General features: G+C 47.6%; 8 protein-coding genes, 1 long non-coding RNA gene and 1 pseudogene across 13 annotated transcripts; 6 read left to right on the plus strand and 4 right to left on the minus strand.

Moving 5' to 3' along the window:
* Positions 1–1193: 1193 nt before the first annotated feature.
* On the plus strand, positions 1194–5068 carry LOC120667333 (annotated as a pseudogene).
* A 639-nt stretch (positions 5069–5707) lies between these two features.
* On the plus strand, positions 5708–8771 carry LOC120664019 (outer envelope pore protein 16, chloroplastic-like). The gene is made up of 6 exons (XM_039942979.1): positions 5708–6114; positions 6242–6293; positions 7193–7224; positions 7621–7654; positions 7790–7857; positions 8366–8771. Exons 1-6 carry the CDS (start codon positions 6001–6003, stop codon positions 8504–8506), a joined length of 441 nt encoding a protein of 146 aa, XP_039798913.1. The 5' UTR covers positions 5708–6000; the 3' UTR covers positions 8507–8771.
* A 12648-nt stretch (positions 8772–21419) lies between these two features.
* LOC120664020 (metallothionein-like protein 2C) lies at positions 21420–22291 on the plus strand. The gene is made up of 3 exons (XM_039942980.1): positions 21420–21599; positions 21728–21805; positions 21921–22291. Exons 1-3 carry the CDS (start codon positions 21532–21534, stop codon positions 22021–22023), a joined length of 249 nt encoding a protein of 82 aa, XP_039798914.1. The 5' UTR covers positions 21420–21531; the 3' UTR covers positions 22024–22291.
* A 6428-nt stretch (positions 22292–28719) lies between these two features.
* LOC120667428 (putative protein phosphatase 2C 46) lies at positions 28720–30972 on the plus strand. The gene is made up of 4 exons (XM_039947503.1): positions 28720–30053; positions 30158–30271; positions 30360–30624; positions 30752–30972. The coding sequence occupies exons 1-4, from the start codon at positions 28767–28769 to the stop codon at positions 30907–30909; spliced, it is 1824 nt and encodes a 607-aa protein (XP_039803437.1). The 5' UTR covers positions 28720–28766; the 3' UTR covers positions 30910–30972.
* A 1798-nt stretch (positions 30973–32770) lies between these two features.
* On the plus strand, positions 32771–33109 carry LOC120664023. Its single transcript, XR_005670697.1, has 2 exons — positions 32771–32818; positions 32897–33109. It is a non-coding gene; the product is annotated as an uncharacterized LOC120664023 (long non-coding RNA).
* A 528-nt stretch (positions 33110–33637) lies between these two features.
* On the minus strand, positions 33638–35012 carry LOC120664021. 2 transcript variants are annotated; one of them, XM_039942982.1, is made up of 2 exons: positions 34227–35012; positions 33638–33938 (listed from the first exon to the last, which is right to left on the minus strand). In XM_039942982.1, exons 1-2 carry the CDS (start codon positions 35002–35004, stop codon positions 33931–33933), a joined length of 786 nt encoding a protein of 261 aa, XP_039798916.1. In that variant the 5' UTR covers positions 35005–35012; the 3' UTR covers positions 33638–33930. The 2 variants fall into 2 exon arrangements, with proteins under 2 accessions (XP_039798916.1, XP_039798915.1); XM_039942981.1 differs by having other exon boundaries at positions 34285–34932.
* A 314-nt stretch (positions 35013–35326) lies between these two features.
* On the plus strand, positions 35327–40155 carry LOC120664025 (pectin acetylesterase 5-like). Its single transcript, XM_039942984.1, has 12 exons — positions 35327–35615; positions 35808–35890; positions 36491–36620; positions 37256–37335; positions 37409–37498; positions 38055–38179; positions 38869–38929; positions 39013–39063; positions 39191–39268; positions 39371–39476; positions 39583–39728; positions 39850–40155. The coding sequence occupies exons 1-12, from the start codon at positions 35375–35377 to the stop codon at positions 39970–39972; spliced, it is 1314 nt and encodes a 437-aa protein (XP_039798918.1). The 5' UTR covers positions 35327–35374; the 3' UTR covers positions 39973–40155.
* A 2539-nt stretch (positions 40156–42694) lies between these two features.
* On the minus strand, positions 42695–45647 carry LOC120664024 (E3 ubiquitin-protein ligase XB3). Its single transcript, XM_039942983.1, has 8 exons — positions 45316–45647; positions 45167–45226; positions 44952–45023; positions 44744–44865; positions 44515–44655; positions 44289–44396; positions 43689–43950; positions 42695–43555 (listed from the first exon to the last, which is right to left on the minus strand). Exons 1-8 carry the CDS (start codon positions 45496–45498, stop codon positions 43145–43147), a joined length of 1359 nt encoding a protein of 452 aa, XP_039798917.1. The 5' UTR covers positions 45499–45647; the 3' UTR covers positions 42695–43144.
* A 5326-nt stretch (positions 45648–50973) lies between these two features.
* On the minus strand, positions 50974–53373 carry LOC120664026 (probable clathrin assembly protein At4g32285). Its single transcript, XM_039942985.1, has one exon. The coding sequence runs from the start codon at positions 53059–53061 to the stop codon at positions 51208–51210; it is 1854 nt and encodes a 617-aa protein (XP_039798919.1). The 5' UTR covers positions 53062–53373; the 3' UTR covers positions 50974–51207.
* Positions 53374–63345: 9972 nt separating this feature from the next.
* On the minus strand, positions 63346–65392 carry LOC120664028 (dof zinc finger protein DOF3.6-like). Of its 4 annotated transcripts, none has more exons than XM_039942990.1 (2): positions 65125–65392; positions 63346–64767 (listed from the first exon to the last, which is right to left on the minus strand). In XM_039942990.1, the coding sequence occupies exons 1-2, from the start codon at positions 65173–65175 to the stop codon at positions 63793–63795; spliced, it is 1026 nt and encodes a 341-aa protein (XP_039798924.1). In that variant the 5' UTR covers positions 65176–65392; the 3' UTR covers positions 63346–63792. The 4 variants fall into 4 exon arrangements, with proteins under 4 accessions (XP_039798924.1, XP_039798923.1, XP_039798922.1 ...); XM_039942989.1 differs by having other exon boundaries at positions 63346–64770; XM_039942988.1 differs by having other exon boundaries at positions 63346–64773.
* Between the last annotated feature and the right edge of the window lie 2472 nt (positions 65393–67864).

Genomic DNA, 67864 nt, shown 5'->3' on the forward strand with positions numbered 1-67864 from the left:
AGCGTCTGCATACATACATGTTCCGCCCAAATGTGAGCTCAATAAATTTGGATGTAAAATGGCCTCACATTTTATGAATAATAATAATAATAATAATATATTTTTTCATAATGAAACACACTGAAGAGGAAACCTGACCATTGCTGCCTGCGTCTCAAATGGAGTACTATATCATCTTCCTTTTCCAATCAATGTAAATGACCGTGTCTGACGGCAATGTCTGCTTCTGTGCGACCACGTGATGAGATGAGAGCGTCGGACGCTAGGTCGCTAGTCTCGCAGATATTGCATTTGAACGCATCGGGTCTACAATGCCAACCCAACGACTCCTGCCTGCCAAGTCGTTGCTCGATCATTATGCTAGACCACTGCACACTCTTAAAGCTGTTTTTGCCATGGCAAATGAATGGTTCGAAGAGGACATTGCACACGCAATTTCCTCCTCGCTCGTAGCAGTACTTCCATCATGCTCAGACCAGGGTTAACCATTTCGTTTTCGTTGCAAATCCCGGTGATTAGCGGAAACGAAATTTCGTTCCGAAATTTCGATAAATTTCGGCGAATTTCGGTGACTTTTGGCCGAAATTTTTTGAATTTTGAATTTTCAAACGAAATTTTCCGAAAAATACCGAAATTTTTTTCCCGGTAAGTAGCGAAAACGAAATTTTTCGCCGAATTTCGGCGAAATTTCGCCGAAATTTCAAACCCTGGCTCAGACTCCCCATAAATGCATAGCCAGTTTCTCATCCATCCAGCTGCTGCCCAGCACAATGGCTGCAACGCCACGACGATCCTCCTTCCATGGAGTTGCAGCTGCAGCCATGTGCCTCCTACTCTTCTTCCTAGCGCCAACCGTCGCGGCTTCCTCGCCGCCGCCTGCAGTCTCCGGTGCAAAGACGCCGCCGTCGCCGTCGCGGTCGCCGTCGTTCAACGGCAGCTGCATCGCGGCCGAGAGGGACGCGCTGCTATAACCTTACGGTTCAACCCCGTCACTTCGCCATTATAACCTTACGGTTCTGGAGGAACTTGACCTCAGTGTAAACAATTTTAACAGCCCCGCTGCACCCAATTGGTACTGGGATGTAACTAGCCTCAAGGTTCTAGACATAGAAGGGTGTGCATTGTCAGGGCCCTTTCCTGATGAGAGTTGGGAAACCTGACCATGTTGGAGACCCTTTACACGGGATGGAATAACATGGAGGGGATGATACCAGCAACACTGAAAAACCTGTGCAGTTTACAGAGTGTATATCTCGCCGGCAACATCATTGGTGGTGATGTAACAAATCTAATAGAGAGGTTACCAAACTGTTCCCGGAATAGTTTGCAAGAGTTAATTTTGTCTGCGACCAACATCACTGGCACAACATTAAAATCGGTACTCAACCTCACTGCCTTAAGCATACTTTATCTTCAGGAAAATCATTTGAGTGGTTCTGTGCCTGTGGAGATAGGAACACTAAAATATTTGACTTATCTGCATTTTGGCGGTAACAGCTTGAGTGGTGTGATATCAGAAGCTCACTTCTCTGGCTTAACAAATTTGGAGTCCATCGACTTTTCTCATACTTATCTTCAAGTCATGGTCGATTCGGATTGGGTACCTCCATTCGACTTAGGGCGTATCTTTCATCTTGTCATTTGGGTCCCCAGATTCCTAATTGGCTTCGATGGCAGAAGAGCATTTCTATGCTTCAGATGTCGGATGCTGTGGGACCGAAACTGGCGACCAGAGGGGGTGAATGGGAGCCGATCAAAATTTCTTCCGAAATTCAAACCGTCGGCCTATATCCCGAAAATCACACAAGCCCTCAAGCGTTCTAGCCAAAGTTTGGAATAGCTATGGACAAGCTAAACTAACACAAAAGGCCTCAAACGAGCGAGCGAAACCACGAAGCAAATCGGAAGCAAATCGGGAAAACCGCAGAACTGATCTGCCTGGACCGGTCTGACCGGTGCGCTGGACCGGTCTAACCGGTCGTGCCTACCGGTCTGACCGGTAGCACCCAGAAAACCCCCGAGAAATTGGATTCAAACGTTGAATCCCGAGCAAACGACCACGGAAACCGATGAAGCTTGGGGGATTGCTTCGCCCCTACCCCGTGAACATATCCCCAAAAGATCTCGTCCTAAAGATCAACGATTCTTGAGAATTCGATGGGAGATCAAAAGGGTTGGGGTTTTCTCTAAAACTCAAGAACTCGAATTCGAAAGAGCTCGTGATTCCAGAGGGTGTAGGACAGGGCTAGATGCACGGGAATCACAGCTAAGAACTCGTAGCCTCCTCTCAATCAAGTGTGCCAAAAAGAAATCGAAAATCCATTGCACAAGGCATAAAACCAGGGGATTGAATCGAATCAAAAGCCCAGAGGGCACGAGGAGGATAGGGCCTCCTTTCCCAATCAAATCCCTTACAAGGTTTCAATAATCCATGGACAAAATCAACTCAAACCAGAGGAACAGAGGGAGGGAGACGCAGGGGCGGCGGCCTGGAGAAACAGAGAGTCCACGAACAGATTACAAAAGCCGCAATTCATCTAACACAAGTGAATGGGGTATTTATACCCGCGGGACCGGTCAGACCGGTACGCTGGACCGGTCAGACCGGTTGGTTAGACCGGTCAGACCAGTGCCAGGGACCGGTCAGACCGGTTGGCCTGCAGCACCCCTGTACAACGATCTCATCCGACGGCCGAGGTTCTTTCTTCGAAACGAAGTCTTCTCCGCGATGCCGCCGTCTTGATGAAGATCCAGTCCGCGGTTTTGGAGGGTCCGCGAAACCCGGGTAGGTGGCCGGTTTTGAGTAAACCGCCAAAACCTCACGCGCGGGAAGATTCCCGCCTCCGCGCCGTGGCCCTAGACGCCGTTCCCGCCTCGGCCTTCTGACGGCCCTAGACGCCGCCCGACGCCCGTCACCTCCTCGCCTGCAGCAAGGCCCTAGACGCCGTCGATGCCCGTCGTCTCCGTCAGTCCCGAGACCGACGCCCGTGCCTCCACGACTTGGCGTCTTCAACCGCCGTCCGCCTCCTTGGTTTTGTGGCGCAAACCAAGAAACCCGCCTTCCGTCGCCGCTTGCACTCTTGATCCAGGAGTGGACGCCACAGCTGCCGCCCGGTCCGAGCTCCGGTCCCGGCTGCCCTTCACCGCCGTCCACCGCACGGTCCATTGGCCACAGCACCTCCACGGCAGCTCCCCGTCGACACTCGACGCCCGTGTACCTGCAATCTAAAGACCAAGCGCACGATCACACCGCACGGTTGACAATTCACTCATCACAAGCAGAATAGAGTACTCAACATTCCTCAGATGTAGGTCTCATCGGTAGGATCCCATATAGGTTTTGGACTACATTTTCAAATGCCATACATTTGGAACTCTCTTATAACCAGATTAGCGGTGAGTTACCACTTAGTTTGGAGTTCATGTCAGTAGAAGAGCTTTTTCTCCAGTCAAATCATTTAATTGGTTCAATACCAGAGTTGCCAAGAAGCATTGTGCTATTAGACATCTCCAAAAATTCTTTAAGCGGACATCTGCCATCAAATTTTGGAGCTCCATATTTACAGGTTGCAGTTCTCTTTTCCAACCGTATAACTGGAATCATTCCATACTCGATTTGTCAATCGCCTCACCTGCGGGTTTTAGATCTTTCGAACAACCTTCTAACAAGGGGATTACCTGATTGTGGCAAGAAGTGCTGAAACAAAGGAACCCATATAGCAACAACTCATCAAGGATCAACTATGCAAATTCTTACAGTTTGGAAATTCTTACTCTCCTAAGCAACAATAGCCTTTCAGGTGGATTTCCTTTATTCTTGAAACAATGCCAAAATCTTCTATTCCTCGATCTAACTCAAAACAGGTTCAGTGGGAATTTACCTACATGTATAAGTGAGGACATGAAAAGATTGGTAATGTTACGGTTAATGTCTAACAAGTTTTCTGGTCATATTCCGATTGAAATAACATGCCTTTTTTCTCTTCGTATCCTTGATCTTGCAAATAACACTTTTTCTGGGGTTATGCCACCATCTCTTGAGAACTTGAAAGCTCTGACTACCACTGCTGTGGCAATAGATATATTAGATAATCCTTTCCAAGAAGAATTTCAGCAGCATGTGTATTTTTTCTCAGAATCTGGTCAGTCTAATAATGATAGCTTATCGTTGGTAATTAAAGGGCAAGTGCTTGAGTACAGACAGAATGCTATATATTTTATGAGCATTGATCTGTCTTGCAACAAGTTAGTCGGGCAAATCCCTGAAGAATTAGGTTCACTTCTTGGGCTGGTAAATCTGAATTTATCAACAAACTTGTTGTCTGGAAACATCCCGTATATGATTGGCAATCTGCGATCATTGGAGTCTCTTGACTTGTCCAACAACCAACTTTCTGGTGAAATTCCTCGGGGATTGTCAGATTTGACATCACTAAGCTATCTGAATTTGTCCTACAATAACCTATCAGGCATAATACCATCAGGACACCAACTTGACACTCTCAAGACAGACGATCCAGCTTCAATGTACATTGGCAATCCTGGTCTTTGTGGGCATCCACTTCCAAAGGCATGTCTTGAAGATCAGCCAGCACAAGCAGGTCCTGCCAGGTGGCATGAAGATGACAACACTCAAATGGATTTTAATTTTGGTTTAACTGTAGGATTCTTGGTTGGCCTTTGGATAATATTTTGTGGCCTTTTGTTCAAGAAGACTTGGAGATACGCCTATTTCAGCCTATTTGACAAACTATTCGACAAGGTACACGTCTTCATTGTAGTCACTTGGCAACAATGGTTCAGAAAACTAGGTACAAACTGAGCAAAAGCATTGCTAAGGCACATCTATGTTGTGCCGATTGGAATGGTACCTTTGACCGTGGAACTTTGGGTTTTCTGTAATGGATCGTTCACATCACCACGGTAAATGCGGCAATGTCAAAAGCTCTCAAGGTATAAAACTATAATAAATGTGTGGTATATTGTTGCACTGTAAACTGTAATGTAAGAGGTCGTTAATTGTAAAACAGCCTCCACAATTTGCCGTGTGATCTGCTTGTCATTTGGAATTTCCACAGTATATTGAAACTAATGCCCTCTGTTATCCAATATCCATTTGGCGATTCTGTTTTCACCTCTTACTTTGAGGTTCTGAGCATACTGCCGTCGTTGTCAACACGACAACACATATGGATTTTTTTCATGATTTTTCTTAATAAACTTCTGAACACTTTCTTTTTCGTGGACGATCCTACCGAAAGGAGGGTCCATTATGTGCATTTTTTTTTCGAACTCACTCATGTTAGTATGTTACCATGTGTATTCTCGGTTGAGCTTACTTCTCGTGTCGTTTTCAGTAAAAAGAAAAATTAAAGGACAAAGGTTTCTGATACAGAGGAAGTTTTAGCATCGCTAACTCACGAGGCATGCAGTGGCGACTGGCGAGGGTACTACTAGCTGTAGAGCAGTTAGCTTCGCTCACTCACGAGTCACGAGCTCGAGACAAGACAGATGACATGGCGTTACACGAGAGCCTACACACAGTAGCCAGTAGCTTGCACGCAGTGGGCACATTCTGGACCGTCCATTCTTGCACGGACCACACGGGGCGAGGAAGAAGGGGACGGCTCGTCGTCGTGTCCGCAAGCCCTTATCGATCAGGCGTAGGGGCACTGGCTAACTAACACGCAGGCCAGCCCAGCCGCACCGCGCCAAGGAAAAGGAGAGAAGAGAGGACCAATCCACGCCATGGTGGCGCGCGCGCCTCACGCGAGTAGATGAGCTGTGGTCGCCTGTTGTTGTTGAGCAAACAAGGGGGAAAGTCCTCTGTCCGTGGGGATTGCCATCGGTTTCGTGGCTTGGCAGCCACCGCCACCGCCCTCTCTCTTTCCCATTCTTTATCTTCTCCGAGGCGAGAGACGGAGAGAGTCCCAGTGCCCGTCTCACATTGTCACACAGCGGAGCTGCCAGGGTAGGAAGAGAAGAGAGAAGGCAGGCAGGATGCCCCACAGCCGCTTCTCGGGGTCGCTCCGCTCGCCCAAGATCGACGTCGTCATCGACATGGGGAACCCCTTCCTCAACCGGACCGTCGACGGCTTCCTCAAGATCGGCGCGGTCCGTTTCCCTTCCTCCTCTCTTTCCTGCCTGCGCATCACGAATTCGCAATGTACCTGCATGTCTCACATCTATCTATATATTCTAATCCAATCGATCCCTGATCTTGTGTTCGATCCTTGATCAGGTCGGCGCTTGCAAGGTGGCCGCCGAGGAGACCTTCGAGTGCCTCCATAGAGGTCCTCTTCTGTCTCTGCTTGCTTCCCCCCTTTTCTTTATTCATTGCCCTTCTTCCAGTTCAGTCATACTGTATTCTCCTTACTTTGTTTATTTTACTTTTACCTTTCATTTTTACAAAGAAAATGCATTATGTTTGAACAAAACTGGCAGTCTCTGTTCCATAGCCCAGGACCCTTGTTAGTTGGAAAAGTTTTGATTTTTGGTGGCACACACGTCGGAGATCGATGCTATGTTGCCCCCGGAAACATTTGGTCATTATAACAACACTTAATGGAAAATTGCCTCTGCAATTAACTGCTGATACTGAAACAGTGGAGCAGATACAACTCCATACTGTAATTTGTATGGCCTGCATTTGGCATTCAGTATTATACTGAATTTTCTGCACGTTTCTGCAGTCTGTATTTGGCACTCTGTATTATACTGAATTTTCTGCACATTTGTGCAGCCTGCATTCGGCATTCTGTCTTGATTAAATGACTGAAATGACAAGAAAATTCTGATGTTGTTCCTGAATGTGCCATTAGTTCTGAACATAGGGCCTGAGCCAGTGCAAAACGGTGTTACCACAACGGATCTTAATTGATGCACTCACTCTAGCTATAGGCCACCTTGTACACTTCTCTTATTTCTTGTTGTCTCTTCCTTATATTGCCATTTGTTATTTGCTTGAGTACTTGTTAACTCTCCTCCTTTTAATTAAATACTTGGTTGCAGGCTTTAAGTTTGCCCTATGATATTTTAGATTAATTCTAGTATGTATTCCTGTTGTGGCTGAAAAGATTATGGGACCCTTGCACTCTTTGTTGCTATATTTCACTGTCAAACAGGAGAAGTTGGTACAGTGTACCCTTCTATTTGCACACATAATAACAAAATTTCTTTTCTTTCTTTGCAGGGGATGTTTCAAAGCACAAGCTTGAGCATGCAGTAAGTATTTTCATGGCATTGATTTCCCTATTTCTGAACTATTCTAGCTTCATGCCCTTTTGACACCTGGAGAACACAATGTTCCTAGGCCTTGCCAGTTAGAGGATTCTACACTAACTTTCAAAATGTTTTTAATTAGGATGCTCTTACATTATGGATAATGATTACTTGATATTCCAAAAATACATGTAATTTATTTTTTTTAAAATTCATGTAATGAGTACTGCAGATCTCTATCTATAGTCTCAATTCAGTACATTGTCATTTGCGGCTCCTCATGGTAGAAATGTATAATCAAATGCTTGTGGGTCTGTTGGTTTATTTCTTTGAAGAGTAAGTTCCTGTTTGCATTACACTAATACACTTTTCTCTTTTCTCTTCTGAATATCTATGCAGCTAAAGAAAATGTGCAAGGAGGGTGCTTACTGGGGTAATTAATTGACCAGCTTTTACACTTTTTTTTTATAACAGAGTTTTTATTGCAAACTCATATAAATGCATTGGCTTCTTTCCTGTCTTCTTTTACACTTTGGCTAATTCAGATGTTTGTTTGTCTAATACGCAGGTACTGTTGCTGGAGTTTATGTGGGCATGGTGTATGGAGTGGAAAGGGTCCGTGGTCGTAGTGACTGGGTAAGAATTAACTGAAATATGAATCTTTCAGTTTTATTGTTGTTAATTGAACATTGTGTCAAGGAACTTTTATGTGCCTTCCTATTGGGGAAAAAGTTACTTGCCCACTTGAAAGGTAGAGCTTACTGCAGATAAGATTTTTCGGTGAATGGTACAAGTGAAAGTTAAGGTGCTATACGGCACTGGTACCTTATATATCAAGATTTTTGCAACACTTGTTCTCCCCCTCTTTGTCCAAAGATCAGATAATTGTCATGTTAATTTTGTTTGTTAGAAATCTAACTGATGTGAATGTAGAACATGATAGGTCCTTTTTTTCATTTTATCTTGAACAGTAAGGATATCCCAAGCTTCAGTTATGGAAAGTTCAGAACCATTGAGCACAGTATGACAACAATTTATAATCTCCTCACCAAAAATAACTGTAGAATCTGCCTGGTTCATTCCATGCAAGCTTTTAGTCATCTTTTGGTGTTCATTAATCCTTTTGTGTTCTGCTTACCTGCAGAAGAATGCAATGATAGGAGGCGCATTATCTGGTGCCCTAATCTCTGGTGCCAGCAACAACCACAAAGACAAAATCATCAAGGACGCCATCACTGCCGGCGCAGTTGCAACAGCTGTTGAGTTCATCAACTACCTTACCTAGTTATGCAACTGCATTTGCAGTGCCATTGTCGTACAATAACAACAAGAACTTCTTCAGTGAAGCCATGTCCGGTTCAATAAACCAGCATCTTCAGTCTTGGTTGCTCCTCACCCGCTTTTGCTTTGTGCGGATGTCCTTATCAACCGTTTTTCGTTATCGTTGAGGCTTGCAGTCATCGCTGTGATTCTGTGATGACTTATTTGATTTAAGGAAAAATATATATGCAAGTTGCAGCAACAGGGGAGAAAGAACCTTTGCCCTGATTCCATTACTGCTGCTATTCATCACCAGCAAGTGTCTGAACTTTCCTTCAATGTTGACGTTCCTACTGGTGCGTTCAGTGAGAAACGAGAGTACTCTATCCTGCCTGTGATGAGTGAATTGTCAACCGTGCGGTGTGATCGTGCGCTTGGTCTTTGGTTGCAGGAACACGGGCGTCGAGTGTCGACGGTGAGCTGCCGTGGAGGAGCTCAGGCCGGGCGGCAACTGTGGCGTCCACTCCTGGATCGAGGGCGCAAACGGCGACTGAAGGCGGGTTTCTTGGTTTGCGCCACAAAACCAAGGAGGCGGACAGCGGTTGAAGATGTCAAGTCGTGGAGGCACGGGCGTCGGTCTCGGGACTGACGGAGGCGACGGGCGTCGACGGCGTCTAGGGCCTCGCCGCGGGCGAGGAGGTGACGGGCGTCGAGCGGCGTCTAGGGCCGTCAGAAGGACAAGGCGGGAACGGCGTCTAGGGTCACGACGTGGAGGCGGGAATCTTCTTGCGCGTGGAGTTTTGGCGGTTTTCTCAAAACCGGCCACCTACCCGGGTTTCACGGACTCCCCAAAATCGCGAACGGGACCTTCATCTACATGGCGGCATCGCGGAGGAGACTTCGACTTGAAGAAAGAACCACGGCCGTCGGATGAGTCCAATATATCTTTTCCAGTTTTGCCCCTAAGGGCTTTCTAGTGTCTAATTAAGTCTAGGGGTAGTTTGGTCTAGAGTTAGTGGGTTAAATACCCTCTCTCCTTCTCTCTCTTTCTTCTGCGCCTGGACACAACACACGCCATCACCTCTCTCTGCCTGGCGCCGCCCATCTCTTTCCTGGTCTCCTCTCAGTTCTTTCTTCCTCTCCTCTCTAGGATTTAGAGGTATGGATTCTTGAGACTTGTGTACTGAGATCTTGTGGGAAAGGAGGGTCATCCCTCCTTGTGCCCTCCGGGGAGTTGAATTGGTTTCAATCTCATACGATTTGTGCTTTGTTTTGAATGAATTCGATTTTCCTTCGTCGATCCATGAAGTACGAGATTGGAGTGGTTCTTTGAGCTCTTTGATGTGACTCTAATCCCCTTTGCCTAGTGCTCAACCTCTAGGAATCACGAGCTCGTTCAGTTTGAAGCTCTTGAGCTTTTTACGTTTCTAGAGAAAACCTCATTTTCGTTTTGATTCTCTTCGATTCCTCTTAATCCGTGAGGAATTTTGTGGAGATCTTTTGGGGATGTGTTCTTGAAGTCATCATCTTCATCTCCCCAAAATCTGAGCCGCTTTGGAATCGATTTGATCCTCCAATCATCGAGATTTCCAAAGGTTGCGGGCTGAAAGGAGTTTCTGGGCTCTGCTTATCTTAGCACCGGATGAACCGACGCCTTGAAGTTGCAAGCGTCGGATCAACCGGTGAGTAGGTTGTTCTGTGTTAGGGTTTTGGCTTTTATGCTCGTTGCACCGGCGCTTAGAAAGTATTGAGCGTCGGATCAACCGGTGTCAAGTGATCTTGCCCTTGCAGTTCTGCCACCTCTCTGGACAACTACACCGGCGCTTCTTCATTGCACCGGTGCATATACGTCGGTTAAACCGGTGCTTGCCGGTGTATGCGTCGGTTCAACTGATGCCTGGTTTTCTGTCCGGGTGGTCTCTCGGGTGAACTGCACCGGTGTTTCTCCAATTGCACCGGTGCTGGTAACATCGGATCAACCGGTGTTAGCTTTTTTCTACTGTAGGCTCTGCGCATCGGTTAAATCGACGAAGAGCCCTTTGTGCTCGTCGGTTCAACCGGTGTGTATACCGTGCGTTGATTCTTGCGCTGATTTTCGGGTTTGCTTCCGCATTGGTTTTCGTTTGTTTCTAGGGCTTTCTTGTGTTGGTGTAGCTCCTCCATAGCTACTCCACGCTGTACCTAGAACTCTAGAGTTGGGCGTGAACTCTCATTCACCCCCCCTCTGGTCGCCCTTTCGATCCCTCAATTGGTATCAGAGCTTGGTTGAGGTTTTCAGTATCTTAACCGGTTCGAAAACCACTTGGCGACCATGGCGAGTCTTGGGAAGATCCTGGTGTTTTTCAGCGAGGACTATGCCTACTGAAAGGTTCGCATGAGAGCCTTCTTGCAGAGCATGGGAGCCGAGGTCTGGGATATTACCAGAAACCAGGCTTACGAGGTGCTTGCCGTTCGGACCACACCTCTTCAGGTGTCCGAGCACAAGGCTAACGCCAAGGCTGTCAATGTTTTGTTCGCTGGCGTTTCTCGTGCGGAGTTCTCACGCGTCCAGGGTTTTCAGGAAGCCCACAAAGTTTGGACGTGCCTTGAGAACTACCACGAGGGTACACCTCAGGTGAAGGCCAGACTGTTCGAGACTCACCGGCGTGAATACGAGAACTTCACACAGGGGCCGGGTGAGAGCATTGGCGATATGTTCAGTCGGTTTCAATCGATTGTGAACAAAGTCAATGCGAACAGATCTGCTGATGCCCTTGAGTACACAGAGCATGAGAAGGCTCTGAAGTTGCTCTACGCACTTGACCGCTCTGTGTGGGATCTCAAAGTGAACACGATCATTGAGTCTGCTGGCTATGAGACTCTGACCGTGAATGAGCTTTTCAGCAAGCTCAAGGCCACGGAGGTGGATAACCAGACACGAGCCAAGCTCAATGGTGCCCCTCCTTCCAAGAGCATCGCTCTTGTGACTGGCCCAGGTGGATCGAGCTCTAACGTTAACTCTGCTCTTGGCTTTTCTCTTGCCTCTTTGCCTTCTGTTACAAATGAGCAGCTGGAGACGCTGGGCGACGACGACTTGTGCCTCCTCATCAGCAAGTTCCAGTGCGTCTACCACAACAGGCAGAGGAAGAAGAACCCCGGGGTGCTACAACTGCAGTGATTTGAACCACTTCATCGCCGATTGCCCCAAGAAGTCCGGCGGTGGCCAGAACAACCACTTCGACTACTACCACCACCGCGACAGCGACGAGGAAGGCTCCAACAAGGAGCGTCGGTACCACAAGCACCGCAGTCGTGACCGGGGAGGATGCTTCGACAAGGAGTCGCTCAAGAAGCGCTTCTAGTTCAAGGCCAAGAAGCGCTTCCAGTTCAAGGTCAAGAAACGGGAGAAGGCCTTCCTAGTGCAGCTCAGCGACCTCGACAAGAGCTCCGACACCGACCGGTCTTCTTCACCGACCTCCGACGACGACGACAAGAAGAAGAAGAAGCGGGACAAGGAAGCCACCGGCTTCATCGGCCTGTGCTTGGCAGCCGGTCGGCGCAAGGGTTTCTGCACCATGGCGGGCGAAGCCGATGGTGCTCGTGCGTCTTTGGGTGGACATGCTACACCGACGCACGTTGAGTCTTCTCCTGGATTCAAGAGTGATTCAGAGGTAAACTCCACGTTCGACCTGCTAGATACAGAGGTTAGGGAGTTGTACGCCGCTCTCGACAACCAGAAAAGGCTGCTTAAGGAAGCAGCTAGAGAGCGTAAAAAGCTTAGGGCTGAGCTGGCTTGTGCTAGGGAGAAATCTGGTGAGGATGAGTGTGCTGGCTGCATATCTCACATGAATGATCTTGTTGCTCTCCGTGCCAAGCATGATGAGAACGTCGCGAACCTAGATGTTGCTAAGACTTCGCTTTCTGACGTGTCTCACGAGCTAGCCAAGGCCAAGCATGAACTTGAACTTGTCAAGGACGCTCCCATTATTAGTGATGTGCTGGAATGTGATGAGTGTCCTGTCTTTAAAGCTGATCTAGCCTCTTTACGGTCAAAGTTTGCTACTGTTGTGTGCGAGCTAGAGGAGATGAAGTCTAGGCCAGTTTTGCTTGGTGCTTGTATGCTTTGTCCCACGCTAAGGTCGGAACTAGATGAGAAGAACGCCTTGGTTAAGTCTTCAGGGAAGACTAAGGTCGTGGAGTCTAGCCCACCTATTGACTGCTCTGTTTACCCTGATTTGATCTCTGATTTGGATAATCTTGCGGTAGAGAAAGCCAACTTGGAGAATGAGAATACCTATCTTAGGGCGATTCTTAGTTGGGTTTCTGCTAGTGAGCCGTAGTTGGACATGATGATTAAGCAGTTCAAGCGTGGTGATGGTTTTGGGGTCGGTTACACCTACACGAAGTCAAACTTTGACAGGTTGTATGGTTAGATCGGCAAGGCTGCTGGAGTTCAGAGTGCTCAAAACACTGCTAGTTCGAGCACGCAGCCTTCGCTTGTTGACCCCGTGGATGGTGTGCTGAAAGAACCACAAAAAGCACCTCCACAGAAGCAGGTTTGGGTTCCAAAGCCCAATGAGCTGAGAAATCCCCTCGACACGCTCCCTGCTGCCGCAGCTCAGGTTGCCCAGAAGAAGAGGGCTGCTCCTCCCCATCCGCAGACTAGGCCTCCACCTCCCAAGAGAGAGGTGAGGTACCACTGCGAGTTCTGTGACAGAGAAGGTCACCTGGAGGAGTTTTGCTTCAGGAGGAAGCGGGCTATGAGGCGTGAGCAGGAGAGATGGAACTCGGACATGTACTCTGCTCGGGTGCATGGTCCTCCTCGGCGTGATGGTAGGCAAGTTTCTAGGGCGCGCCGTGTAGGTGGAGGTCAGGGAGACGGTGGTGGTTACCGTGCTCCAGCGGGTGGTCGTTTTGCCAGTTGTGCTCCTGGTCGTTTTTAGTACGGCTATGGACCACGGGACCGAGGCTTTGGAGGAGGTTTCAAGGCACCACGTTTTTCTCGCGGTGGTGTTAGTCAGACACGCGGTAGACGGGACAGGGGATACGCTTTGCCTGGTTTTGCTAACCCTTTTGTAGAGCAAATGGCTCGACACTGGTTTGCTTCTCACTTTGCTAACCCCAGTGTTGAGATATTTGCTCACCCTTTGTCTCACTACTGATGTGCAGGTTGGAGGCTTGGAGAACAGGTGGATCATGGACTCCGGTTGTTCGCGCCACATGACCGGAAATAGCAAATGGTTCTCCAGCCTCACCCCGATGCGCTCAAAGGAGTACATTGTGTTCGGGGATAATAGAAGAGGAAAGGTACGTGGACTTGGCGCTGTTCGAGTTTCTGATCACTTTACCCTGAGAGAAGTTGCTTTGGTTTCGAATCTTGGCTTTAATTTGCTCTCTGTTTCGCAACTTCTTGATGAGGGGTTTGAGGTTCTTTTCAAGGAGGGTTGTTCGCGTGTTTTGGATTCCAGAGGAGATTTGGTTTTCCAGATTACACCTCGCGATCGGGTTTTCTTGGTTGACTTTTCTAGAACTCCTCTTGGCCCTTCTCGTTGCTTGTTGGCTGGTCCTTCTTCCGATTTGTGGAAGTGGCATAGGAGACTTGGACATTTGAGTTTCGATTTGTTGTCGAGACTTAGCTCACTTGGCCTAATCCGAGGATTGCCCAAATTGAAGTTTGAAAAGGACTTTGTTTGCCATCCGTGCCGCCACAGGAAGATGATTGCCGCTTCTCATCAGCCTGTTAATCAGGTGATGACCGCTCACCCTAGAGAGTTGCTACACATGGACACAGTTGGTCCTTCTAGGGTGATGTCTGTTGGTGGGAAGTGGTATGTTCTTGTGATTGTGGACGACTTCTCTCGCTATTCTTCGGTCTTTTTCATGAGAATCAAGGATGAGGCTTTCGAGTTTGTTCAAGACTTGATCTTGAGGTTGAAAAACGAGTTACCCCAGGACATGCGAGCGATTCGCAATGATAAAGGCACATAATTCAAAAATGCTCATTTTGATGCCTTTTGCAGTGATCAAGGGCTTGAACACCAGTATTCTTCTCCCTACACTCCACAGCAGAATGGAGTTGTAGAGCGGAAGAATCGGACGCTGGTTGAAATGGCGAGGACGATGCTCGATGAGCATAGGACTCCTCGCAAATACTGGGCTGAGGCGGTCAATACCACTTGTTATGTGTCCAACCGCATTTTCTTACGTGCCTTCATGCACAAGACTTCTTATGAGTTGCGATTTGGACGCCAGCCCCGTGTTGACCATCTCAGAGTTTTCGGTTGCCGGTGTTTTGTGCTGAAAGATGGATATCTTAATAAGTTTGAGTCTCGCTCGTCTGACGGTATTTTTCTCGGTTATGCTTCTCACTCCAGAGCTTACCGTGTGCTGATTATAGATACTAATATCGTCAGAGAGACTTGTGAAGTCACTTTCGACGAGACTGCACCGTGCAATTCTTCTATCTTTGAAGTTGCAGGAGATAATGAGCTCGGCACCTCCATCTTTGAAAATGAGAAGGAAGAAGCTGCGAGGGCGACGCTGAGGCTACCACGCGTGTTGTGGACCCAGCCGTCTCTGCCACGAGCTCGGACGATGACGACAGCCCCGACCCGACTACGTCTACTTCCCGGGGGCCGATCGAGCAGGTGACTCAGGCTTCACCAGTTGCATCTGAGGAGACACCAGATTTGGTTGAGGAGGAGGCAAATTCGACGCAGGAAGCACCTCGACACATTCAACGTCGTCATCCACCTCAACAGATGCTAGGTGATCTCAACGAGCGAGTCACCAGGTCCAAGGTAACAAATATCGCTGGCTTTGCTCATTCAGTATTTGTTGCCTCTTTTGAGCCCAAGGATATTGGACACGTCTCTTTCTGATTCTAATTGGGTCAATGCCATGCATGATGAACTTGAAAATTTTGAAAGAAACCAAGTTTGGGTTTTAGTCGAGCCTCCACCTGCTTGTAATTCCATCGGAACGAAGTGAGTTTTCAAAAACAAGCAAGGTGAGGATGGGTTGGTTGTTCGAAACAAGGATAGTCTTGTTGCACTGGGGTTTTGCCAAAAAGAGGGTATTGATTTTGAGGAGACTTTTGCCCCTGTTGCTCGTTTGGAAGCTATTCGAATCTTTCTTGCATTTGCTACTTCCAAGGGTTTTAAAGTTTTCCATATAGACGTTAAATCTGCCTTCTTAAATAGTTTTATCGAAGAAGAGGTTTATGTGAAACAACCCCCTGGTTTCGAAAATCCCAAGTTTCCAAACCGTGTTTATAAACTTCAGAAAACTCTTTACGGTTTGAAACAGGCGCCTAGAGCTTGGTATGATAGACTGAAAACTTTTTTGCTAGCTTAGGGCTTTAAAATGGGATGTGTGGATAAAACCTTGTTCCTCATGCGGTCTGGCACTGATTTTCTGTTAGTTCAGATATACGTGGATGATATTATCTTTGGTGGCTCTTCTCTCCAAGTTTTCTGAGCAGATGTCCAGGGAGTTCGAGATGAGCATGATGGGTGAGCTGCAGTTCTTCCTCGGGCTGCGGATCAAGCAAACTTCCCAGGGCACGTTCGTCCATCAAGCCAAGTACACCAGGGACTTGCTGCAGAAGTTCGACATGAGTGACTTGCCTCCTCAGCCGACTCCGATCAACACATCGACGGCACTTGATGAGGACTTGGATGGCGAGGCGGTGGACCAGAAGGAGTACAGGAGCATGATCGGCTCCCTCCTGTACCTGACGGCGACGCGGCCGGACATTCAGTTCGGTGTCTGCCTCTGTGCGCGGTATCAGGCTTCTCCGCGCACCTCCCACAGACAGGTGTTGAAACGCATCTTCAGGTATCTGAAATTCACCCCTGATGGTCTTTGGTACTCTGCGGATTCTTCTCTGGTTTTGGTGGGTTTTTCTGATGCCGATTTCGGTGGGTGTCGGTTGGATCGCAAGTCGACTTCCGGCACCTGTCAATTTATCGGTACATCTTTGGTGGCTTGGTCCTCTCGCAAGCAGGCTAGCGCAGCGCTTTCTTCCACAGAAGCTGAGTACGTTGCCGCTGCTAGCTGCTGCTCCCAGATATTTTGTATAAAACAAACCTTGCAGGATTATGGTTTGAGTTTCGGTAGGGTTCCCATCTTTGTAGACAACATTTCAGCCATTAGCATTGCAAAGAACCCTGTCCTACACTCCAGAACCAAACACATAGATATCAGATTCCATTTCCTGCGAGATAACCATGAGAGAGGACACATAGACTTGATCAATGTCCCTTCAGAGAGGCAAACCGCAGATATCCTCACCAAACCGCTAGAGCAGGACACCTTTGCTCGCTTGCGAGGAGAGCTTGGGGTTTGTTACCCATTTTGATCGCTAACTTTTTTTTGTTAGCTTTGCAGGTTTTATTTGCTTCTCTTCGTTTTCTAGGTTTGGTAGTTGCATTGTGCATATGCATTGTACATATTTGCATTTTGCATTGCCTCACTTGCACTAGCATTCTTGTATACATTGCTATGATCTTCTAGTGTCTGCTAGTGTGAGTTGATAAATTTGATCATGTATAGCTTGCTCCACTGTGTATATGACATCATCTGAGTTAAGCTATTTTGATTTGAAAATCTGAAAACATGATCACCCTCTCTTGGCTACTAGCATATTAGGGCGTGTTGATATGCTTTGCTATCTAATTCATGCTAGTGTAGCCTTTCGTTCAGCAATTCATACTTGAAATGACCTAAATTTGATGAAATTGCTTAAACTGTTCTTGAAATGGACTGAAAAGATCCAGGTGGGATTGCTTGTCGCACTGATCGAGTTTTCGGGACGGCTCACTTTGCACTTGTGAGAACCCGGGCAAGGCTGTGCATGACTGAAACGAGTATCTTAAGCTTCTGATTGTCTTTGGCATAGGCTTGGCCTCGTTGCTAAGTAAAGCATGACAAGCTTTCAACCCCTGGCATTAAGAATTGCTTGATATAATTTGATTGAAAAATGAATGTTTGCAACATGCTTTGGCTGGTTTGGCTCACCTGTATGAGTATGATTAGCACTGCTTTCCTTTTCCTACTTGTTAGTGCTAGATCATGGGTGATGCTTTTATTTCTCCTAAACTGAACTTGCCTAGCTCTAGACTGATTTGATATACCCTGTTAAGTTCGATGCAGGTCTTGTTTATAGATGCACACGTGCTTGTGACTAGATGTTGCTCATATCTTTGTATCCCTGAATGCTTTCACTTACACCTCCTGCATTGCATTCATTGCATAGCTTCTGTTCAGGGGAAGTCTCAGCATCAGGGGGGAACTTTAGGTTTGTTTAGGCTTGATGTCTGCATGTGCCAACAAGGGGGAGAATTTTTGGGAGAAGTGATCGAACAAGGGGGAGACTTATTTGATTTTTGAAAAACTTGTTGTGCACAGGGTTTTGAGAGTGCATCATTTTGGAAGAGTTGCACTTGTGAGAGGGAAAAACTTTGCTTGGAGAGTGTCTGCTTTATTTCTGGCTCCTGGGTTTTTCTCGCTTTCCCTCCACTTCCAGCATGACTGCGTCGAGCGTTACCTCTGTCTTTGAGGAGTCATGTTTTGGCTTTTGATCGATTGCGTCGAGCCATTGCCCTTGTTTTAGGGAATCGATCTGTGCTTGAGTTAGTGACTATTCTTGACTTTCTGAACTTTTTGTCACTTGCTTGAGTTCTTCGCTTTTTTACTTCTTTTTATCACTTCTCTGGTTACATGTGGTGTGTTGACAATGCACTCATCAAGGGGGGGATTGAGGAATGAGAGTACTCTATCCTGCCTGTGATGAGTGAATTGTCAACTGTGCAGTGTGATCGTGCGCTTGGTCTTTGGTTGCAGGAACACGGGCGTCGAGTGTCGACGGTGAGCTGCCGTGGAGGAGCTCAGGCCGGGCGGCAGCTGTGGCGTCCACTCCTGGATCGAGGGCGCAAGCGGCGACTGAAGGCGGGTTTCTTGGTTTGCGCCACAAAACTAAGGAGGCGGACGGCGGTCGAAGACGCCAAGTCGTAGAGGCACGGGCGTCGGTCTTGGGACTGACAGAGGCGACGGGCGTCGACGGCGTCTAGGGCCTCGCCGCGGGCGAGGAGGTGACGGGCGTCGAGCGGCGTCTAGGGCCGTCAGAAGGCCGAGGTGGTAACGGCGTCTAGGGTCACGGCGTGGAGGCGGGAATCTTCCCGCGCGTGGAGTTTTGGCGGTTTTCTCAAAACCGGCCACCTACCCGGGTTCTGCGGACTCCCCAAAATCGCGAACCGGACCTTCATCTACTTGGCGGCATCGCGGAGGAGACTTCGACTCGAAGAAAGAACAACGGCCGTCAGATGAGTCCAATGTATCTTTTCCAGTTTTGCCCTTAAGGGCTTTCTAGTGCCTAATTAAGTCTAGGGGTAGTTTGGTCTAGAGTTAGTGGGTTAAATACCCTCTCTCCTTCTCTCTCTTTCTTCTGCGCCTGGACACAACACATGCCATCACCTCTCTCTGCCTGGTGCCGCCCATCTCTTTCCTGGTCTCCTCTCAGTTCTTTCTTCCTCTCCACTCTAGGATTTAGAGGTATGGATTCTTGAGACTTGTGTACTGAGATCTTGTGGGAAAGGAGGCCCATCCCTCCTTGTGCCCTCCGAGGAGTTGAATTCGTTTCAATCTCATACGATTTGTGCTTTGTTTTGAATGAATTCGATTTTCCTTCGTCGATCCATGAAGTACGAGATTGGAGTGGTTCTTTGATCTCTTTGATGTGACTCTAATCCCCTTTGCCTAGTGCTCAACCTCTAGGAATCACGAGCTCGTTCAGTTTGAAGTTCTTGAGCTTTTTGCGTTTCTAGAGAAAACCCCGTTTTCGTTTCGATTCTCTTCGATTCCTCTTAATCCGTGAGGAATTTCGTGGAGATCTTTTGGGGATGTGTTATTGAAGTCATCATCTTAATCTCCCCAAAATCTGAGCCGCTTTGGAATCGATTTGATCCTCCAATCATCGAGATTTCCAAAGGTTGCGGGCTGAAAGGAGTTTCTGGGCTCTGCTTATCTTAGCACAGGATGAACCGACGCCTTGAAGTTGCAAACGTCGGATCAACCAGTGAGTAGGTTGTTCTGTGTTAGGGTTTTGGCTTTTTGGCTCGTTGCACCGGCGCTTAGAAAGTATTGAGCGTCGGATCAACCGGTGTCAAGTGATCTTGCCCTCGCAGTTCTGCCACCTCTCTGAACAACTACACCGGCGCTTCTTCATTGCACCGGTGCATATACGTCGGTTAAACCGGTGCTTGCTGGTGTATGCGTCGGTTCAACTGATGCCTAGTTTTCTGTCCGGGTGGTCTCTCGGGTGAACTGCACCGGTGTTTCTCCAATTGCACCGGTGCTGGTAATATCGGATCAACCGGTGTTAGCTTTTTTCTGCTGCAGGCTCTGCGCATCGGTTAAATCGACGAAGAGCCCTTTGTGCTCGTCGGTTCAACCGGTGTGTATACTGTGTGTTGATTCTTGCGCTGATTTTCGGGTTTGCTTCCGCATTGGTTTTCGTTTGTTTCTAAGGCTTTCTTGTGTTGGTGTAGCTCCTCCATAGCTACTCCACGCTGTACCTAGAACTCTAGGGTTGGGCGTGAACTTTGAGATTAAGCCGAAGTTTCGGATCGAGAGTAATTTTAATCAGCTCCCATTCACCCCCTCTGGTCGCCCTTTCGATCCATCGTTGAGTTGATCACTTGATCAGAATCTCAACTCTGAACATCATCCGTGCATTTCGTAGATTACTGTTGGGAGAAACATGATAGCACGAGAAACAGTGACCCTTTTTCCGGATTGATTAATCTTGAGCCACGGATTATTGGGTGATGGGTATATATTACGAGAAACTGAAACTGAACTGACGACGACGATCGCTTTGAGCTTCGTTTCAGAAGAACCGTGAGGTATGAGCCCGGAATATATTCAGCTGCTGCCGCTGGTGGCAATTTAATTCACTGTTCCAATATCTCATCTCCTTCCGTGATGCTCCAGCAACAATTCCTTCCCCCGAGAGGCATGTGGATCGAACCTGAAAGATTGAGAAGCGCTTTATCCTTGCGGTTACGGGGCTCATCCAGTCATCCGTCGCCGACTGTTGCGCGATGCCCCCCGACCGCAATAATTGGCGCACCGGGTAGTCACCCCACCCCCTGTTCTTCTGTGCTCTCTTCTCTTCTCGCCGTGCAAGTTACACGCCCGTGAGCCGTCGTTTTCGTCATCTGCATGAATGATTTTGCCTGCGCCCATCCGCAACTGCAATGCAGGCTCCCCATCATATCTCTAGGCGACGCAGCCAATATGGAGACGACTCGTGCACAGGTGCGGCGGTCATGTCGTCTCCCGATCACACGTGATTCTGATTCGGCGTGTTCGTTCCTCTGGAGAAGGCCTCAGGTTTTCCGTCCGAGCCTGCCTCTGAATTATTGGCCCTGTATTCTGCAGACCTGAGGCACCAACAGTCCAACACTACCTGATCAGTCAGGCTAGTCACGCTAAACTGATACCAAAAGAGCCTAATAATTTTCTAAACCAAGGTGCTGATTGATGCTTCCAACAGTCAGCGAATGGGTACTTTTTGCACCGCGCCCAGCACAAACTGTTCAACAACGCTTCATAACTGATATTTGTGCATCATCTCCCTGCATATATGCAAGCCAAAAAAATGATTACATTTAACTTTGTCAAGAACATCATTTCCTTTTTCTTGCTGCGATATCATGGCCGACAGACGCCCAGCCTACATAGAGTGCTCGAGAGTAAAGCGAATGAAACCACTGCAGCGAAATTCCCTTTTCCCTCCAAAAGATCACCGGCCTCTCTTTCTTCTCCCCTCGGTCTCTGTCTATCCATATTCCTGCTCCCAAAGCAGGTGGTGGTCCCGGGCTCGCTCGCGTCCATTCTTTCCCGGGCGCGTCTCCCCCGCGCCATGCCGCCGGGGCTATTTATACCCCGCTGCCCGCCCTCGCCATTCCTCATCACAAGCGAAGCAGAGCACACAGGAAGCACTCCACCTTCTTCAGCCGCGCTACCTGCTTTCCTTCCTGCTTGCTCGTGATCACCGAGATCAGGATGTCTGGTTGCAGCGGCGGCAACTGCGGGTGCGGCTCCGCCTGCAACTGCGGCGGCGGATGCAACGGGTAGGCATCTAATCGAACCTGATAGCTGGTACCATCATCTCGATTCCATGACGGTTGACGGAATCCGTAGCAACTGATCGTACATCTGACGAATGTGCATGACTGACTCCCCCCTGTATTGTATGCAGCTGCAAGATGTTCCCTGACGTGGAGGCCGCCTCCACCACCACCACCACCATGGTCATCGCCGCCGCCAGCAACAAGGCGTAAGTCGTGGGGAACGAACGATCCTTTGTTTCGTCTCCGATTCGATCACCGCCGCTGCTGTGATGGTGGCCCTCATGCAAACTCCACCTTGACTGCCTGTGCGTGCGTGTGCAGGAGCTCCGGCGGGTTCGAGGCGGCCACCGAGAGCGGCGGCTGCGACTGCAACACCTGCAAGTGCGGCACCAGCTGCGGCTGCTCCTGCTGCAGCTGCAACTGAGGCGGCCATGCGCCGCCGCCATGGAAGCACGAGGAGAAAGCCCCCCGGCGTAGTATATAGGAGCAGAGTCTAAATAAGATCTTGCCAACTGCGCCATCCATCATCTACCGTGTCGTGTCGTGACATCCATGGTCGCCTGCCGTGTCTCAGCTGGGGTTGTTGTCTGAACGTCTCTGGTGATCGACGACGCATGCCGGTCGTCGATCTTTAGCTTGTGTGTCCGTCCTCCTCGTGCACGCCACCTTTAATATATGTATTTCAGAACTACCTGTGTGTCGGGTCCATGCCTCACTGCTTTCCTGAATGCCTTGTTCAGAATCATGCTACAAGTACCATATATGCAAACTCTGAAGAGAACAATATATGGACATAGAAAACAGTTTCTCTGATCAAACCATGGACAGCCATCTGAAGAAGCAGAACACTGGATCATGTTTGTGTGTTCCCTGATCGTGCATGTGCAAAGTCCTTTGAGCAGTAAGGCACTATCACAAATTTTGAGAGCAGAGGAGAATCTGGAGAGAAACAGGGAGCCATGTTTATGTGCAATCATCATTGACGGTTGTCAGCAGGCAGAGCATTACAATGGCCCTGGATGTACATGACCAAGGATTCTTGAACGCCGGGCGGTAGTGAACATGTCTCTCGCAGAGAGCCAGCTGAGCTGATCACATGCACGGCCCATTTGATGCCCAAGTAGCTGCCAAAGGTCACACCTTTCGAAGCTCTGAAAAGACTCCACAAAAAGCAGAGTACCCTGAGAACCGAAACAGCAACAGGGCGAGCTACAGTTTATGATGGCTACTATTAATTTGATATTTTCCCTTAGTTTATGGAATATGGATATCTAATTGAGCCAAAAAAAAAGAAGAATACTAGTGTCTTATAAATTGTACAGCTTCTTTCTTCCACAAAAGTTTTTAGATTAATTCCGACATAGTCAGAACTCTACATGGCAAAAAAAGTTTCTGAAAACAGGAATTAACTTCATTTTAGATGTTTTTAAGGAGAGTTAAAACAGACCCGTCACCAACTGATTTTTTCATTTTAAAATCCAAAAATCAATTAGACAGTTCCTGCCATGACATTTATATGGTACAGTACATTGATTTAGTTTAATTTCGAGTCGAGTGAACATTGGAGAAGACAGAAAGAGAATAGACGCAAAGAAAAAGTGAAAGCAGAAACAGATGAAGGAAAACAAAAGTTGGAGAATCTGTGAGCGTCCAGTCTAATCATGTCCAAGCATCCAATACACATGCATAGTGGTTCATACAAATCATACATGTTTTTTTTCAGCGCCTCTCTTCCTATACCCTTGCTGTGTAGCAGCAGTAATCAATAATAATCCTCTTAGTCCTACTCTTTCCAACGAAAAAACATCTTCGCCTTCTTATTTTCTCTTCACGTTTGAAACGGGTTTCATTTGGAACACTGGGGAATCCTTCCACAATTTAATTTGTTGGAGTTTTGTTGTTTTTCATTGGATGTATCTGATAGAATATATGTGCTGTGTGGGTGATGGGCCTGCCGTCCTGGCCCATGGCCGGCTCTCTGCCGTGCCTAGTTGATTAGGTTAGGCAGCTCATCATCCCTTGATTGGTTGTGATTCTATAAACCTCTCTCAAAGCTGCCTATATACTCCATCAACGGCTTTGGACTGCCGACCGACGACGCCATGGTCTTGACGCGCATGACACTTGCTGGCTCTGTGATCAGGAGCCTGAAACGGCCGACCATCTTCTGGTCAATTGCAGCTACACCAAAGCAATATGGTGGAACGCGCTCTCTTGGATGACATGCCAGTGTTCCTTCCCAGAACCTCTACAGCTACACTTTTGGTGGAAACACCTTAGAACACTCCAGGAGAGCGACAGGAAACGGGGCTTCAACACCCTTTTCATGCTGATCATCTAGGCATTATAGAAGGAGCGCAACAACTGGCTGTTCAAAGGCGTGAGTACCCATGGACCCGATCTCCAGGAAAAGATCAAGATGGACATCAAGCTGTGGATCGACGCGGGGCAAGGCGCTTGGGTTGTCTAAAACGGGAGTAGTATTTTATGGGTTGGCCCCTCGCGGGCATCCGTTTCTCGTAACGATTGCAATCTACGTGCAATTGGGGTGTTGTAAAACTATTGCTTCCTTCTTAATATAATGATACGCAGCTCTCCTGCGTATTCGAGAAAAAAAAAGCTGCCTATATAGGTACATATATTGTATACCCTAATCAATCTATTATTTCCACGCAATCACAAATTGCTCTCAGTATCATTGTCATGCTGATCCTGATGTCAGCAAAAAAAGTAGTAAATAGGCAGGCAATTTTGAAGTGACACTGTAAATAGATTAGGAAACCTTTGCCCGTTTTCTTATGCATTCCTTATCAATCAAGTTTAAACCGAAATGGTTAAGATTGAGCTCACCAACAGATCATGAATACTAAATCCGGCACTAGGACTTATGAGCAACCTTCACCAGTACTATACTTCACATAATCTGCAAATAGTCAAACAAAAAAAAACTAGCTATCCTATCATGGTACTAGTAGCCACAAATAACGTTGTTTTCTGTCCAACAACGTCATAAGGAACCAGCTAGATCACGCATGATGCAAGCTAAGATCCTGTAGGATATTCCCGGCGATTCATTGGCGCCAGAATATATACATACTAATATTTCATCTCATTGTGCACTGCCATACGTATGAAAAGTCAACTTGCTCCATTCCAAATAAAATTACGTTTGAATTCTCATGTATATGCAAGTAGTGCCACCGTATACCCAAAAAAAGAAACAAAGAAAAACACTCCAGCCTGGGGATTGACTTGGGGTTGCCCCCGTCCAATCGCCGGCTTTGTTTGAGAGCTTAACTCACCACCGCGCAAATTTAGATGGCTCTCTCTTGCACTGCAGGTGCTGGGCGTACTCCCTACGGGTTAGTATAAGGCCAGTCTTAATGCATAGTTTTATTATAGGGTTACTTAGAACAAGAACTAGATAACTGAGCCGGATAAATTTTACAGGGATGAAACTCCTCTCGCATCCCATGAAAGTCTTCCTTCTCTCTTTTCATAAACCAGTGAGGTGACCCGCGCATTTGCGCAGCTAGTATTGATATTCTAAATATATCTTATATTTTTTATCTAATTATTATTCATAAACTTAAATCTTTCTCATGACATGTTATTTGCTTCTGTAATCAACAGCGCTTCTCTACTGCTAGTGTAGTAGTGCCTCCTTTTGCCTACATATTTCTTTATCAGTGATGTAGTCACATGACAAGCGCAAAGCCCTAATCCTGGCATGACCGCCTATCTGCTCGATCTTAGCTACTACCATTTTGCTAGTAGTAATAACATATTTCTTATCTGCTAGCTCTTGCAGTAATATATGCTGCTGACGGTGGGTGATCACCGCAAGCAGAGATTCGTGGGAACCCCCGTTTAGAGATTCGGCCAGAGGTGTAAACCGCGCAAGGATCTCCCTTAAGGAAGTGAGTAGAGACGGTGATTTTTAGACAGGTTCAGACCGTCTGGAGGCATAATACTCTACGTCCTGTGTGTTGTGATTGGTTCTTTGCTGATACCGAGTTGGAGAGCCCAAGCCCATAATGTATCAGTTAGGCACCAAAAGAGCGGTCCCTTTACATGTCCTGGGACCTTTCTATTTATACACTACAACTATCTTCTTTGTTCCTCTCTAACTTGTGTGAATGCACCCTTTGCATAGCGGGCGCCATCTTCGAGGCTGCCCTGCCTTTGTCAGGTGGGCAGGCGGCTTGTCAGGCCCGCCGTAGCAGGCCTTAGGAGACCCAGCGGTGTTAGGGGCGTCGCGGGGTGACCTTGGGGCATCCCGCCCAAGGTGGCCGTAGATGCTGACGGGTGGACCCCCCACGTCCCGGGGTGATCGAGGGCTGTCTGCCCAGCCCTCGCGCTCCGGGGTGTCTCAGGGGACGTCCGGGGCGGCCGCGTGGCGGTTTCCGGGGTCGCCCCGCGGACCCTCCTGGTCTGGGGTGATTTTCGTCAACCCCGGGGCGCCGCCCCGGGTGGCTCTGATTTTACCGCGACAGGGGCGCAGTAAACGATGGTGGGTCCCAGCCACCGTCCATCTTCAAGTCGATGGGACGGGTAGCTCAGGGATAAGATATCCGCCCCCACAATCTTATCGCCTGAGCCCACGGTATCCCCCGTAATCATGATATTTTTACGGGGAAGCCGCGCGCCCCCTCGGGCTCTGCACCAAGCCTGGCGGCTGGGCGCTGTAACTGCCTGGTAAAATATTCTTTTACAAAGCGGGTGTCTTCGAGGGGACAGGCCCGGCCCGGCCCGCTCCTGGTGGGTGCCCACCTCCATGGGCGGATGCCCCTGGCGAGGGCCCACAGCCGCGCTCGACTGACGTTGCCGGCTGACGCAGCTGGTGGGTCCCCTTCCCCCTTAATCGCGCATAAGACCGGGGTTATGGGGACCCCCGTTCCCATTACGCTGACAGCTGCCCACTGCTCAGTTCAACTGACCCAGTTATTCATTTGCTAGCTTCCCTACTTTTATGATCCTCTTGGTCGTCTGTTGCTACTATATTTAATTTTGTCGTCTGCCTACATGGCCTAGTTTCTGTTGGGAACAATCGACTCAAGTTTCTTACTTTTTGGAAGCCAACAAATCTCCATAGTGCAGAGCACAAGATTCCATTCAGAATTTTAGCAACCTATGTTCATGTTCAAGCCTGATGAGCTTACTATACCAATCATAGTCTGATCGATATTGTCCTGGTTCCTAATCTGCTTGTGGTGTTAATTATTTTGAGATTGTGGTGTTAATTGTGCGGTGTGGTAGTGTCTTGTAGCAATGCCAGCAATAAACCTTTGGAGCAATGTCAAGGACCCTCCCTCGGCAAGGACAGGGATGTAGAAGGATTGTGAAAAAGAGTTAGGTTGGACGTGCAGTAGCCTTGTGCTTGCATTGGGCCTGCGGACATGCACATCCATCATTAGTAGGCAGTAGGTGATGGACAGTCTACAGACTCCATATAGAATGAAGAAGCTTGTGGCGCGACGCTTACCCTTGCTCTTAGCCTCCAACTCTGTGATCCTCATCGCTGGCCCGACTTTGACCACCCTCTCATCATGATCAATGCAGACCAGGTGGTAGTCTAATATAGTGCAAAGTCTAGAATTATCTTGTTTATTTTGACTAATATAATATAATCGTGAAGGTGCATTTGAGATTTTGGTAATACAATAAAATATATGTGTTTTAAAATATATTAATTGTTTGTGTAGCTAGTATCCTATTGGTATGCACCATATATAGTATGATATGCAAAACGATGGATAGAATATATTTTAATATCACTTGTGGGTAATTTATAAACATGTATATGGGTATTTTAGGTTAATTTTTTCGTAATGGTAGTGGTGGGTAATTTTAATTTTTCTTTTTTCTCTAATTAATGTGAAAATTTCTAGGCTTTGAGAGCAAATGTGGAGGATCGTTTGTTGGCTAAATAATAAGATAATAGATATCCTACCACATTAGCAAAATTAAATTGTTATGAAACTTCCATAAAATTCCACTAAGACTGGCCTAATTAATCCCCTTCTGAACTTTCCTTGGTTACAAAAGTCAGCGCAGGTGCTTGTAGTTTATGTACCTATGTATCTATGGTGATGATGTGTTGCATATGTGGTGTGGCGTGGCATCAGAGAAACGGACACATTTGTAATACAACTTGATGAGCAGCAGGGCAACTTGCTCCGTCTCATTGTGTCGATCTGCACTAGTGGCAGTTGGTTTCAAGTGGAGTTTCAGTGACGCATGAGGCATCGCAACGAACTAACAAGCGATTGGCTCTTCAGAAAACCCAAGGAAGAAGAATGCCAAAGGATATAGGCACCCGTAAACGCAAAAACGTAAAATTTTGCGAATGAATTTTGCTAATTTGAAGTACTAAATGAAATTTATTTACAAAACTTTTTGCATAGATGGGCTGTAAATCGCGAGACGAATCTAATGAGCCTACTTAATCCATGATTTGCAACAGTGATGCTACAGTAACCATCCGCTACTTATTGATTAATCATATATTAATTAGCATCATTTGATTCGTCTCGCGATTTACAACACATCTGTGTAAAAAGTTTTATAAATAAATTTCATTTAGTACTTCAAATTAACAAGATTCCGTCGCAAAATTTTTTTGCGTTTACACGCCAGGGAACTAAACACGACCATAGTGTGATTTCAGACATCCAAATTAGAGGTTTGATGATGAGTTATACAGTACTACACTAGACGCGTAAACAAGATTGGCTCCCAGAAAAAACAGGTATTTATACCAGAAGACGCGTATCCACTTCTGATGCAAATACGGCATGTCAAATGTATCTAGAAAGGACCGGACGTTACGACACGTTGAGCGCCGGCCCAATCTAGTCACACCCTGAACCTCCAAACTAAAGCAGCTTGCAATGGTGTATTTTACTCCTGAGAATCCAAAGTCAACTTGGATTACGAGGAAAAAGAAACCCTGATCGCAGAGACAAGAAAACAAATGCAAAGGGATAGATCCCGGTGAACTCCATAAACAAACCATATTTGCTCGCGGCAATGTCAACGCCCCCCGTTCCTTCTTGCCGCCCATTTTTTTTGCCCCCGACCGGCGCCACATTCCCCGATGCCAATCCAGATCCGGCGACGCCGACACGCTGCCTATCTCGTCCACGCCTCGTCGCCGTCGTCGCCATGGGCAACCGCGTGGCGAGGCTGGCGGCGCCCTGCTTCGCGCCGGCCCACCGCGCCGACGGCACGGCGGCGGCGGACGTGCACACCAACGGGGCGCTCGATGATGGCAGCAGCAGCATCGGCCACATTCTCAGCTTCGACGGCCGCGAGGGTCCGGCGTTCGCCGGCGCCATCCACGGCGTCTTGCTGCCGTCCAACCAGTCCACGCTGGGCTCCGCGGCCGGCGGCGGCTCCCTTCTCAACGATCAGATGTCCTTCTCCGGCTCATCGTCCTTCGACAGCTCCAACTCGTTCTCGTTCCGGACGCTCCAGACGCGGCAGTACTCGGGCCCGCTGGAGTACAGCACGTCGCCGTCGACGTCCGCGACGACCTCGGGCGTGTCCGTGGCGCGGCAGGCCCCGCGCACAGACGAGCAGATCCTCGCGGACCTCCTCGCGACGCGGCACCGGCGCCAGTGCCTGCAGCAGCAGGCGTCCAAGACGAGCCCGCTGCTCGGCGGCCTCCGCAGGGCCGTCGCGTCGGTGCTGCGTGCGGGCCCCTGCGTGTCCCCCGGACCCGGCAGGAACCGGGACCGCGGCGACCACGCCGCGGCGGCCGGCAACGGCGGCGGCGTTTGCGCGGCGGTCGGGAGCCACGCGGAGAGCAACAGCGGGAGCGGCGAGGCAGCGACGGACGACGGAGCGGCGAGGGTGCAGTGGGCGCGCGGGAAGGCCGGGGAGGACAGGGTGCACGTCGTCATGTCGGAGGAGCACGGATGGGTGTTCGTTGGCATCTACGACGGCTTCAACGGCCCCGACGCCACCGACTACCTCGTCGCCAACCTGTACGCCGCCGTGTGCCGCGAGCTCATCGGCGTGCTCGCGGAGGACGTCGACGCTGCCGATCGGCCCGACGGGAAGGCGCCGCCGCCGCCGCGGTGCAACGGCCGCCGCGAGGAGAAGAACCACAAGCAGGAGGTGCTCGACGCGCTGGCGCGCGCCCTGGAGAGCACGGAGGCAGCGTTCTTCGCGGAGGCGGAGGCGCGCGCGGCCGAGTGCCCGGAGCTGGCGATGATGGGGTCGTGCGTGCTGGTGGTGCTGATGAAGGGCGCCGACGTGTACGTGATGAACGTCGGGGACAGCCGTGCCGTGCTGGCGCAGCGGGCCGAGCCCGACCTGCCGCAGGGCGGCGTCGGCGGCGACCTCGCCGGCGCCAACGAGGAGATCAATCGGCAGCTCGACGCGTGCGAGATGGGGGAGCTCGCCGCGCTGCAGCTCACCGTGGACCACAGCACCAGCGTCTACAAGGTGAACGACGACCACTGACAATGCAGCTACTCCATGGCTTGCTCGCGCGCTGGTTCGATGCATCGATTCTTAGTCGTTCGAGTTGTCGCGTTCGATCGATGCAGGAGGCGAGACGGATCAGGAGCGAGCACCTAGATGATGGTGCCTGCATTGTGAATGACAGGGTGAAGGGTTCTCTCAAGGTGACAAGAGCCTTCGGAGCTGGCTACCTAAAAGAGGTGTGTGCCAACAACTATCACCTGTAGTAAATGGAAGATTAGAGAAGCCATTGACGATGTATCCGGCCGTCGGAGCTTTGCGTTGCAGCCCAGGTGGAACAAGGCCCTCCTGGAGGTTTTCCGGGTGAATTTCGTCGGGACGTCGCCGTACATCACCTGCCGGCCCTTCCTCCGGCACCACCGGCTGGGCTCGCGGGACAAGTTCATGATCCTCTCCTCCGACGGCCTCTACGACTACTTCACCAACGACGAGGTGGTGGCGCAGGTGGAGGCCTTCACCGCCAGGCACCCCGACGAGGACCCCGCCAAGTACCTCAGCCACGAGATCCTCCTCCGCGCCGCAAACCAAGCCGGTGAGTGTAGTGTGTTCCTGATGGACCAGTGGAAAATTTTGAAAATCAAAGATATTGCTGATACTGCATGGTATATGCTTACGAGTTACTAGGACCTAACTAAATTATTGGGGTGATGCACATGCAGGAATGGGGTTCCATGAGTTGCTTGAGGTTCAGCAAGGCGACCGGAGGAGATACCACGACGACGTCTCCATCATCATCATCTCCTTGGAGGGGAAGATATATGGTCCTAGGTCTATGAACTTTGCCACTACTGATCATGACATTGTAATGGTAGAATGAACTATGCTGTTTTACAATGTACATTGTAAAAAACTTAATTTTGAAGGACAGTAGTCACACTCGAGAAAACTGCTTGTAGTTGACGAATTAGCTAGTCACAACGGCAGTGAGCAAAAGTTTTGGCGGCAGTTCCTCTTGTTTGAATTTTCCCCTTCTTACATAAAGGGTTCTATTTTTTGAATTGAGTTGACAGATTCTTAGTTAAAGCTACAACAAGTTACACTGGATTTTAAAGATGAGCGCTATGAAATGATGAGCAGATATGCTATATCTTCTTTGGATCTTTTGCGGTTGGGGAATTGGACAAGAACGAACGCTTGGGCCAAAAACCTTGCTTTGATCGCTTGCGGGCCTAAAAGCATCTCCAGCCCAGTGACTAAATGGGCCTCTATCTTTTTTTAGTCTCCCAGTTGAAAAAAAAAACAACTCCAATCGAGCCTCTAAACGGGTTACTATTTTATGGAGGCCACCAAATTTTGGCCCAAGACCCCTAAAACTGGAGGCCCTCTATTTCCACCCAACACGTGGGCCCCACTTCTTTTTTTCCTCTTTCCCCTCTCCTCTGATTCGCACGCTGCCTCGCGCGGTGGTTCTCGCGGCTCCCGCGCCGGCCGCCGCCGCCACCATCCCGCCTCGCCGTCGCCGGAGATCCTCGCCCGCTGCCGGTACACTCCCCGCCATGGACGGATCTGCCCCTCTGGGGGACGGACGGCCGGCTTGGGGCACCGACAGCGACGGCCCGAGCCGGACCAGGCCGCCGCCGCGCCTGGCCGGGGCGCCGCTGCCTCGCGGCATCTCCGGCGACGGGCGCCCTCCTCGGCTCGGGCCTCCTGGGCGCCGACAGTGGCGGCGGGTTCGGTGGCACCAACCTGGTCACGTCTGGCAACGGAGGGGACCGGTCCGGCATCGAGATGCATTACAAGAAGACGATCGAAGAGGACCCCTGCAACGGCATCTTCTTGAGGAACTACGCGCAGTTCCTCTACCAGGTGAGCAGCAGTCTCATCTGCTCTACTGCCAATTTGGGTACTCTGTCTGATCTTGCAGAGAAACAGAGCAACAAACAATCTCATTTGTTCCGACACCATTTTCAGGTGAAGGGGGATTACCGGAGGGCAGAGGAGTACTACTCCCGCGCGATCCTCGCCGACCCGGACGACGGCGAGCTCCTCTCGGAGTACATAAATTTTTCACTGTCGTTTGTTTGTTCTGTACATAAATTTCATGTCAATGGGCTAGCATAAGGAAGTCTGAATTTGAAGTACATAAATTCCCCCAGCCGGGAATGGAACTTCTTTATGAATAGGAAGTCTGAATTTGATAGCCTCATGCCCTCATGTGTTATGTTTGGTTCAGAAACCTTGATGCTAAAAACTGCTGGAAAAGATGTAGAAGTAGAACAGCATCTGAACCAGCAAAAGATGTTGCTGCAAGTGATGTTAAGTTGCCAGTAGGCACACATACGGTCCTTGATGATACTCTGCTATGCAGATTTTGTTTAGCAACCGCACTGACGAGGTCACTAAAAAAACACTAACTTTTTTTTCTCAAGTTCAGAAGTGAACCAAAATAATCATCACAATAAGGCTTTTGAATAAGCCTTTGCATGAACAATGTGACCTTGTGCAGAACAACAACTGCCCATGTAAGGTCGGTGAAGAGCCCATGGACAGTAGCAATAGCATGCTTTTTATTATTGTGAGCTTTAATTTTCTTGTCTAGTTAGCTGCACCACTTGAGTTTCTCATGTGAATACCATTTTCAGTTTTGGGTATGTTCAGTTTCAGTTTGAAAACTGGCATGAGACATATATTACATATTGTGGTATTTGACTCCAGAACTGAACACCTGTAAATTGCTTTTGCAGATAATGATGGGGTTATTGTGAACCCAAAATGCGAGATGAAAGGTAGTGTGGCATGCTGCAATCTCTTAATCTTGGGTTTCCCGTGCACAATTGCTCAGCACATGGTTTTTCTCTCTGCAGGATCTGCTATCACTGGACCTTTGGCCTAGGATTGGGGAAATTCAGAGTTTTGTGTGCTCCTTATTTAGGTCTACCTGATGCAGTTTTGTACCTGAACATCTATTGTAATGTACTTGCGAGTTATCTGTTTCTGAAATGCTATATGATAATTGAACTCAAGTGGAAAGTTTCTGAAATGCTATATCGAGTTGTCTGCCTTGGGCTCGGACTCCATATGTGCTTTCATGACTCAGAGCTTTCTCCGTTTGTTCAGTAATGTTTCTGGAGATGATTTCTTACAAGTTACAATGGAAACTTACAGATTGATGGATCAGGACATGAAAACCATGTGTGATCCCAGAAACTGTCTTTCTATTCAAATGACAAATATTCACTGATTATTGTTCACTGATTATTGTTCACTGAGCTAGTGAGCTTTCATCAATGTGGAACTGCTGCCACTGGTCAGGCATTTGCAAGGTTGCTTTACATCCTATCTTTTGTCATACAAACTACTCTGCCAGCTGCCTCTGTCTGAACTGCAGAGGAGACTCTTTTGTTCACTGATTATGTGTCTGAAGTTGCAAGGTTGTCATTTGTACGCCTGTGGTGTTGCAGATAGATCATAGATGGTTGCAGATAGGATAGCCTCAGAGAACCAATTTCTGACCCTCGTGAAAGCTTCCAAAGAAAGAGCAAAACAATGAAGCCAATGGTTGCAGATAGATCTATGTAAACTAGGACACTAGGACAGCAGGACCATATCCAACAGAAGAGAAATCTTATCTTTTATACATCAGACAATAATACAGAAGAGAGAATTCAGAGTTGGTACACCTTACAACCAGGGACAAATAGAAGACATCTTTTACTATTTTTCATAAGGAATTCAGCACAGTTTTATGTATCAATGTGCATGGTACAGAACCAAGGATATAGGACTAATTTGGCAGGTGTGAAGTAGTCCTGAGCTTGCAGCCTTCTTGCCCTTTCTAGATTGTCTCAAGGATATAGCACAGTTTCTTGCTCTCTCCAAGTCTGATTGTCTCAATGCTCTAGGTTTCTGAAACAGAAGTAGGAAGTCATAAATCAGATCTAATGTGAGATGGTTGAATAAGCCTTTCTAAGTTAACTCTAAATCAACTTCACCAGTATGTTATCAGAAGCCAAAATAATGAAAAGATGAATTAAAATCAATGAACAGAGAAAAAACAGCAAGACAGCAACATGTCAAAATAACGTTTCCCTTGCTGTTTATATTCAGGTCGATTCTTGCACAATGTCTACTCAATCATGAATCTTTGATGTGAAAGCAATGTGATGCTGCTCGTGGCGAGAAGAAGCCATTTACTCAATTGGTTCTTGTATAAGCAATGTTGCTCGTGACGAGAAGAAGCCATCGTCTTTACCGGCTGGTGTCCGAATCCAGGACTGCGATGCTGAGGGAAGCCGCCGCTGAGCTGACCGTGAGGAGCTGAGCTGAGCTGAGGGAAGCCGCCGCTGAGCTGACCGATGCTGAGGAGCTTCCGCCGCCGCCACCAAGATCCGCAAGCGCTGCGTTGGTCGGCCACCGGAAGGGAGGCGGCGCCGGCACCGGCGCGTCGCCGTGCGCGAGCAGCGGGAGGGAGAGGAGGATGTCGGAGTTGTCGTGGAACCTGCACGGCCGCTACGGCCACGCCGACGTAGATGCGGTCCACGGCGTCGGCGCGGAAGCTCGTCAGCGCGCTCTGGCAGCTCAACAAGGGGGACGGCGGCGAGGCTGTGGCGAGGAGGAGCTGGAGCTGGATTCCCGCAGACGGGGACGGCGGGCGGAGGGGAAGCCGACCGGGAAGGAAAGAGGGCCAGCGAGAGCGATGGGAAAGCGAAAGGGTAGCAGCTTGTAGGGGTCCGGCCGGCGCGGCACGGGGCGAGGCGGCCGCGGCGGCGCGGGGGAGAGGCGGGCGCGGCGGCGCAGGGAAGAGGCGGCGCGACCGCGAGGAGAGGGAGGACGGGGCGTTTCGCTGACAGCTGGGTCCCATTAGCCACATTGATTTAGGGGCCATCATTTGGTCCAGCTGACTGGAGTCCGAAGAAAATTTCGGACCCCTAAATTTTATGGGGCTGTCTAAAAATATAAAATAGAGGCTCATATTTGGTCAGCCGGCTGGAGATATGCTATATCTTCTTTGGATCTTTAGACAGCCGGCTCAAATATGAGATATGCTATATTTATGTGACTATATCTTTAGTCAGCTCATAGTGTCTATGAAATGATGAGCAGATATGCTATATCTTCTTTGGATCTTTTGCGGTTGGGGAATTGGACAAGAACGAACGCTTGGGCCAAAAGCCTTGCTTTGATCGCTTGCGGGCCTAAAGGCCGGCGGATACGGAGCGGGATTCAGCCTGGCCCAAAAAAAGCAGCCCAGCCCAAAGTAAAACGAGGCACGCGCGGCCACCAACCGCAGAGCGACACTGCCACTGCCGACCGTCGCGATCAGATCCTGCGCTGCCCCGACCATGCCGCCGTCCTCCGCGTCGGCCCCGGCCTCGCACCACCTGCGTCTCTGGTTGCGCCGCCGCGGCCGGGCCGGCGCCGCCGGGGCCACCTTCTCCGTCGCGCTCCTCGCGGCCGCGCTGCTGCTCACGCTCTCTTACTACGCCTCCGCGCCCCTCGCGTCGGACTCCGCCGCCGCCGCCGGACGCAGCCCCGCCCTCGTCGGGCTCACACTCGTCCGCCGAGCTCAGGAGAAGGGCGCGCGTGAGTTCCCGCTTCCCAATTCCCCTGCCGTTTTTCAAACTTTAGTTTCAAATTTCAACGCCGCTTTCTCTGGCTTCGGTTCCTCACTAGTAAACTCCACTAGGCACTAGCTAATCGAAACTGGATTTGTTGTTTCTGTTTGGAGTTTGTGGTCACGGTTAGAGTGGGACTTTTTTGCTGTTATTTTTGCAGTCTGCTTGGATGGGAGCGCTCCAGGGTACCATCTGCAGAGAGGGTCTGGGACAGGATCGCAGAGCTGGATAATCCACTTGGAGGTAGGTGACGTTTTCAATCAAGTGCAATTTTGGTACAGTCTCGTACACCTTTGGTCTTATAGTTTGTTTGTATACAATGCATGCGTTGTGAATTTGTATCGAAATGAGTGCAGAAGTGAGAATTGTCTCTCACTGAAGTTGTTTCATAATGATAGGCACTATTTGCTTGTGTGTGTTGTTAAGATGAAAAAAAGGTTATCGAAAGGTGAGAAGCTGCCTTAGCGCAGCTGGCTAGTGTCCTTGGGTAAGAGCTCAGCTAGCGGAACAGGGTTCAAATCATGGTTCCTCATATTTTTCCAGGTGGGGTATTTAATATCTCCCCATAGCCTACATCATTTTGTAGATGAAAAAAGGCTTCTTACTCCACTTCTTTTTCTGGTTGTTTCGCTCTGTCAAGTCAATGATTGATTTGTAATGCCTATGTTTGTAGCATATAAATGTATAGCAATATGATGGACTAAGAAGCATTTTCCATTTTCAGCAAAACATTATCCGTAGTGGTGTAGTGATACTCCGTTCAGGGTACTACAATATGATTGCATGTTGTTTCAGTGCTTTATGCTTATGTTCCCTAAATTCTCTATGCTTCATGACCATTAGGGTGGAGGCTGGTGCCGTAATCTTAAGTCATGTGCCTCACGTCAGAGATCAATGTTGGGCTCATCCCGGTACATGGAACGCCAGGTTGAATTTACTGGGATCTTGAGCGACGATAAATCCCAAAATCCTGGTATTGATGTTTCCCTAACTGTTTGATGTTTCATCTTTGTCACCTTTCTTTTTTTGATGTGTCTTGCTAAAGAAATTGTATGATGTGTTTCTGTGTCTGAATTGCAATGTTACATCCATTAATATGTCTTCAGAGTTCAGACCTCAGGAGTTGTGCCTGCAGAGAAGTTTGAGTTTACTGTTTACATTTTTTTCAGAAGCATCAAGTCTTCATCAATTTTCTAACCGTTCTTGAATTGGTATTTCACATATTAATCAGTTACTCTCCAGTCATTAGGACCTGATATTTCCGACAAATTTTTTGTACTAGCGACAGGCAAACTCCCCCAGTCGGAACGACATGTATTTCCAACCAGATAGAGTATATTATATTTCACTAATGATCATATTCACTAAATGTAATTAGCTAGCTAGCAGTCTGTTTTAGTTTAATTTACAGTTTTCCTGTTAACTGTGATCGGCATTGCATCTCCGAAGAGAGGTGTTCCTTTAGTAACTAAATGCTTTCAACTCTGTCTTAATTTCTCGCTGCAAACAGTGAATTTCTGAATTCTTTACTTCAGCAGTTAAATGGTCATCCTTTTGTATTTTGTCACAATAATATTTTCATATGTTCATACCTCTATCAATTTGCAGATTTTTACAACTGGAATAAAGTGAAGATAAGGTATTGCGATGGGGCGTCATTTTCTGGGAATGTCAAAGAGGAGTTGCAGGTCTGATTTGTTTATTTTCCAACAAATGTGCAATCACCGTGTATAACGAGTCTTATTCTGTGCGTTCGTGCAGAATGGCACAAGATTCTACTTCAGAGGCCAGCGTATCTGGGAGGCAGTTATGAACGAACTTGTATTCAAGGGGCTCAGAAATGCTAAACAGGTCATTACTTGCATTGCAAGCAGAGTCAAGTGCCTTCTTTCGCAAAAAAATAAAAGGAAGGAGAAAAATACATTTCCTATTTTGATACTCGGTAGGAATGATTGAACTGTATGAATCAATCAGCCACCATCTATATTCATGCTCCATATGTGTTTTTAATTTGATCAGGTGAAGGTTACATCATAATAATAAATTGTGTCATTGGTGCACGATCAATTTAATATGGATTGTTTTGCAAAGATACCCAATATGAACTGGGTTGTGGTACTGACAGTTATCTGTAAATAATGGACCTCACTACGTATTACGGTAGTATTAGTCTCGTATACTTTTGCATTCACCTAAGGGACCACTCTATCATTAAGTCATTGTCTATGAGCTACTAAAGGACTATTTTGGATGGTATGCGTTGATGTTATCTTGCTATCTAATACCCTGCACCGCACATTCATATGTACTTGGAAGTTTAGTTACTAGGTATCATGGATGCATATGATTTCATACTTCATATATCATACTGATGGTGTGATGCTGATATTCTATTTCCAGCTTTCAGGCTTTCCTAACAGGATGCTCTGCTGGTGGGCTAGCCACGTACATTCACTGTGATGCTTTTCGGGCCTTACTACCAAAGGATTCTAGGGTTAAATGTCTTGCAGACGGCGGCTTTTTTCTTGATATGTATGTTTCTGTATAGTATCCTTTTGACTGTTATTGACACGTTTTGCCATTTATTTGTTTCTTTTGTCACGTGTGCTGTATGGCTTATCTTTTCACATAAACGGGTGTAGTTCATCCTGGTGATAGCCTCAAGCAAGGTTCCAAAAACTGCCAGTGGCAGGAAATCCTATTCGGAAACAGGATTTGCAGGGAAAAATCAGTCTAATTTAGAGAATATGAATGCTAATTCGTTAGAGTTTAGATATCGTTGCTCTTATAGATTTGACGAATGAAAAGATTGTAGAAAAAAATTGGTACTGTTTATATACCAGTCCAAATCCTCAGTAAACTGGCTGGTAACAACTCAGGTACCAGCATCTGACAGTACCAGGAGTTATTATTATAGGACCTGAAAATGGGACCATCTGAGGTACTTGCATCTCACGGCATTCAATGTCAACAAAAAACCATTTCAATATTCAGATTCATTTTTGAACGTGAGAGAAAGGCATTGCTAGTTATATATCTTTCTATCTGATTAAGCGTTTCCAAATGCCAGCCTACAAGCATCAAATTTCACATTTGTTAAATTCACCAGTCAGGGATGAGATAGTACCCTCAGAAAATTTAAAAACCACTGTAAAATGGAACTGTACAACTTTTCTGTGTACTTGGCTATCTAATTCATTTGTTCTGGTCTTCAATTACAGAGAAGACATTTCTGGGAAAAGAACAATGCAGTCTTTTTACAGTGATGTTGTCCGCCTTCAGGTTTCTTTCCATCTCTGACAACCTCCCACCATTTTTCTCTTTTTCCAACATTCATGTTTTGTTTTCTGAATGCTTTGTTTCAGGGTCTAAGGGAAAGGTTTTCGCACTGTAACTCAAAAATGGAGCCAGGCCAGGTTAGTACTTAGTGAGTTAATTCCCAGTATAAGCCATACAGCACACGTGACAATTAGCCGGTATCATCTCTTATTGCTATAGCTGAACCTATGATATTCTAAAACTGCCACTTGTACTGTATTTCAGTGTTTCTTTCCACATGAAGTTGTAAAACACATTGTCAACCCAGTATTCATTCTTAATCCAGCGTATGATGCTTGGCAGGTATCCTCATCAGTATCCATCAGATTTCAGAGATGTCCTTTGTCTGTGTTAAAATATTAATAATATAAACCTATGATATATGCTTGAAACTTTATTTTTCAGGTACAACATGCCTTAGCTCCAGAAGCATCTGACCCTCAGCATTCATGGCTGGACTGCAGACTGGATATTGCCAAGTGCAGCTCTGAGCAACTTGAGATTCTCCAAGGTTGACACACCCTACAAATAATAATATAATGTATTCCTGTTAACTGATCTGGCTTTCCGGATTCATAGTCATGTTGTATTGCCATGAACAAAACAATTTTTTGCAGGTTTCAGGAAAGAACTGCATGACGCCATAAGAGAAGTTAACCAGAAAAGGGACTGGGGTTTTTATATCAACTCCTGCTATGTTCATTGTCAATCGTTGAACTCGGTCACCTGGCACTCTCCAACTTCCCCCAGAGTGAACAATAAGGTGATGTTACAATCATATATGAACTTGGAGATAACAAGTTTGTTACAAAATTTGAATCCCACTTTGGCGATACTGTGCCTGACATCCTAATCTTAAATATGTATTCGCGAACTCTGAACAGAGCATTGCAGAAGCAGTTGGAGACTGGTTCTTCGACAGGAGAGAGGTTAAGGAAATAGATTGTGAATATCCCTGCAACCCGACGTGCCACAACTTGGTTTTCACTAAGCCTTTCAAGATATGAAGTTTTGGCCTCCTTTTCTGCTATGTCTTTGTTGTAAAATTAGCAAATAAGCTTGTTATTATTATTATTATTATTTTCAACTTATTTTGGTGAACGATACCCTGAAAACAATACTTGATAGTAAAGCTGTAAAGTTATCAGAATTATACAATGATAAGCGTGTCTAACTGTATTGCTGTGCCACGATGATGCTATTGCTTTGCTGCAAGCTCAACTGATGCTTAACAGTGACCCTGCCTTGTGTCAAAAATAGGGGAGCTGTCATTTTCCTTACAGGGACGGGCACCCTAAGGTTGAAGCATCAATCCAATATTCCAATCCAAGTGGAGTGTGGAGGTAGACGTTTCTGTCGAGCAAGGGGCACCCAGAACAGTGGCATGTCCCCCTCCAATCCTGATGCAGACGTGCTCAACTTGGACGTGACATCCTCATCAGCTGTGGAGAACTATAGGTACGCTTTCTGTCCTTATCAAACCCATAGTTCTCTTTCTCTTTTTCATACCGAGTGAAACCAGTTTCGTTTTCACTATCTGAGTTAATAGCTCGCTTAGAAGAACTCCAACTCCTAGAATTTGCAGCTAAATAACTCTGTAGATTAAACAAAGTGTTAAATATCCATTTTTAAGTCTAAAATGGGATTAGGATGACTTGACCCAGAAGCACCAGTTCTAAACTGTAGTGCCACAGGTGCAATAAGCCTCGCTATTCTTGGATCACAGTAAGCTAAGTGACAACGACATTGGCAAGTGAGTGTTGGGTCATTAGCGCATCAACGGGCACTACAGAAAGGCAACTTCTGGTTCTCTTTTTGGTCATTTCATCAGCTGATCAACTCAAGGGAAAAAAGTGTGATGCCTAGATATTTTTGTTTTAGATAGATTAGGGTATGTATCAACCGATGACATGCATCCTTGACAGCTAGCAAAGCTCCACAAATATCTATCTCGCCTGCCTTCGTCACACACCCTCGAATACAATAGCGTTTGGTCAACCACGCGACCTGGAAATGAATCCATTGGAGCTGGATGCACGGATATTTTCCAACACGCCGTGTCCCATTCAATCTAGACTGTCCATGTTTGCTTGTCTGTTGAAGCCGTCTAGTCTTGCAAACTCTGCATACAAAACAGAGTAGCTGCCGAAGAATTCCTAGCACTGGTTGACGGGTTCTGGGAACTCTGAAGTTGAGTGGCAAAATATTCAGTGCAAACCACCTTCTCGGTGGAAACGTGAAAACCCTTTAAAAAATTATAGTTAGAAGTGCCTAAAAAATTTCAAAAGATGCACATCCATAGTGCATCATTAAGTGTGCTTTGTATCAAAAGTTGAGATGCAAAGTCGTTTTGGAAAAATTCATATGAAAATAACAAATTTCATATGCAAGTGCACTACAGGACAAAATTGTCTTCTAGTGCTTTATGCACTTTGAGTTTGTCATTTTTGTTTGAATTTTTATAGATTGAGTATGAATCTCAACTTTTGATACAAAGTACATCTAATGATGCACTATGGATGTGCATCGTTTGAATTTTTTTTTAATATTCCAACTATGTTTTTTCACAGGGTTTTCACATTTCCACCGAGAAGGTGGTTTGCACTGAATATTTTGCCGAAGTGGAGTGCCTAGTCGGCTAGTCCACACGGCAGGGTTTGGATTAGCTTACACGAGTCAGTCAGCCTTCCAAAGATATTGCTACAGTGAGGGATACACTTCCCGCACACCTGCTCCTACAGACTTCGCCCATCCCCGGCCTATGCTCCCTGTTCTTCAATTTCAGACTGATCTTGCAATGCAATCTCAAGCATCCATGATCGTAATTCTTATCATACATCTCACAAGATCATTGCAGCTACCATCCAAAAGGGCGTCCGCCATTCATTGAAGTAATGGAGCTGAAGGGCACACATTTTACCTGATGTACGGCAACGAATAGTAACTAGCGTCAAGATGCGGTGGCAGTGACTGAGCCATGAACCATCAACAGTCTGTTCTGGCTCCGCCGCAGCCATCACGGACCATTGGCACCAGCCAGAGCTGCGACAGCCGGACGGCGATGGCCGGCGGGCAGGCAGTCCCACCGGATGACCGGAGGTGCTGACCCTCACCAGTCACGCCACAGTTAAAGCGAGCACCGGTACCTTGTCATCCCGGCAGGTGCAGGCAGGCGTATCTCACCTCAGACGATCCAAGCCACCGCCATCCATGGACCACCACCGTGCCCCCCGTCCGGCCCGGCGGCCCCATCAGCACACGAGCCCCGCCCATGGAGAGGAGAGCTACTGATCATGCCTCTCAGAAGCGCAGAGCAGCTATTAACACCAAGGCAACAAGACGGCCAAGACCGGGCCGGAGACAGACCGGCAGAGCTCACATGCCATGGCACGCCACCTTTGGTTCCAAAAGAAATCTTACTATTTTATAGTATTAAATAAAATCTGTTTATAAATATTTTTTTAACAGCTGAGTGCTAATTCGCGAGACGAATCTAATAAGCCTAATTAATTCATAATTTGCTACATTAATGCTACAGTAACTATCCACTAATTATAGATTACTATATCTCATTAAATTCGTCTCACAATTTAGCTCCAGAATTCTACAGTTAGTTTTATAATTAACCTTTATTTAATACTTCTAAATACTAAAAGGTTCCAGAGACTAAAAAAAGTATCCGGAACCAAACAAGGCAGAGCCACAGCTTGGCACTTCACATCACACCCCTGCGGCAACATGCACCTTGCAAACAAAAACAAGTCTGCCTCCATGGTTCCATCAGATCATCATGCTAGTCCGCCAGCAACAGTACCCGACTGTGTCTGTGATGCCATGAATGGAATAGGCGAGCTCCCCCGACAGTTACATCGATGGTACATGCCTGTGGCTCAAGCAAGCATAGCATAGGAATGGGGCGCCAAGGAATCTATAGCTGGAGTGGTGGTGACAATGGAATATGGCGCGGCCAGGTGAATCCTGGCACGCCGGAAAAATAGGGCAGGCAGACAGACATAGCGAGACACTACTTATTTAGCTCCTATCTATATAAACTCACGATCACCTCTCCCGACACATTGCTTGGATTGGGATTGCCCGTCTTCTGACTCTCGGAAAGCCGCCGGCGGTGACGGCTGCTTCCGCTTTACCACATGAACGCCGGCCAGTCTGCTTCACAAATCACAGGTCGTGCTCGGGCTTGTCCAGACTGCCACTGTCGCTGTCGACCATCCGGCTCGAGCCGCGCCCGATCTTGGAGAAGGATCCCATGGCGGACGAGAGCCCCTTGAAGCTGCTGCTGCCCCCGTCGCTGAGGTTGTGAGACCGCCGAGACCGACGCCGGGATAGCTGCGGGGAGTAGGCTGCCTTCTCGGGGTCACTGGGCGTGCTTGTCCGGGCCACCAACAGCCGCGAGATGCTGCCGCGGCAGAACGGGCAGGCTGGCGACGGCAGCGTTAGGGTCGTCGGGTTGGGCTTGCTGTGGCAGCACAGCGCCAGCGTGCACGGCGCGCACATCTGGTGCCCGCAGTCCTGCACCTCGATGGTGCATGCCTGGTCGAAGCAGATGCAGCAAAGCTCCGCGTCGCTCACCTGTCAGTGAACCCAAATGAATGATGCATTAGCCCCTCATTTGAATCCGAGCACACATCAATAAACTACCAAATGAATGTATGTGCCGGTGGAATTCAAATTACACAATCGTCTCGGAAGCAATTGAATTTACCTCTGAAGATGCATCGTCCATGACATCAGCATCGCAATGCGAAGGCGATGGCAGAGAGTACTTTGTGCCCTTCAAGATCTTCTTCTCCCTCTCCCTGTTGGCTTCCATCAGGGCTGCTTCCAGGAGAGCCTTTGCTTCCGGATCGAGCTCGCTGATGAACTTAAGTGGGGAAGGCCACACCATGGGCTCAGCTGATGAAGGGTTTAGCAAAGCCGCACATGCTTCATAATTGCGCTTCAGTGCAACAGCATAGGGAATTCTCCTGCATGGATCAAAATCATTCGCCATAAGATTCAGCTGAGTATGTACAATTCAGCAAAAGGACAATTTGAGAGCAGCACGGTCAACATCTGGTCCCTCATGGAATTTTTCAAGCCTGGATTCGGCAAGTGGGTGGTGACTCCACTTGCAAATGTGAATTCAGCAAATGGTTGATGACCCCTCCACTTGCTAGTAGGCAGGGTGAGTTGAACAAAGGACACAGGGGCCAGTAGTTTTTGTTTCTTAAATCACAACTAACAAATAATTTGGCAATCGGAACAACAAAGGTTTCAGGCCTTGAGCTATAAATTAATTGCATGTCAGGGATGTGGTGCTCACCCTGCAGAGTCCCTTTGAAGACGATCTGCTCCCCAGGCAAGCAGTTTCCGGATGCAATCCAGGTTCCCACTGCGAGCAGCCAGATGCAACGATGTGCTACCAGGGAATCTGCAGCAGAGAGCAATAACGAATCAACATCCTCAATCTGACTGAGGAAGAGGAGCCAATTGAGCCGATCCCCTGGCTAGGCTAATGGAGGCAGCAGCAGCAACGTCAGCAAGATTACCCGTATGAGCCCGTCAAAGCGGATACAATGGCGCCGTTCTCCAGCAACATCTGCACGCACCCTGGCCGCCCCTGCCTGGCCGCGAGATGCAGCGGCGTGGCGCCGTGGTCGTCCCTGACGTTGACGAACCGGGCGAAACCCCTGCCAAGCTTCGACAGCAACGAGTGAGCAGCACGGACATCTCGCCGGGCAACAGAGTCAGACAGCCACGAGGAGTCAAAGATCTCACCATGAGTCGGCCACCGGCGTCGTCTGCCCCGCCGAGAGGATGGCCTGCAGGCAGTCGACATGGCCGAAGTAGGCAGCGTGGTGCAGGCAGCTCCGCCCGTGCACCGAATCGAACATCAAGATCTGGTGCATAGATCGAACACATGATTAGCAAGTGACCCTTGCAAGCGGCGGAACCATGAGGACATGGAATCTGAAGCTTTGCTCACATTGGCGCCGGCCTGGAGGAGCCTGAGCACGCAGTCAATCTTGCCATGCATCGCCGCGAGCATCAGCGGCGTCTGGAGCACAAACAAGAAGCAAGCAGAAAAGGATGAGATTTTTGTCCTTTCAGGGGGTTAAAAAGGGAGATTTGCCAGCAGCTAGCAGAGAGATCCTTGCAAGTTGCAAGCGAAAAAGGCGTCAGTTTGATGGGATCCAGCACCTGCTTGTGCCGATTCACTACGTCCGGCGTCACCCCGTGATCCAAGATCATGGACAGCACCTGCAGGAAAAGCAGCAAGCTCAGAGGCCGAGGAGAAGAACTGGAGGAAGGGATCCACGGCGCGGGTGGCAGGGGAGGAGGAGCCAGACCTCGAGGCGTCCATTGGCGGCGGCGATGTGGAGCGCGGAGAGGCGGTCGTAGAGCGTGGCGCGGCGGGCGAGGGAGGTGTCGGCGGCGAGGAGCGCGGCGAGGGCGTCGAGGTCCCCGAGCTGCGCCGCGCGGAAGTAGTCGTGCTCGTCGCCGGTGCGGGCGCAGCTGACGCCGTGCCCCATGGCCGCCGGATAGTTCGGCAGGCTTTGGTAAAAAGGCGGCTGCTCCGGCCCGACTCCACCCGCCGGCGGCGAAGTGGGGAAGGGGGAGGTTGGTGCCGGGCGCCGAAGCAGCGTGGAATGGGGAAAGAGAGGCGACGTCTTACGCCTTTTTATCGACACGCTCCCAGTCAGACTGTCTCTCTCTCTCTCTATTTAGCGAAGAAAAAAACAAAAGGAAATTGGAAATATATCTGATTTCTTTATTGATGAAATCAACCAGGGTAAGGCTCTGTTTAGTTGAAACGCAAAAAAAATTTGAAAGAATTTTGCTAATTTAAAGTATTAAATGAAGTCTATTTACAAAACTTTTGTATAGAATTTTGCTTCAGGTTTGCTTCGGTAAAAACTAAAAAAAATTAAAGCAGATTTTTTTTTTGCGGGAACAGGTAGACGCGCCATTTCAGGGCTGGGCTAAAAAGCTTTCATGGCACGCTCCAGTAATGCTTTGTAATTACGTGGTGCAGAAGATCCTCGACTGGATGTCTGGTTAGCACTGTGTTAATTATGCATTGTATGATTGTGCCGCTCTCCTTTTAGTTTATTTTTGGGCCCTGGCACGTCACAGCCCTTAAGCCAGCTACTTTGCGCGGTGCAGTGCAGCACCAGGGAGGTGACAGTTCGGGCACGAGTTGTACACGTTACCTGTCGCACGCACCACGCGCATCTCCATCTCGTCTTGTATATACATAGTAATAGCGACGGTAAAAATCCATGATGCGGGCAGCACAATGCATGGTTAATTTTGGCCGTGCTTATAGCATATATGCTTGGAGGTGATCGGGGCACCATCTTTAACCTCACAAACGCGATCCGGTATGATCTGGCCACAAATTTGCGTGCGCGTGTGTCGTAACCACACCCACACACGCACAGGCAGACAGGTCAGGTTTATAGAATATAGTAAGAGCTTTTTTTTTACAACTTTTACCCTATATCGCCTGAGGTGCACATGTGCGTGTACATCAGATTAACTTTGGGCCATACATGATTATGGTAAATGCTTGTCCGTCATTTGGGCCGTGTTTGGTTTCAACTAGCACAAGTAGTACTACTACTGTAGTTCACTTTGACCACTAATTAGGTGTATTAAATCAAGGTAATTTACAAAACCAACTCCACAGCCCTGTGCTATTTCGCGAGACGAACCTAATGAGGCATTTGACCGCACGATTAGAGGATGGTACTGTTGCATCACTGTAGCTAATCGTGGATTAATTAGGATCATTAGATTTGTCGCAAAAAGTTATGTCCATCTGTGAAAAGATTTTACAAATAAATTTCATTTAGTACTTCATGCATACAAGATTCTATTTCTTGCTAGTAGTACTACTCTAAAACCAAACAGGGCCCACACGCACTGTACTGTATAGCGGAGTCGCGGAGGTGCAGGGCGGGCCCCACAGCACGCCGTTCGGACAACTCCAGTGCGTGGGCCCCGCACGGGGAGGGCCCGGACAGTGTGGACCGTGTCCCGGACTTCCGGTGCCCGTGTGGTAGATTCGATGGATGATCCTCTTCTTCGACGACAGGGGGCGTGTACGACTGGTCAGGTCGGTCGTCCCTGATCTCGTCTTCGTCTCCACCCGTGGCGAGTGGTGACCATCCCGCCGTTGATCCGATTCATCACCCGGTCACGGCGATCCATCGCGCTCCTCCGTTTTCTTCTTCGGCATGCATTCATACTCGCCCAGCGGCAACATCGAGTAATTAACCTACTGTCATACTACTACTGAATGGTACCGTAGTACTCCCTCCGTCCCAAATTGTAAATTGTTTTGCCAAATCTAGATGCATAATTTTTTACTATGCATCTAAATAAATATTATATCTAGATACATGACAAAAAATATATATCTAGATTTGCCAAAACGACCTACAATTTGAAACGGAGGGAGTAATAGGCATAGATTTTATGAAAGCAACGACTCTACCTACCTTGCTAAGTTATGGATCTCTCATCAAATACCTACTTACTATGCGGTTATGGATGATGGATGTAGTACAGCCTGGTTTGTTTAACGAACAACACTGTATGAGTGTGTTTCTATTGATGTAGCAGAGAAATACAAGATTACCTTTCTAGGAGGTCATAATCAGTGACACAGCAGGTGGGTGGCACCGGTATGGTGCGGCATAACCTGGATTGGTGCAATCATACTCCCTCCATCCCCTAATAAATGCACTTCTAGAGCTTAAAATCTATCTCAAAATAAATGTACATCTACAAATAGGATAAATTAATTCTAGTTATCTTGTTTACTTACTTCCCACTCAAGATGCAATATTTACATCTACAAATATATATAAGTTTACACTAATATTGATCTCTTTCCTCAAACTTCAGAAGTGCACTTATTTTGGGATGGAGGAGTAGCTGCTGCCTACTCCAGTCGGACATGTACCTCTAGTCCCTTTCGTCATAGAAGTTGGAGTTCCACATAGCACACCCACTCCACAGCTTGTCGACTCCCCTGACCCAATGCGCTCCCCGACGGCTGGGTGGTGGTGCCATTGTAGCCTTGCCCTGGCGTCCCGACTCTAGACGGGCAGACGACCAGACCTGCTGGTGAAGTGGAGAGCAGCTCTACCATCTGCTTGTTCCGTGTGTGTTTTTCCCAAATCTCTAACCGTACCTTTTCTTTTACAGCAATCTAATTTATTAGCTAGTTGATATATCATGATGTAGTTCCATTGATATATCTTGTAGATGTATCCACTAGGAATTATGCATGTATTGCACTGGTCGATTACTCACATATTTAGTTGATTTAGCTATTTGTTATTTAAGTTTGTGTTGTTTATATTCCAACCTATTAGTATGTTGTTTTGAACTATTTGCATTGTAATTTAAGACTTATTATACCATTTAGAAGTTGTGTACCGTATTGTAGGGCGATTTTTATGAAACTTTACCAAATTGCTAAACAGATTTTACCAGTTTGTATATAAAAATTTAGTCCGACGTACCCCATGCAAAAATCCTAGCTACCCCACTGGTCATAACCAGACAACAAAAGAAAAAAGAAAATAAAAAAACAAAAAACAACACCAACGGGTTGAACTGTGGTATCAACAAGTTCCGAACTCAACACTATTCAACAACTCAGACCGGTCGGGTTGGGTCATTGATGCAAGACGCACAATTCGCCTTCACGAGACAATTCTGGCTGATCAGAAAAACTCCGACAAACATAGCAAAACCGAAGCCTTTTGTGACACCCACCGAACATCCACACTCATAACTCATGTAGTATGGCCTGATAATAGTGCCAACAAAGGGATGAGTTGCTCTCGTGCAATCCGCGCGCCTTATGATGAGCATGGACCATCCATTAGCAATTATACTGATGCATGCTCGGTCTGGTGTGGTCGTCAGCATTTGATTTTGATATGTCAATAATAGAGGAGGGAATAAAGAGGCTTTTGAGGAGCTACGTGCAAGGGAAAAAAAAAGGTTGGTCCGAGGGCGTCGCTTCGATGGTTAACCGGGGATCACATTAAATGTCTGATGGGAAAAGATGTTAGCAATGGCATGAGAGCGTTGCTTGGATGCATGCCGTTTCGTTTACTAGATGGTTACTCGCACCTCCTTACTCTTGGAGGATCACATTAAATTTCTCATATGTATAGTGTTATTTATTCAACGGTACATGATATGGCCGTTGATAAATTTGATGCATGACGCGACTTCGTGAATCTCTAAATAGTTTAGCATAGAGCGTCTACTATCATACATCCTTACTTCGTCAATCTCAAGATAACAAAATTTCAATTTTTTCCCCCACTCTTTTCTTTACAAACTGTTTTTTCCATTCAACTCATAAACCACCGCTGTCTAGGGTTGGAACAGAACAAAATAGGGTGATTATTTAGCACTGCTGCGATATGGTTCCTAATTAGTTGAATCCCTCTACTTTGACGCCCCCTGCGCCTCACCAGAATATATGGCTATTATTCATTCCTCAGTGGCACACAAATGTCAAAGTTTATTTTTTTTGTTGGGACATTTTCCAAGGGTGTTGAAGCAAATTAGACACACACACCAAAAAAAATCACCAATAGAGAATTCCGAACCAAGCTTTTGGTATTAGAAAAAAAATGCAATGCACCATTGGTCATCTACCCATACACACCGTTGCACAACAATTGCGCATTTCGCCGGTATATTAATTAGTTTGGGTGACAAGTCGACCTCCTCAATCTACGTTCGGATGGATCAGGTGAGAAAACCCAGCGCATCCATCTCCTGTCCGGCTGACCCTTTGAATAATGCACGCAAAACTCACCAATTCTGGCTAAAACCTTCGTCAAGAACTAATCATCCGATTCAGATCATCCACCGGAGCCGCACCCCTGTCGTTTTCCCCTGTGACCGAGTTGCAGATACGACTACTTCCCGTGAAGGAATTGAACTGCGAGTTAGGTTTGGACTTTCTTCACTTCTTTCTGAGAGGGTCTGGACTTTCGTCATCATCAGAGTCAGAGGGATGAAAAGATCTTCAGTATACAGGAGCTAGCATGTGTGCGTGCATGCGTGGTGTAATGCTGACAAAGTTGCAGCACGGCCGTGTTCAGCACTGGCTCGAGGAAACGTTCGCACAACACAACAAAATTTTGTTGCGTGGCGATCTAGGAGTATTTGGTGTAACAAGCTTAATTATATTATTGGCAATAAACAGGTGTGAATATGTACATAGTTTGCACTGTTCAAATGCCTCTTGTTTTTTGTCAGCTTCCCTTTCGCTTTCAGTCTGACGGTGGTGGGTCTCGCCTCTCGCTGAGGGGCTGACACGTTGATCGCGCCGGATCGGATCGGACGCACCATGGTCGCTCACCGGCTGATTATCATTGGATTATTCTTTGGATTAACGCAAAGCATAACGACCGGATCCGTTGGTCCGCACCTGCCTCCACTAGTAGCTACGTACTTGCAAATCTTAGTTGCACGCAAAATTAAAGAGATAGCTCATCCTCTTTTTCTTTTTTACAACTGTGTCTACGACAATTAAAGAGAGCGTTATCGTTTCACCATGTAAATTAAACCTGATCAACAAATTACAACAACACTAAACTGAAGCACTCTTTTCTTTTTTTTTTGAGATACAACTGAAGCACTCTTTTGATAAAGCATAGAGACGACAGGTGCAAACTTGTGTGCTTGGGCTGCATTTATCTCCGTATCGGGCCGAAAAGAGTTCTGTGTTGTTTGTCGAGGAGGAAAAGTAGGCCTGGCCCATTAGTATGAGGCCCATGTTCGCCCGGTGCCTGCATAGTCGTCAGCTTAGAATTCTGAATTCGGCCCATCAAGGCTGGGCCTTCTTCTGACAAGTTGGAACTGACGCGGTGACGCCAAACGTTGCAAGCTAGCACTGATGAAGTGCCAAAGATAACGACATTTTTCAACCGCATTGCAAGATCCGTTGAAGTACATACTACTTGCACAAATGGTGGTTTTTCTTTTTTATTTTTGAAAGGAACACAATAGTGGTGTTGTACCCTGAGCTCGACATCAACTGCAAATTGCATGACACGAACAAGGTCAACATCCAACAAACCGGATTCTTATCTCAGTATCAGAATCGATCGAGAGACAAGCACTATAACTTGTTGTCATCGACCGCGAGTATTATTCACACAACCATGATGCTCGCATCGCATCGCATCGCATCGCTAAAAGTATCCGCCGACATGGTTGTACGCCACCGGCATCCCGTAGGGCATGGCCACGACGGCGGTGTTCGGCCCGAACACGCTGCCGGCGGCGAGCCCGTTGAACCCGGCAGGCTGCCCCTGCATGCCGCCCTGCCGGTACTGCGCCCACATCTGCTGCTCCTGCACCAGCAGCTGCTGCTTCCGCTCCATCTCCGCCATCTGCACGTACGACGGCGGCGGCACCGCCAGCGACGCCGCGAACGGGTCGCCCCCGACCGCCTGCACCGTGCCGTCGGGCGCCGGCAGCATGAGCACGCCCGCCGCCGCGCCGCGCCCGTGCGCCGGCAGTGCCACGCTGCTCGCGCTCCCCGACGCGGCCTGCGCGGCCATCTGCTGCCGGACCGCGCCCTGGTCGTACATCCCGCCCAGGAGCAGAGGGTCCATTCCGCCGCCGAGGGATGCCGTCTGCCGGGACAGGCTGCTTGCCGTCTCCACCAGCGCCAGCTCCCAGTCCGCCTTCCCGGGCTCCGCGGCCGGCGTCTGCCACGCCGAGGTCGCCGCCGGAGCGTCGTCCGAGTCCGACGGGAACTCGACCCAGCTGCTGTCGGTGCCCCTCGTGGCCGGCGGCGCGGAGAAGAGCGCGAGCGCGAGCTTGTTCTCCTGCTTGTCCGCGGTGGCGGCCGGTTCCCTAAGGTCGACCAGATCAGCCTGACGTGCCTGATCGGTCTTGTTGGACGCCAGTGCCGCAGAAGCTTTCGCCGGCACCGATCGGGTGGTGTCAACGCTGTAACGCTCCGGCGCCGGGAGCGCCTTGAAGCTGTTCATGTCGGCGTACTCCGTGGGCTCGCCTTGGCCTTGCCCGGTGGGTTGGGGCGCCGATTGTGCTGGAACTGGCGGCGGCGAGCTGCGTCCTGCCTGGCCGCGCTCCCGCAGGAACTGCTCCAGCGTCTCGAGGAGCTTCTCGTCGATGCGCTTGACCTCGGGGAAGTCGGAGGATCGCGCGACGCCGACGTCGTCGCACCAGGCGTAGAAGGCGAGGAGGTTGTCGATCTGTTTGGCGGTGCTGACGCAAGTCTCGAACGTCTTGACGCACTCAGGGTACTCCATGTCGAAGAAGCGGTCGAGCAGGACGGCGAGCACGGCGGAGAGGTCCTCGTAGAGCTGGAAGCTCTCCTTGAGCAGCGGGTAGAGCGTGGCGAGCACGACGCGGCTGCTCCTGGCGGCGCCTGCCGGGCGGCACGCGAGGAAGCGGTCGAGCAGCTGCCGCAGCTGGCGCGCGCGGACCAGGAGGCCCTCGTGGTCCATGTCGTGCACCGACGCCGGCGCGGGAGGGGACGCGCCGCCGCCGCCGCCGCCGCCGCTATTGTAGTCGTCGGCGAAGCGCACGACGCGGGGCGGGGGGAGGAGCGAGACGAGGAAGCGGACGCGCTCGTCGAGGTAGAGCGCGTAGGCGCGGACGTACGCCGAGTGCTCCCAGGAGGCGGCGTGCGCCTCGTCGCGGAAGTCGAGGAGCAGCGACAGCGCGGGCTCGCCGGCGCGCCTCCCTCCCTGGGCGGGGCGGAGGAGCTCGCCGCGGAGGTGCGGGTCCCCCTCGGCGGCGAGGCGGTGCATGAGCGCGAGGCACTTGGCGGCGACGACGTAGTCGCGGGTCCGCGCGAGGCGGCGCGCGAGGGAGGCGACGCAGGCGCGCTGGGAGCCCCCCGCGGCGAGGCGGAGCACCTCGCGCGCGTGGCGGTCGTCGGGGGGCGCGCCGTCGTGGGAGGTGGCGCGCACGATGGCCACGTCGAGGTCGGGCTTGATGGCGCCCGAGACCCGGGCCATGCCGATGGTGGCCTGGTCCTTGACCGCGCCCAGCGCCTTGCGGATCGACATGGCGGCGGCCTGGGGTTGGCAGGCCGGGGAAGCACCAGCGGCGGAGGGAGAGAGGAGGTCTGCAGCGCCTCTCTGACGATCGCCTCCTCCTCCTCCTCCGGCCCCGGCAATTGGGAGTTGGGAGAATCCAAGAGACGGATCGGAGAAACTGAAGAAGAGGACGCGGTTTCAGTGCGGCGACGCGAGGAAGAATTGGCGGGTAGCCGACGCGCGCGAGGGCAGCTGAGACGGACGGCGGTGATGGTGGGACGTGGGGAGATGGACGGTCAGGATGAGCTGAGAATCATAGGTAGGAACTGGGGATGACCGGCAGACCGAGTCAACTGGCCGGCTTCTAGACGCTGGGCTGACGCTGACGCTGGGTCCCACTCCCGTGGTTCACCGGCGGCCCCGATGGCTGCCGCTGGCCGTCGGAATTTTCGATGCGGAAACGGTGGCGCTGCGACGCGCGTTTCTTCTTTTTCTTTGGGTGGACCGGAGAAGATGACGACCAAATTGGCGTAGGCCTAGGTGTAGGTGCCTTTGAGGGGAAGCACCGGGCATCTTGGTCTTCCCGTAACGCTAGCCGTTAGGGTAGTACTTCCCTCGCAAAAAAAGGGTAGTACTTGTATGTGCCATACTGCTATTTCAACGGAAATTTTGTTGTACTTTGTGTTTAGCTTTGTTGAGTATCAAAATCTTATAATATAATAATACGCGCAAACCTAATTCTATTTAGAATTAGCTCGTTTGGTCATGCCAAAGGTTTAGAATCCTTGAGGTTTGTCGATTTTCTTATTTATTCTAATTATGTAGTACAATTCAGATACTCATAACACACACATTCACACCTCTAGCAATGTATGTACGCGAACTCCATCTCAATAAATTTCATCAAAGACTGAGCCAACAAATACTCAAATAGTATAATATAAAGTCAAAAGGACAGCGGTAGTTCTATTCCTACCAGCAGCAGATCTTGGCAAGAATAATAGTCAGAACAAAGGTACTGGATGCTGCCCCTCAGATAGATAATAGACTGCCTTCAGCAATTCGAATTCATTGGTTAGGCACAGATGCTGTCAATGATCGTGGCGACCTCAGATCAGGTTAATCCTTTTCTTTCAAATGCCTATAATTAGAATAAGAACTCGCAAAGTCTTATACTAGCAACGAACATTTATTTCAAAAAAAAAATTAGCAACAAACATAGTTGCCGAGTCGAGTCAGCATGGAAATTCCACCGATAATATATGAACGCAGATATTCTCAAGTCTAATTCCACGCGCTCCTGCAATAGTCCTCTCTCTCTCTCATCTCTCGAGGACGCGTTTCTTCCGTGTGCCTAATCTGAATATCTGATTGCTTCTACTGCAGTTCGTGGGAGTCTGTGTATCCGCTTTGGCGCTTTGATCGCGAGAAAAAATATCTTGGAGCAGTATCCGTGCGTCCAAATATTTCTGTATTCAAAAGCGTGTTTCAATTTTTATTATGGATCTGTGTAATGTACAAGTAGGAAAAAGTCTACATAACCCCCTCAATTATTTAAGGTGGATCACTTCACCCACTGAATTATAAAACCAGATATTTTACCCCTGAACTTTTCAAAACCGGTCAAATAACCCCCTCAAGTGGTTTTGGATGGTGGGTTGCTACAGTGACATGGTTTTGTCTTTTTTTATTAATTTCTGTTGAATCTTTGAAAAATCATAGTAGATCATAGAAAAATCATAAAATAGAAAATTTAATTTTGTTGGACTCCGCATGAGTAGATCTAAATAGTAAAAATATAATATAGTATTATTTGGTACAAATTTTTTTACTGTAGATTTAAATCTATGATTTTTCTGTAATTAGTTAGAATAATTCATAGCTGCAGTTACTATGGTCCAATTATATTGAAATTTTTATAGTTATAAAATTATTGTATTTGAACTGTAATAAAAATTTCATACTTGTCAGATCATATGTAACTTAGTTATATATTTTTTTAGGTTTATACTAGTTAAATTTATGCTACGAATCTACGCTTTATCTGTAACTAAGTTATACATCATCCAATGAATATAAAATTTTTACTACTGTTCGAGCATACAATAATTTGTCAACCATAAAAATTTCACGATAATTGGACAATAGTAGTCGCAGTTATGAATTATTCTAATTAATTAAAAAAAATTATAGATCTAAATCTACGGCGAAAACTTTGTACTAAATAATACTATATTATATTTTTACTATTTACATCTACTCATGCGGAGTCCAACAAAATTGATTTTTTTTATTTTTCTCTAATTGAATATGATTTTCAAACATTCAATATAAATTAATAAAAAAGACAAAATACAAAACCACGTCACTGTAGCAACCCACCATCCAAAACCACTTGAATGAGTTATTTGACCGGTTTTGAAAAGTTCAGGGATAGAATATCTGGTTTTATAATTCAGGGGGTGAAGTAATCCACCCTGAATAGTTGAGGGGGTTATATAGACTTATTCCATACAAGTAAAGGCTTTAAAATAAATCAGGAAATAAAAGGCGGGTGGAGGGATTTTGTTTTTTGTTTTACCGGAAAAGAAAGGAAAAGGGGAGCTGCAAAATAAGTAGGCATATGCTGCTGGGCTCGATAATCTTGGAAGCTGAACAGGGGGACTCTAGCTAGGCCCACGTAACCTCATGGGAAGCCCAATAGCAGTGGCGAACAAGTTGGGCTCAAACATTCCCCATTGTAGAGCCCAGGCCACTTCTAAGAAAAGGGCCCAGCATTCTGCATGCGCGCAGTTGATTGCCAGCCACTACCAGTTCGTTAACTTCCCCTCGCATAAATGCACGGAGCACGGCACGCCGTCTGAAGCTCCGAATCTGAACCCTTTTTTAACGACAACTTGAACATGCGCTTCAAGCTTTCACCCGACGATGGCGAGAACACATGCATGCCGCCCAAAATACTCTACTCATCAGCAGGGACCAGGAGGTATCTGCTTGTAAGACTGGATTGGATCGCCCATGTCATTTTTTACTCATACTAGCTTCGTACCCATACATTGCTACGGGCATCAAAAAAATTTATAGAACAAGATACATAATATTTATTTAAAAAATTATAATTTATAGACCTCAAAGATGTGGCCAACCAGCATGTACCTGAAGTCATTGGTATGAACGACAAAAAAAGGAAAAGATATCCCAATGAAGAAGTATGATTATCCAATTGATAATACCCGTGGACCATGGCCCAAGCTTGTCATGTTGATGCGTCCCCGCCTTTGGCTTGAGCCCCCTTTCCGATGTACCTGGTTGAGCGCTCTTTGGCTGTCTCGGGCCAACAATTTTTTTCCCGCGAAACGCAATGCCAAGCAAAGTAATTCTCCATTCAACTTAGATTTGGAATGTTCAACTTGAAATTCAAATCATTAAGTGTACGCGGATGACCTTAAAAGTCTAAGATAATGGAAATGCTCAATTCATTTATACATCAATGCAACGTTGTTTTGAAATGAGATGTTGCTACTTTCAATTCAAATTTGTTTTTCTCCTTTCTTGAAAGTGTCAAGAACTGAGATTTGCACAAGAAACGTGTGCGGCCGGGGACGGGGTAATTCTATTAGTGCAACTAAGTGACACGGTGAGCTCATATGGGAGCATCAGTACCCTCTCATGCATATGTATCAGGAATGTCCCTACAATGAAGATAGCAATCATTTATACAGCTACTATATATTGTTACAAGCACTACCTTTGTATCGATCTGTTCCACTTACTATTGTCTAGTCGCTATTGGAGATGTCTTTCCCACAGCTAGGTGATGAACGCACGTGCAGTGACACGCAGCTTATATTCCAAACGATCGAACTGAACTGATGCCAGCATACTGTACTACTAGAAAACAAAAGATCTCGGCTAAAAGTACCATTTGTTATTTCAACCGGTACTAATGTGAGGCATCAGCACCGGCTGCAATAGCAGCCGGTACTCGTGGCCTGTACGAGCCCGGCACTGGACATTGGGTACCGGGTCGTGCCACAAACTGGAAAGCTTACCCTCGGACTATGATCATACTCTGACAAAGCCACACAATGTGAGAAATCTGAAGAAAAAATGTGGCAAGACCATTCCTCAGCTTGGCACACAACAAAAAGAACTCGAGGCCCTCCGGGTGCCAGGGTTGCCAGTCCTACACCCGGCGGACGTACAACACCAGTCGGACCTAAAGGCGGCGATATTTCTTTCTGAGACTGGATTAACACTAGAGCAGGCAACGGGGCAAGAGGAGGCGGATATCCCTGTCGCTCCCGTTCTTACTCCATTCGAGCATGGAAAATCTTTTGTCAAGTCTAGGCACACAGATGTTCAATTTGCATAGATGGTACCTGCGAATATCGAATGACGAAGGGAAAATGTTTTTAGTCAAGTATCGTGACCATGATTTCTTCTGCGGGGAGGAGGACTTCTGGGTGTACTTCGAAGACTTATATCACATTTACCATCGACAAGCCATCGGCGCCTCTATCATCACCATTTGGGTTCTGTAAGTATGAAAGGATCGAGGCCCAAGAAGGGGGGTTGAATTGGGACTTTTTTAAATTTCTTACTTGTCCTTGACCTAGACTAGTATTGCCCAATCTACAAATTTGAAACATATTCACTAGAGCACACTAACAAAGGATCCTTAGGTAGTAAAACACACTAACATGATCATCTTGCCAAGGGAGAAACACACTAGCAAGTACAAGTTCTAGTCAAGAGATCAAACTAACATGCGATTGTCCTAGTCAAACAAACAAGCAAAGGAAAGTAAGGATCATAACAAAAGAGATTAATTGCTTGAATGTAAATGCAAGAGACACAAGACAACCAGATTTTTTCCCGTGGTATCGAGGAGTTGACGCTCCCCCTAATCCACGTTGGAGCACCCACACAAGGGTATCGCTCCCTTGCTTCACCAAGGAGTAAGTGATAACTAAGAATGCTCGTTCTCCATCTCCGGAACGGCGAGCTTCATACCGTGTACAAACTTCTCTTCTTGGGGCTCCCACAAACTCCAAGAGATCACCAAGAACCTTCCGATCACCAAGACCGTCTAGGTGCCGTCAAACACCAAGAGTAACAAACTCCTAAGCTTTCACTTAACCTACACTTAGTTGGCCCTAGCTCAAACACACTTGCTACACTTGCAAAGGTTGAATTCTTCAAGTGTTTGAACACTATCAAGCTCTAGATCATCACTCTTTTGCTCTATGCACTCTCTCTTCTTCTCAAGGGTGGCCTCAGATATTCAATGCGTCAAAGGCAGTTCAAATGAGTCAGGGGGCACCCTTATATAGAGTGGAGAGGGTCACATAGCCGTTAGAAGTCCACCGCAGAAAAATCGTGACCACCGGAAGAACCGACGGGTGAGAAATTGAAGGCGTCGGTTCAACCGGTCTCTCTGTGTCTAAATAGTAGCCGTTGGTGGTTCTGACACAGTATCCAGGCTTGCGTCATTGCACCGGTGCATGCTCCGAAGAGGCATCGGTTCAACCGGTGCTGAAGAAGTTCTCACATCTACTCAAACAAGCTCTCTGGAACATAGTACATCCAATGCACCGATGGTTGATTCTGAAGCGTCGGTTCAATCGGTACTATAGAGTGACTTGACTTGATTTCAGCTTGCATCCAGAGGAGATAGACCGACAGGGGCATCGGAACTTCCGCCAAGCGTCGGATCATCGATGCTAAGGCATCGGTTAAACCGGTGCTGCAGTTTTTCTTGATTTTCAGCTGAATTGACTTGGAGTTGAATGTTACTTCGATTGTTTCTTCTTCCAAGTGTTTTGTTGACTTCTTTTGACTATCTTGAGCTATTTTTTGAGCGAGTGTGCTAGATCTCTAAGGCCAACTCAATTTTGGTCAAGCTACTAACTCACGAACCCCTCTTAATAGTACGGTCAAGAATTAGAAACTATAAAACCTAGCTAAATCAAGTGTCATTCATCTCCTTGTGACACTTGAGACTAGAAAGGTCCTTAATCTTTAAAATTGAGTCCTTGGCACACATGATTGTTTCGAATTGAGGGGTCTCCTTTCATATTTCATATGAGACTAATCCAACCATTGATTTTTCCTTCAAAACACACGTTAGTCGCATACGGTTGTCATTAATCACCGAAACTTACCATTAGCATCTATCGGCCTAGATACGCTTCAAAGTATCACTTACATCTACATTAATACTTTTTGTTAACAAGAATGTAATTATCTGTGTGCATTATATAATTTCTATTATATCATTTAGACAGGAGATTCAAAGAAGCTGAAAAGAAGGATGGCACCATCAGATCGGCTACATGTCTCCGTTGCTAGTCAACCAGAAAATGCTCAATGAAAAGTATAAGGACACGTGCCAAAACATGTACGATTCGTTGACTAGACAAAATTACAAATCATTTATATATACATGCCATACAACTATGGGTAAGTCTTGGTCGACTCAATCCTCTGTTATATTTCTAAATAAACATTAAGTCGTCTAATGCATGTATGTATATATCCTATCTATATCTACAGTTATCATTGAGTTTTACTCATAATTGCCGTAGAGACCGGCAATCTTGTAGTCTTTGACTCAATGAGAAAACCAAAGTCCGCAATCCAACATATCAAAGACCCCTTGAACAGGTAAGTTCAGTTTGCATAATCACATCCTTTTTCTATTAATAACAATTGTTGAATATCAAACTTAACTTTGAGCGCAGGGTCTGGAAAAAATTTGTGAAAACGAACAAAGGACGTGGTCAATGGAGCCCCGAACTGAACGTTAAAATGGATTATCCGGTATGTTGATTCACAAACATTTGTCTAGTTAAGTAATCTCAAATTGTTCTAAATTGAGTAATTTATTTGTTTATCCTTAAGTGTGCAAGACAAAAACAAGGAACTGATTGGTGCGGGTACTACGTATGCGACTTCTTGCACATCATGACTCCATGCAGGAAGTCTACTACGGAGGACATAAGAGTACGTACGAACCGTTCACTAGTACATTTTTATAATTATACTAACGCACATGATATTAATATATCAGTCTTTTTTCCTAAATAATAGATGTCTCAAATGGGGGATGAATGTTATTCTACCGATCGGATCAACGCCGTGTGCGAGCAGCTCATTGGATTCATTTTGAACGCCTGGATCCTAGAGGCGAGTTCTACCACGACGGTCACATCCATAGAGGACTTCCATCGATGTCTTGAGGGGCCCAGTAGTTGGACTACAGATATGACTTGTACATTTGTAAATATTTTTAAACGTGATGCCTTGATGTTTGTATATTTGTAAATATATTAGTTTATCTAATTAACTTAATTATATGCTCGCATTTGACTTTTAGTTAGTTTCAAATATTCTGTGAAATCGAACACGTACGACCAATGAACGTATAGTACCGTAGAGCTCGAGTGCGTTTAGCAATTATAAAAGAATAAATATTAATAAATAAAATAAACAAAACTGGATTCGGAGAAAATAGGGGGAAACTTTATTGGTACCGGTTGGAAAGACCAACCGGTACCAAAGGGGTATTTCCAATCGGTACCAATAGATGACTAAGGCACCGGGTGAAAAACCCAGTGTCCTAAGACGAAGCCATTGGTCTCGGTTTGCGGGTACCGGTTGGAAAACCGGTACTGGGCGTTTTCAACCGGTTCTAAACGCCGGTTTTCCGGTAGTGCCGCATCTCGATCAACCAGAGCCAGACACAGTCGTCGTCCTAGCAACACGAGATAGATCGATCGATTCGACGGATCAGTCGATCCGTGAGATACCTTAAAGAATAGAGATGTTACGTCTTACATGCTCCATGCATGGGTTAAATCATTGAATTCCTTGTTCCTCACCAGGAATCTAGAAAAGAACTGATCGAACAGAATAAAAGAGAAAACAGCTAGCCATGTAGTATGCAAATGCAGTAGGACAGGTCTCTGTCTCTCTAGATCTTTCCTGACTGATCGACTCTCAGTATACAGCCACTGTGTGGAGTGGAGGACGGACTGTATGATGTACAGGTGACAGGTGTGATGTGTGGAGATCGAAGAGCTAAGCTAGCTTAGCGAGCTCTGTTGATGCATGAGAGAGGATCGGAGGAGGAGCATGAGCGCATGTGCATGGTGGCTTTATTCTCCCAAAGGGGAGAACAGGGACTGCCGGCCGGCCGCTGGCTGCTCTGGCCTCTCGCTGGGGGAGGAGATAGAGGAGGAGAGAGATGGCTACTGCTAGTACTGGTTGTAGTAGTAGTATAGATGATGAGCGTGCAGAGAGAGAGAGAGAGAGAGAGAGAGAGAGAGAGAGAGAGAGAGAGAGAGAGAGGAGAGCAGAGCACGGCCGGCCAGGGTTGTGTAGGGCTCCCTAGGCCTTCGAGAAAGCAAAGGCGACCCAAAGCAGGCAGCGCAAAGCGGAAGAGAATCTGATTCCCTCCGACTCCGAGTAACATGCGCATATCAATGCAAGAATTCGAGATCTTGGACCATTCGCTTCCGATTCCAATTCCAATACGTACGCGCGCGGCCCGGCCACCGGGCGCCATTACCAACCAGCAGCTAATCCGACGATGACGATGACGATCCTACCACCACCACCACCACCACCTTGCTTCCCTGCTATCTATCTCTTTCTTCTCTCTCTATCTCATCCCCTCTCTCTCTAGCTACATTCCATTCTCTCTCATGCTCTCTCTCTCTCTCTCTCCCCCCTTCGTACGCTGCTTCCTTTCGCTTTTCTTCTGTACCTGTAGTGCTGCCGGCCGGCCTCGTGCTTTTGGGAACACAACACCCCGTTGCTCCGTTCTAAGCAAGCTAGCCACTGTACTCTATAGTCCTCTCTCTCTCTTTCTCAGCGTTCCATCTCAAACTCCAATGTAACTGACCGGCCGGTAATCCTGCGCATGCAGCAGCTTGCATGCCGCATGGTGGCTTCCTCAGTTCATCGTCTATCAGATGAATAGATGCTTCGTTCATAGATCTGATAGCTACTACATACCTACCCCAGCCGGCCTCTCGATCATCTCGATCTCTGAATCTCTGATCATCTCTCTCCTCGTCCTTCTCGCTTCCATATATAGATATATACTCGAATCATTCAGAGATATGATCCACCCATTGCTTCCATAGCCTCTGGCTCAAGCTAGCTGGCTTACGTGTACATAGCAGCAGCAGAGATCACACAAACTCATATGACGAAGAAATTCTCTTAGCTTGCTTTTCAGGACGACTCCTTTTCCTTTATTCTATGCCAGCAGTGCCATGCATCATGAGCATCTATCTTGTCCTTACATGTATAAATTATGCATAATCAATCTAGCAGTATACCCTACCTACGATAGTGTATGAAGAAAAACTATTATGGCGATAATAAATTACTAAATTAGAGTAATACTACTACACGCTTATTATTAGCATCTAATAAGTCTCTCTGTGTGTATGTTGCTAACACCTTACCCCATATACTATACTGTCAGAGTGTCAGTAGTTTAAGTGTACGTGCTTACAATAATTAGCAATTGATACAATTGGGCACGGTGGTGCAGCTGCTATCTAGTCATCAGGTGAAGATAGAGCTCAGCTCACTCTCTTACTCTCTCTCTCTCTCTCTCTCTCTCTCTCCACCTAGATATGTGCATCATATCGTCTACTGAGCTGGTCGATCAATATGGTCTTCATGGAACACAAAAGACCTTGGATTTCATCACGCTTGCTTTAGTACGTTCTATCACTGTAAAAAGATGGTAAAGTAAAAGGTGAAAAACAAGCAAGCAAAAGATACACCCTTTTGAATGGGCCTCAGCTTGCTCTTTGACTACGCCCTTTTTCTCTTCACGATCGAATAACACTGCAATTACACAATGCTACACCACTAAATTAACTGGCTATATATATTTCCTATATACCATATGGGAGTGTATCTACATACTACAAATTAACTGCTCCTATATGTTGGAGATTTATATATATAATAATAGTATTGCATGCTGGGGAAACCTGCATTTAAACTTTATGTATGTATATACACACACTGCCAGCATGCATGCATGCATGCATGCATTCTATATTTTGCACATTCATGCATGCAAGAAGTGAATCTATTCCATTTCTTCTGCATTTATATTTAAGTTCCTCCAATCTCCAGTACTATGATGAAATATATAGACGCATCTTGGTTAACTGTGCTATAATAATAACTAGCTGATTAGTTGCACCATTGCTCAAATTCACCAACCATGCGTATTCCCGTTCCGGGATCGATCACAAGCAACAGTTGCTCATGTATAAATGAAGATCGAGAGAGAGCTATATATATGTAGTTAAAAGGGGAAATAATTGACATATGATAGGTGTTTCCATGAACAAAATGATTAACAGCAGTACACATTACTTCACCCCAAATGCTCGACAGTGAAAACCTAAAGGGATCGGATCCGAGATCATAGGAAAAAAAGAAAGAAAGAAGAAACATAAAACAAGCGATCATGCGAGCTAACCTTGCAGCTATAGATAATACTTGTGCATGATCCAGCATATGGCTCGTCCATGTCCAAATGGAGCACCATCATCCTTCTCCCTCTCCCTCTCCCTCTCCACCAGTTCTTGAAGAAGAAAACATTGCAAATGCATGCTAGCCTTTTCTATATCACAATACCATCACACACTCTGTCTCTAGCTAGTTGTAGGACCAACTTAACGATCATGGTAGCTGGCTCTGATCACTTAAGCTCGACCATTACAAGAGATGGTTACCTGTAGCAGCATTGTTGGAATAGGAAGCGTAACCGGCAGCGGCGAGGTGGTGATCGCCATAGATGCCTCTTGCTGGGTAGCCGCCGCCTTCCCTCTTGGCTTGCATCACGTGGAGCTCTCCCGACCCGTTTTCCCCACCGGCGCCACCGCCGCCACCACGGCCATCACCACTGTCTAGACCTAACTGGAACATCCCGGGCGCCATTGTCATCGCCAGAGGTGGCCCCAGCGGGCCCTGGTCCATCGCATGCAGGAACGGGAAGCTTTGCATCTGCTGCACCCTCCACTGCTCCAGCCCGGGACCGCTGCCGCCACCCACCGAGTAGCCTCCCGCGCCGTCGAGGAACGGCTTCCCCATCCCGGAGAAGCTCGAGCCGAGGCTCATGGCGTCGAAGTCGGCGAGGCGCAGCAGCGGTGGCAGCATGGACAGATTGCCGCCTAGCATGGCGGGGCCGGGGAGCGCGGGCACGTTGGTCGTGGTGCAGGCGGCTGACGACGTGGACCCGGCGGGAGCCAGCGCGGCTGTGGCGGCCGACGCCGTCCCGGAGGCCGCCGCGGACGCCGCCTTGGGCTTGGCGCGCTTGGCGTGGCGGCGGTAGCCCCCGCCGACGGGCACGTTGCGGAGCGCGCCGCCGCGCGTCCAGTAGCGGCGGCAGGCGCGGCAGAAGTGGCGCGGCTGCGACAGCGAGTAGTTGTTGAAGTAGCAGAACTTGGTGTTGGTGGACTCGCAGCGGGGGCACTTGAGCCCCGGCTCCGGCAGCGGGATCCTCGCCAGCCGCGCCCGCTCGGCCATGGATATCGGCTTCGCCGGCCCCACCTGCTGCCCGGAGGTGCCGCCGCCGCCAGCACCACCTTCGGGAAGCGCTTCCCCCATGATTGATGGCTGGAGAAGGTCATGATTGCCCTCGCCGCCACCTCCGCTGGCCGCAACCTGGTGGTGATGAGCCTGCTGCTGCTGCTGCTGCTGCTATTGTAAAATCGAATAAAAGATCAGAAAAGCATCAGCAAGAGAGGAGAATAAAAAAAATCATACGGGTCAATTCTGAAATTGATTTCGGCAAGAAAATCAAGCCGCGGCCTTGCTAGTATATTCCAAGCAAGCAAGCAAGCAGATATATAGTGCTTGGGTCGGAATATTTAGCAAGCCCTAGTAGAGGAGCGCGCGTTATTCTCTTCTTTTGAGCTGCAAACTATATTATCGTCGCAGCAACTTTCTCCTTTTATTCGCGCTTGTTCAAAAGAGAGTGAATAAAATCTGGGGAAAAGAAAGGGGTGCGGGGGATGCAAACAAAATTGACTAGCGAAATCGGGTTACCTGGTTATCGTTCCAGCTCGAGGAATCCAGGAAGGCAGGGGGGAAGATCATGGTGGGTGCGCCGGCGATGCGGATGCTATGCTATCCGGCTTGGCTTGCTCCGGAGAAAGTGGGTCTTTGTGTGCTAGGGTTTGCCTCTTGTGCCGCGCGGCTTTCCCTCCCTTGCAGAGCTCGTCCCTCTCCCTTGGCTGCTCGGAGAGGTAGTGGAGGGGAGGTGAGGCTGATGGGGGAATCAGGGGGTTGTGTGAGTGAGGAGGGGGAGAAAAAGGGAAGATGAGACTGAGACAGGGATGATATCAGTGAGGGACTCGGGTGGGCCCGGGTAAGCAAGAAAAAAAAATAAAGCAGGAAAAAGTAGGCCTGTACCATTCTGTCTCCGTGTAGCCTTATTTTTGTGTTGCTGCTGCTTTTCCTCTTTTCTGTGGTGCTCATGACCGACCCAATAGGAGGGTACAATACAAACCGTGCACGTTCTTGGCGGTGCTGACGGCTACCTGCAAGTTGTAATCGTTGATTATGTTCACAGTTCACGTATATGTTACTGGTACTAATTCGGTGATCAGTCAGAGTTACATTTTTGTGAAGTAGCTAAATGCAGGGAACAACCATTTCAGTCAATCTTCGGAAAACGACATAACACTTCTTCCACTACTTCATAAAACACACGTTTTGTCGGTTGTTAATTCCAAATGGGCATCCCTACATGTTTTTTTAGAATACGGAAAGTTCCGACCTTAATCATTCACAAGCGAATGACTACAGCCTACAAGACCCAACACAACATGCAGGCTGTCGAAGCATAGCTTAGAAACAATCTAAAAGAGCTTAACTGCGATGAGCCAGAGTATTACACAGCAGGAACCGAACACTTATAAAGCTATCCTGCGTCCCTACATGTTAGTATTAGGGTTGTCGGTTATAGAATGATCCACTATTAGGGTTCTATCTCCGGTCCTTGAAGAAAAAAAAACCCACTGATTTAATTTGATCTCCAGAGCACAAAACAAAGAGAATGGACAAAAAAAAAGACACTAGATGTCGTCGTCGACACACCCTTACGGTATGGACGCCTAACGCCTGACCCCAAGAGTGATAGGGAGACATCAGCACTACTTGATATATACTTTAGGACCTCACCACTTTATGTGTGCCTCCGAAGCTGCGCCATCGGCCACTGCCACCACCTCCTGCCACATACACTAGCATCACACACCATTGGTTTATGCTCATGACACTTTTATTGAGATTGGCCTTATCAGGTTTGCAAAACCATCACAATTGCCAGGTGCACCATAGGTGTAGGATCGGAGGAGTAGGAGCGTGAGGAGGAAGGTTGAGTTCTTATTATGTTCCTTGATTGACCATTGGTGCCAAAACAGAACTATGACTACAATGTTTTCACTGATGTTGAGTGTAATCTCGATAGGGAGAACATTTTAAAACTGGACCAAAGTTGCACACAAATGGTTAGAGAGCTGCATTTATATGTTTCTCGAAATGTTTGAGTAGGTGGAGCTCCTTGCTCTATAGTCATTTGGATCTGGAGATCCTGCCAGTGAGCGCTAGACCGGTTGGTCTAGCCCTACGGCACCCTGGCGGCCGGAGTTCGAAACCCCCACGGGGCAAATTTCTCGATCGAAGGTGGCGTAGTTTATCTGCGGGTTGGAAAAAAATCACTTAGCTTGTCCCATGTACAAAGCATAGTTGGAGTGGTCCGGTCTTTATCACGGGTAACGGGCCACTATGTACAGGTGGAGTAGGGGTTCAGGGATTTTCTAGACTTGTGTGAGAAAATCTTCTTCTTAGTGTAATGCTGTGGGGGCAGTCTTCCCCCGCAGGTCTAGTTTTTTTTTATCTGAAGATCCTAGACAGATGGAATGTGTTGTGCAGGTGGTTTTCACTACCAATTGTTGATATAGAATTATATATTGTTGTTGGCCTCCCTAAAGAACCGGTGGTTATAATAAGTTCTTACCATTGTTTGTATTTTCTTGGTTGAATATTTGTGCGGGTCAGTTCAAGTGAACCAGCCATGAATACTCGAGGAGAGTAAGTTTGCGATTAGAAGAGTCTATACTGATTCAAAAAGTTACAACCTTGGATGTTTTTCATCGAATAAAAATGGTTTTGCAAGGTCTACTTAGTTTATATAGTACCGATGCAACGTGTATAATAGCATTCTAAGACATAGTTTAAGAACTCAAGAATTAACTATAACCCATGGCAGAGGTGGATGATTCAGATACATGCTTAGAAAGTTATTTTGGTATATTGTAATAATGATAGAGGTGGGTAATTTATTAGAAGAGATAATTGATTCAGTGACTATCATGATTAGAGGTGTTGGATTAATGGCTGGATATTTTTTATTTTTGTGAAAATTTCTAGTTTTTCTCTATTTTTTTAGAGTGACCATCTAGGATCTTATGTGTCTTCACGTGATGCTTCAAAATAAGCCTTCAATTAGTAATAGTAACATAAAACCTGTTGTTTTCACAACATTAGGTTGGTTGGAGCCTCCCTCGATTTTTTAAATCCTATTCTACTTTTACATTTATATATGTGTAACCCAACAAAAACACGGAAGACAAGTTAGCCCCATTCTATGTTGTGGCTCATCATGCAGGGAGACTCTTCAAAACGCATCAGCCACATCCCATGGCAGTTAATAACTAGTGCAAAATTAAAAGGCAGATGAACAGGATATCATTTACGGGGTTGTTAATTAGGCTGTGTTTAG

Source organism: Panicum virgatum, chromosome 3N (genome assembly GCF_016808335.1).
Source record: "Panicum virgatum strain AP13 chromosome 3N, P.virgatum_v5, whole genome shotgun sequence".
Taxonomy (NCBI): domain Eukaryota; kingdom Viridiplantae; phylum Streptophyta; class Magnoliopsida; order Poales; family Poaceae; genus Panicum; species Panicum virgatum.

What these genes read in the sequence shown, in the direction of transcription:
- LOC120664024 (XM_039942983.1), bottom strand. Translation starts at nt 45,498, where the DNA reads ATGGGGCACGGCGTCAGCTGCGCCCGCACCGGCGACGAGCACGACTAC. An exon ending in ACGCCGGTGGCCGACTCATG is followed by an intron (nt 44,656 to 44,743) that starts GTGAGATCTTTG and finishes GAAGCTTGGCAG; the next exon opens with GGGTTTCGCCCGGTTCGTCA. An exon ending in TGGACGATGCATCTTCAGAG is followed by an intron (nt 43,556 to 43,688) that starts GTAAATTCAATT and finishes GTTCACTGACAG; the next exon opens with GTGAGCGACGCGGAGCTTTG.
- LOC120664026 (XM_039942985.1), bottom strand. Translation starts at nt 53,061, where the DNA reads ATGTCGATCCGCAAGGCGCTGGGCGCGGTCAAGGACCAGGCCACCATC.
- LOC120664019 (XM_039942979.1), top strand. Translation starts at nt 6,001, where the DNA reads ATGCCCCACAGCCGCTTCTCGGGGTCGCTCCGCTCGCCCAAGATCGAC. An exon ending in GCTTCCTCAAGATCGGCGCG is followed by an intron (nt 6,115 to 6,241) that starts GTCCGTTTCCCT and finishes ATCCTTGATCAG; the next exon opens with GTCGGCGCTTGCAAGGTGGC. An exon ending in AGCACAAGCTTGAGCATGCA is followed by an intron (nt 7,225 to 7,620) that starts GTAAGTATTTTC and finishes ATATCTATGCAG; the next exon opens with CTAAAGAAAATGTGCAAGGA.
- LOC120664028 (XM_039942987.1), bottom strand. Translation starts at nt 65,175, where the DNA reads ATGATCTTCCCCCCTGCCTTCCTGGATTCCTCGAGCTGGAACGATAAC. An exon ending in CGAGCTGGAACGATAACCAG is followed by an intron (nt 64,777 to 65,124) that starts GTAACCCGATTT and finishes ATTTTACAATAG; the next exon opens with CAGCAGCAGCAGCAGCAGCA.
- LOC120664025 (XM_039942984.1), top strand. Translation starts at nt 35,375, where the DNA reads ATGCCGCCGTCCTCCGCGTCGGCCCCGGCCTCGCACCACCTGCGTCTC. An exon ending in ATGTCAAAGAGGAGTTGCAG is followed by an intron (nt 37,336 to 37,408) that starts GTCTGATTTGTT and finishes GCGTTCGTGCAG; the next exon opens with AATGGCACAAGATTCTACTT. An exon ending in GCAACTTGAGATTCTCCAAG is followed by an intron (nt 39,477 to 39,582) that starts GTTGACACACCC and finishes AATTTTTTGCAG; the next exon opens with GTTTCAGGAAAGAACTGCAT.
- LOC120667428 (XM_039947503.1), top strand. Translation starts at nt 28,767, where the DNA reads ATGGGCAACCGCGTGGCGAGGCTGGCGGCGCCCTGCTTCGCGCCGGCC. An exon ending in GAGCTGGCTACCTAAAAGAG is followed by an intron (nt 30,272 to 30,359) that starts GTGTGTGCCAAC and finishes TTTGCGTTGCAG; the next exon opens with CCCAGGTGGAACAAGGCCCT. An exon ending in CCGCGCCGCAAACCAAGCCG is followed by an intron (nt 30,625 to 30,751) that starts GTGAGTGTAGTG and finishes ATGCACATGCAG; the next exon opens with GAATGGGGTTCCATGAGTTG.
- LOC120664020 (XM_039942980.1), top strand. Translation starts at nt 21,532, where the DNA reads ATGTCTGGTTGCAGCGGCGGCAACTGCGGGTGCGGCTCCGCCTGCAAC. An exon ending in TGCGGCGGCGGATGCAACGG is followed by an intron (nt 21,600 to 21,727) that starts GTAGGCATCTAA and finishes TATTGTATGCAG; the next exon opens with CTGCAAGATGTTCCCTGACG. An exon ending in GCCGCCGCCAGCAACAAGGC is followed by an intron (nt 21,806 to 21,920) that starts GTAAGTCGTGGG and finishes GTGCGTGTGCAG; the next exon opens with GAGCTCCGGCGGGTTCGAGG.
- LOC120664021 (XM_039942981.1), bottom strand. Translation starts at nt 34,920, where the DNA reads ATGATGGCCCCTAAATCAATGTGGCTAATGGGACCCAGCTGTCAGCGA. An exon ending in CTGGATTCGGACACCAGCCG is followed by an intron (nt 33,939 to 34,284) that starts GTAAAGACGATG and finishes CTTCTGTTTCAG; the next exon opens with AAACCTAGAGCATTGAGACA.